The sequence below is a fragment of the Mytilus edulis genome, chromosome 6, assembly GCF_963676685.1.
Source record: "Mytilus edulis chromosome 6, xbMytEdul2.2, whole genome shotgun sequence".
NCBI classification, from domain to species: Eukaryota; Metazoa; Mollusca; class Bivalvia; order Mytilida; family Mytilidae; genus Mytilus; species Mytilus edulis.
Window position 1 is genome coordinate 14643739 of NC_092349.1, and position 72089 is coordinate 14715827.

The 72089-nt window shown below is 31.9% G+C and overlaps 1 protein-coding gene across 1 annotated transcript; it reads right to left on the minus strand.

The window, feature by feature from the left end:
• Positions 1–24945: 24945 nt before the first annotated feature.
• LOC139527191 (uncharacterized) lies at positions 24946–52614 on the minus strand. Its single transcript, XM_071322501.1, has 4 exons — positions 52460–52614; positions 45460–45606; positions 43596–43745; positions 24946–25362 (listed from the first exon to the last, which is right to left on the minus strand). The coding sequence occupies exons 1-4, from the start codon at positions 52566–52568 to the stop codon at positions 24968–24970; spliced, it is 801 nt and encodes a 266-aa protein (XP_071178602.1). The 5' UTR covers positions 52569–52614; the 3' UTR covers positions 24946–24967.
• Positions 52615–72089: the final 19475 nt, after the last annotated feature.

Genomic DNA, 72089 nt, shown 5'->3' on the forward strand with positions numbered 1-72089 from the left:
TGCTTCAAAAACATATATATATCATTCACTTATAACTTTATATTTCATGAAGAGTTACATGAGAGAGAAAAAGTTTTATCAATACCAAATAAAAGAAATAAGGATAAAGAGTTGTCGACCTGAAGGCCTATTGGAGATTCCAGCACAAAATTTATTGATATCCTTTCATTAACTAGTGTTCAATAATTTCGAGATCACGTTATATTTACTGCAATAAAATTGTCCAGGACAGGTCATTAGCATATGACTTCGTGAAAATATGTACACTAGGTTCCACAATAAATCTACAGACGAAGGCCCGTTCACAGCCATATTGAAATCTTTCGGTAAACCCCAAGTTCACAAAAGTTCAAAAAGATGTGGCTATTATTTTTATAAGACCCGGTTAACTTTTGTTATATGAATTAATTATGAACTGAAATTGTCAACACTGTTTTTATTGCACACTTATTTTTTTTATCAGAATTAATAATGATCTGTTAACCTTGGACACGTTGTTTTCTTATCAGTCAAGTAAAGCACCGGCATTTCGACTATATCTGGTATATTGTCAACACTAACATATTTGACTACTTATTAATAATTTTTCGTTAACAATACGTATTTTTTTGCGTTTGGAATTTAACTAATTGATTTAATAAAAACTTTTTTTTTTATTTCAAATCCACTAATTTTAACAGTAATCTATATATTATGCTGGCTTGTTTGCCGAAATCTATTGTTTACATTCATTTACCGAATGATAATTTACTATGGGACACGATAAGCTGTCAATCAAAACAAAAAAATCAATAATCCGCTATCGGAGCAATGAAATTTCAACAGATCGACCAGTTTCCAGTCCCGTTAGTATTATAGTCCCAGTTATAACACACATTTATTGGGGGGCATTTTCCACGGCGCCATTTTGAATTTTGACGCCATTTCCAAAACAAGATATATGTTACCTGGTATAATTAATACACTGTAGGCCTGTATCTACATCGCATAATCAGTTTCACACATCTCTTAACTTTCTATTCATTATTGATATATAAATACCTTCAAATTTTGACATTTTTTACGGTGTCATTTAAAATTAAGGTGCCTTTTTGATTAATTGTGTATTTCCTGAAGTTGAAAAAAATATCTCTTGACATTTCTTGCATACATTTCCTTAAATTTGTGGTATTTACTGCACATTTGCATATTTGTAGACTTCATCAAATGTTTGATGTTATAATCTTTAATTTGGCGGTCATTTTGGATTTTTATGCCCCACCTATGATAGTAGAGGGCATTATGTTTTCTGGTCTGTGCGTACGTCAGTCCGTCCTTCCTTACGTCCTTCCGTCCGTCCGTCCTTCCGTCCGTTCGTTCAGGTTAAAGTTTTTGGTCAAGGTAGTTTTTGATGAAGTTGAAGTCCAATCAATTTCAAACTTAGTACACATGTTCCGTATGATATGATCTTTCTAATTTAATTGCCAAATTAGAGTTTTGACCCCAATTTCACGGTCTACTGAACATAGAAAATGATAATGCGAGTGGGGCATCCGTGTACTATGGACACATTCTTGTTTTCCGTGGCTCCATATCTCAATTTTATTCATACCCCTTAACTTTTCGTTGTACCAAGTTTCATGCTTTTGCCATAACGTTATCAATTATTCTTATATCCACTGGACTATACTTATATGTGTATTTAATATCAACCCAAATATTTGAAGTCCTGTGGCTGCATGGCAAGGTTCACATCAACTCTAGTTCAGAGTCCCGTGTTTGACGTTAGAATGTTACGTCACACAGGAACAGATATAAATTAATTTTGTCGTTCAAAGTGTTTTCAATATTATAATAGAACAATAACATAATGGCATTTCAATAGAACAATAACATAATGGCATTATAATAGATCAAAAACATGATGGCGGGATGTTAAAAGTACAAAGCCACATCATATGAACCATAGAAACACAATAAGTTACACGTACAAAGCTCACCAGCAAATACGAAGGATATTACAAACAACTCATTGATATAAAACAATTTTATCGTTCAAAGTATTTTCAAAATCATAATAGATCATTAACATAATGGCATTTTAGTAGAACAAAAACATAATGGCGGGATGTTTAAAAGTACTGAGTCACGTCATATGTATCAAAGAAACACAAAAAGTCACAAGTACAAAGCAATCTGTGTTCTGACCAAACTGCGTGATGTGTGTATATTTGACATCTGTCGACAGTACTATTATATATTATGTTGAAAAATAACCCAAAATCAATACATGTCTCATTTTAACTATGATATGAAAAAATTTAAATGAAAAAAGCCCAAAAAACTGTACTTATAATTCAATTTTATATTGTATAGTAGAATCACACGTTATAAACTTTTTCAGTATTTTTTAAAATAATTTTGTTCTTAAAATGAATTGGTTTCAATAAGTCCATACGTTAAACTTTTCAGATGTTCAATATTTTAGTGAACTAGTATGAAATTTTAGAAAAAGAGAGTACATACAAGGTCATAGGTGCATGTACAGTTTCCCTAAAGAAGACCCTTCTGTCAAGTTTTGTCATAATCAGTTCAATAATTTTAAAAAAATCAGTTTAATGTATGACAACATGTATCAGTGATTTCAGCAACATTTCTTCACAACTTCAAATCAGGACAAATCATGACAAAACATAGTGTGGACCAATAAATTCACCAACAACTGATACAATATTCATCTCACCTCCATAAAAAGGTTGAATATTATACCAAAACAAAAACTTTGATAAACATCACCAATGTACCCTTTTGCCTGACTTCCGGTTCATTCAAAATCATAATAGATCATTAACATAATGGCATTTTAGTAAAACAAAAACATAATGGCGGGATGTTTAAAAGTACTGAACCACGTCATATATAACAAGGAAACACATAAAGTCACAAGTACAAAAGAATCTGTGTTCTGACCAAACTGCGTGATGTGTGTATAATTGACATCTGTCGACAGTAATATCATATATACATGTTGAAAAATAACCAAAAATTAAAACATGTTCCGTTTTAACTATCGAATGATAGCATTTAAATGAAAAAAACCAACTGTACTAAAATTTCAATTTTATATATTGTACAATAGAATAACACGTCATTAGTTTTACAGTATTTATACAATACATTTGGCCTTAAAATAGATTGGCCGCAAGGAGGTTTCAATAAGTCCATACGTTAAATATTTCAAATGCTCAATATTTTAGTGAAATGGTATTAAATTTTAGAAAATGAGAGTACATACAAGGTCATAAGTGAATGTGCAGCTTCTCTTAATAAGACCATTCTGTTGAACAAACTGAATGTGGTCATTTTTCTGTAAAATACTGGTAATTTAAGTATTACTGCCAAGTTTTGTAATAAATAGTTCAATAGTTTGAAGAAATTCAGTTTAATGTATGACAACATCTAACAGTGATTTGAGTAACATTTCTTTAAAACTTCAAACCACGCCTTATCATGACAGAACATTGTGTGGACCAATAAATGATCAAATATTCATCTCGTCTGCATATAAAAAATGTCAATATTATACAAAAGATGACTTTAAAATGATAAAAATCACTAATGTATCTGTTTGTCTGCATTATAAGGCCCCATTTAGTCCAATACCTCTCATGACCCCAAACTTATATAACTTTTTAGGCTGTTAAATCAAAATCTTTAGATCAATTTACATTTTTGTAAGAAATGTGATAATAAAGGAATTATTGAAATGTTAAAGCTGAATGCCCGTATGAAAGTTAAATGAATCCATGGAAGTTGCAATAATGAGGAATGTATTTTTTACAAAATTTGTTCGCAAAAGTTCAAAACAATGTGGCTATATTTGTATGAGACCCGGGTAACTTTCGTTAGATGAATTAGTTATGAACTGAAATAGTCAACATTGTTTTTATTGCACACTTATTTTTTTTTATCAGAATTAATAATGATCTGTTAACCTTGGACACGTTGTTTTCTTATCAGTCAAGTAAAGCACCGGCATTTCGACTATATCTGGTATATTGTCAACACTAACATATTGACTACTTATTAATAGTTCTTCATAAAAAATACGTATTTTTTGGCATTTTGAATTTAACTAATTGAATTATAATAATTTTTTTTCTTTCAAATACACCAATTTTAACAGTACTATATATATATATATTACTCTGACTTGTTAGCAGAAATCTATTGTTTACATTCATGTACCGAATGCTAATTTACTATGGGACACGGTAAGCTGTCAAATCAAAACAAAAATCAATAATCCGTTATCGGGGCAATGAAATCTAAACAGATCGAATCGATTAGTTTCCAGTCGTGTTAGTATGATAGTCTCAGTTATTACACAATTTTTGGGGGGCATTTTACACGGCGCCATTTTGAATTTTGTCGCCATTTTGAAAATAATATCTATTTTACCGGGAATAATTAATACACTGTAGGCCTGTGTGTATACAGCTGACAATCAGTTTCACATATCTCCTAACTTTCTATTCATTATAGATAGTAAATATATATAAATACCTTCAAACTTTGACATTTTTTACGGCGTCATTTAAAATTTAGATGCTATTTTGATTAATTTTGTATTTCATGAAGTTGGGGAAAATATATATATTGACATGTCTAACATGTATTTCCTTAAATTGTGGTATCTACTGCACTCTTGCATATTTGAAAACTTCATCAAATGTTTGATGTTATAATCACTGTATCTTTAATTTGGCGGTCATTTTGGATTTTTTCCGTTGCTCTGTACCTCAATTTTATTCATATCCCTTAACCTTTTGTTGTGCCAAGTTTCATGCTTTTACCATAAAGAGTTCAATTATTCTTATATCCGCTGGACTATATTTATATGTGTATTTTATATCAACCCAAATATTCGAAGTCCTGTGACTGCATGGCAACTTCACACCAACTCTAGTTGAGAGTCGCGTGTTTGACGTAAGAATGTTACGTCACACAGGAAAAGATCAAAGATAATTTTGTTGTTCAAAGTGTTTTCAATATTATAATAGAACAATAACATAATGGCATAATAATAGAACAATAACATAATGGCGGGATGTTTAAAAGTAATGAGCCACGTCATATGTATCAAAGAAACACAAAAAGTCACAAGTACAAAGCAATCTGTGTTCTGACCAAACTGCGTGATGTGTGTACATTTGACATCTGTCGACAGTACTATCATATATTCATGTTGAAAAATAACCCAAAATCAATACATGTCTCATTTTAACTATGATATGAAAAAATTTAAATGAAAAAAGCCCAAAAAACTTTACTTAGAATTCAATTTTATATTGTATAGTATAATCACACGTTATAAACTTTTTCAGTATTTTTTAAAATAATTTTGTTTTTAAAATGAATTGGTTTCAATAAGTCCATACGTTAAACCTTTCAGATGTTCAATATTTTAGTGAACTAGTATGCAATTTTAGAAAAAGAGAGTACATACAAGGTCATAGGTGCATGTACAGTTTCCCTAAAGAAGACCCTTCTTTCAAGTTTTGTCATAATCAGTTCAATAATTTAAAAAAATTCAGTTTAATGTATGAAAACATGTATCAGTGATTTCAGCAACATTTCTTCACAACTTCAAATCACGCCAAATCATGACAAAACATAGTGTGGACCAATAAATTCACCAACAACTGATACAATATTCATCTCATCTACATAAAAAGGTTGAATATTATACTAAAAAAAACCTTTGATAAACATCACCAATGTACCCTTTTGTATGACTTCCGGTTCATTTATACCTCTCCTTCTACCAAATCTCATACCTTTTGTCGGCTTTGTAATAATTTTTTTGGGGTTAATATCATATATTTATGTAAGAAATATGATAATGCATTAGTAATTGATGTGTTCAAGCTGACTAAACTATCCGTATAAAAGTTGACTGAATGTAAAAGTCCTTACTTTATAAAAAATAATTTTGCGCCACGTTCAAGAGAGGGACATATAATTATTCCGTTTTAGAAATAACGTTTTATTACTGCTTTTTTTTTTATTTTGGTTTGCTCTGCCTATATGTCCTCATGGTAGAGTCCTATTTCAATGCAATTTTCTTTTAAATCTGTTTTAAAGACTAAATTCACTTAGCATATTTCCTGTTTGCCATATGGCAGTGAAATAGCATGAAATTATAAAAAAAACCCCAAAAAAACAAAAAGTCAAAGGTGCTCGTGCAGCTTCCCTAAATAGGAGTTATTCTACATTGTTTTTCCCATATTTATCCTTGTTAAATTGTTTTAAAAACGTGCAGAATTCATCTTTGTTTCAAATAATAAAATACTTGGCATAAGTATTAAACTGTACAGTACTACAGTGAAAATTTAACATAACTGTTCATTTCATATAAGATGATAATCATTACCAGAAGTAAACCAATCAAATGTTCACCTTCCTCCTCCCCCTTTTTTCTAGCTAAATTAGCAATGTTACCTCAAGGTCAATTTTTTTTAATAGAAACATTAAGTAGAAAAAGAAACGTGCGTTAAAACAACCAAGATATGTGATTATGACTCATTTTTTTCCTGCTATAAAATATAGGGTTTACTTCCTACAACTGCGAAGTTCAAAGGAAATATTTTTTTCGACCCTGTTAAGGTGGAAACCGGATGTGACGTATAATGTGTTGGTGGTATTACACTTTGAAACAACCTTTTTAATGAATTGGCAGTTCATGTTAACGATAGCCAAAAGGAAAACTGTCTTGAACCACCTTGCTAGCGTTGATGTTGTAACTTTAAAAAAAAGTTGCATAAGATATAAACACACTGTATGTTTTCCTGATATGAATTTTAGGCAAACCATGAATTCACAACACACATATCTGGTCTATCTTACCTTATCTTCTTCTTTGAATTAATTTGCTGTGCCTAATTTGTTTTGCTTTTTGTTTTTTGTTTTCTTTGAAAAGGTCAGAATGTCCATAATGATAAAATTGAGTATGGAAATTGGGAATATGTCAAATCACAACAACAGACAACAGCCGAAGGCTACCAATTTTGCTTGTTTAGTAAAAATGAACGTCATACTAAACTCCAAAACACATAACTGAGCTTAAAAAAAATACAAGACTAACAAAGGCCAGAGTAACCTTCAAGGAACTATGAAGTTTAACAAATCTGGATCAATCTAGCCGTTTATGATACATTATTATAATTCGTGCAACATAAAATATAATTTGACTGAGTTTTCGAACTTACTTTCGAAATGGACGATAAGGAATATGAAACAAATCTCCAATACTTAAAATTGCAAACAAGTCTTGAAGATTGAAGTGAAAAGGGAAGAAAAAGAGATCACAAAAGCACAAAAGGATCTATTTGTAATAAAAACTAACGATGGAATGGATTATCTGTATACAAAGAATGAGGGACAGGCAGTTGTAACAGATGCAAAGTAAAATTATTTGAATCGTATTCGTTTATAAAGCATTATTGTGTTAACATGTGTTCAAAATGAGTATTAATACATTTCAATGTACGGATCTTAAACACTATAGTAATCAATCCCGGTTCACAATAACTAGAGCAATAATTCCTGGTACTAAACTACTAGTGTTATCATGCCTTGTTCAAAATCACCAGTGTAACCAGTCCTGGTTAAAACGCACTAGTGTAATCATGCCTGGTTCAAAAACCACTGAGTGAATATATAGTTTGTGATATCGAAACCCCAGGTGTAAAAAAAATTCAGAAATACATAGAATTTTTTCATTAAAATCAAATACGTTGCGAATCTTACAAGTTAAGATATATAAATACCATAATATGGTGACAAGGGAACGTTATCATCTAAACTTGGATAATTAACAATAGGAAATAAAAATCATCTCTTTTTCATAAATTTTTGTATTAAGCTTCCCGTAAAAGATATATATATCGAGATCTAGGACAGGGCAGGGCTATGTATCAAAGCAGGTCCAATTGACATAGTTCTTTTGTTTGTTGTTACCTACAAACTACCTAAAAAAGTTTGAACATATATATTCGCATTCTTGCTTTTAAATGCCCATTTAATTAGGTGTGTGAATTTTCTTCATAAGAATATGAGGCAAAGTGATATATTTAGTAGAAAAAAAATCTAATCTTTGAACAGATTATCGTTTGTTGTGTTACATATTTGTTTTACGTTCATTTTTGTACATTAATTAGGCCTTTAGTTGTCTTGTTTGAATTTTTGTCGATTGTGATTTCGGGGCCTTTTATATTAGACGTGGTATGGGCTTTACTTATGTCGAAGGCCTTACGGTTACCTATAGCTATTAATTTATGTGACATTTGGACACATGTAAAGATTTGTCTCATTGAAAATCATACCACATCTTTTTTGTGTATATTTTGTGCAACCGTAGAACATATTATGATAAATTTAAAGATTACAGTGCCAAATAAATTGTTCCCCTCCAATTCCAAAGTTGTTTCTTGTTAATTTGATGCAAATCCTATTACATGACATTATTATAAAATTCTAAAAGTCCAGTCCAGTCAATCTAGCATAAATTTGACCCTAACATTGAAGTAATTGCAACAGAATATTTTAAAATTTTAATCTTTTATCAAGCTACAACCTAGAGAAGTAAACCAATTTATATATTTTTCAGCATATTAAGGTAAAGAATCTCAAATTGAATAAAACTAATTAAGCATATAGTATATTCTTCTTTTGTGGTGTAAAGTTTCTTTAAACAAGGTACATGCTGATCAAATATAATTTACAGATATGAACATTACCAAATACTCTCAATATGTTTTCAAAAAATGGTCAAAAAGCCATAAATTTGCAATTTCTTAAATGAAAAATGTGCAAAAAAAAATAATAAAAAAAACCCCAATAAAACTTAGGTTTTGTGCATTCCATATATCATATAAGATAGTCAAATACGAATTTTTAATACCATCAAAGTATCATAATTTAGATGAATTTTAAGAAAATCAACAAAAAACTGACAAAAAGATTATTTTTTCGGAGTTATGTCCCTTTCTAATGTTAATTTCCATAACAAATTGAAAATGCTGATTTTGAGTTTTCTTCAAGTTACATTTTATGGAATTTTTTTCTGTGTATATTCGGGGCTAAATTCTATAGAATAGACCTAAAACATTTTCTGTCGCAATTAGTTTGAGGTTCAAACTTAGTTTGACTGAACTACTAGACCTGTTTTGTTAAGTGAAAGAAAAAATTAATATGGGGTATATATATATAACCGAGAATTTTAAAAAATCTTAAAAAAAACAACAACCATGACATACATGAATCACACTCTGTTATCACCTAGATCTTGTTGATATAGTTATTTCATTGGCAATCACATCATATCTGTAAAAGAGGGATGACAGATACCAGAGGGACAGTCAAACTCATAAATCGAAAAATAAACTGACAACGCCATGGCTTAAACTAAAAAAGACAAACAAAAGTACACATGTCACAACATATTAATCTAAAGAATGAGCAACTCGAACCCCACCAAAAACTTGGGGTAATCTCAGATCCTGCTCAACATATGGAATCCGCCGAATTGCTCATGGTATTACAAATCTGCTAAATAGTATAATTCGGTAGGTCACATTCATGAAAGGGAAGGGGAGAGTAGTTACGAATGGTATGGTGCTCATTGTAGAAGGCTGTAATCCACATAGTTTGGACTCTGGATGATAGTCTCATTGCTTTGGCAATTTACAACAAAGTATTGTATATGTGTTCAAACCCATATAATATATAATCTACATTAAATTTCTTTTTTATAAACGAGTTACACAAAAAGTCATGCACATGTAAACGAATATTCAAATGTAAAGGTGTTTTTTTACTGGTCTTTTAAAAGACAACTGTATTGTATTTGAAAGATAGAGTATGTAAAACATGGAATTACTGTCGCAAATTAAGTTTACAAAGTGATATTTGCGACAGAAAAGCAAGTTTATGACCATGCACAATGCTGATGATGTCAAACCAATAGTGAAAAAACGATTGTCTGATGACGTTGTTAAAGGGATAATTCGCGATTTTTCACTTATCATCTTATTATGTTCATAATACCATAAAAAACATATTCACCAAGTTTTATTTCGATATGAAAAGTAATAAAGGAGAAAATTGGGAATTATTAATTTTATTTTATCAAACTTCCTGACTTATGTGACGTAGTTTAAGTCTTTGAGCATGCCGGGAGTGAAATTAATCTCATTGAAGTCTTGTTCGTTAACCATCTAATAACGCTATTTAAAGCGCATCGACGACTTTTGGTGTAGCTATTAACCAACGAAAAGTAAGTGATAGCCATGCAACCTTTTAAATTAGATTGTAGGATTCATGTGTGGGTTTTTTATACGAATTCTAGTAATTAAAGTAAATAATACAATAGAACATTTTTATGATTTTTTTTCTTCAAATACTTTAAACAAACATATGAAACTGACACGATGGATAGTGTATTAAAAAATACATGTTTGTATTCTGAACTTTTTGCTTCATTCCAGAAAACATTTTCACTTGCTTGTACTGTGGAAATTAAATGTGTTAATTTGTGACACTTATTGAATGCGTAGTTAAACTCAATGTAATTAAAAGATTAGCATTATGTAATTCTAATCTTTTGATCTTCATTCAGTGACACCTAGGCGTCACGGTTCAGCATTTCAGGTATGAACAACATTTCGTATGAATGATATACGGGAGTCAGTTATAGTTATAGACACAGAAATGTAAGAAAAAGAATTAAAATGAATTTACGGGAGAAATAAGGTCGCACAATAACTGGATAGCTGTTGTATATTTTTATATAATTTGCATAAGCTCACTTTTAAATGAAATATGACTTCTGATTAGTTTTGTAACGATAAAATACTGAATTATTTTAATTGATTAAATTTATAAATAAAAATAGAGTTCTAAACACGAGTGTATGAACTAAACATTGTACCTTTTTAAATTAAAATCGCCAACCTTTAATATTTCAAACAGATTGCAATTATATAATTAAGTCCATCCAAAGCGATCTTTATTTACCTATTTAGAAATTAATGTTCTCATCAAAATATTTTAAATCTCACAACGCATGCATGCATACTTCAGCTATTTGAAAAAAAAGATGTTTTAAAAAATTGACAGGAAATTTAAGGATCCTCTTGGAATGGAATCGAAAAATTACGAATAGAAATTCTTTTCAAGCGTGAAAAACGTCAACCAAATTTATTCATTATCGGGAGCGTCCTTATATTAAAATAGTCTTCTTCTCACAACGAATAATACTTTAGCTATTTGACCAACGATGTTTAAAAAAAAAAAGACAACGAATTTAATGTCATCTTAATTTCCCTATTTTTGAATGTAATTATAAGTCTGTTCAACTGGCAAGAATACCCCTAAAGCGGACAAGCAGTTTATTCTTTAAATTGCTGTCATTGAATATCAAGAAAGAAAATAAATCCCGAAATCAATTTGAAACTTAATACTCAAAAATTTTCCTAGAAAATATTCACATCCCTTGGGGTTTATTAGTGTACGTCCAGTTGCATATGTTTTACATGGATGTCGGAACAATTGTGATGATGTCGAATTTCTTCCTTTATTGAAGAACGATCTAATTGATATATAAATTTGTGATTTTACTATGTTCATAACTTCGATGAACCGAAGCAAGTTATTATATCGACCTGTATTTAAATCAAATTGGTCCTCTTCTTCTTTTGGTATACAATAGTCTATCGAATTCGATGATTACATACTGTTGGCATTCGTGGACTAGTCTATTTACAAAACTGTTACCCCAATTTACACAAAATGTATGTTTCTTTCTTATGTTCAATGTATACATGTATATATATTAAATTGCCGATATAGCTCCGTAACTTTCTATCCAGGCGTAGAAATGAATCGTCGACAAGTGCGTACATTTTTTTTAAATCAATATTTCTGGTATGTTCTAATCTGTCCTTTACTATTGACAACGAGTATCAGTATATATTACATTTTCCCAAATTAAACCTTGGAAAAAAAATGTAAATAGATTTTTATTTTATCAAATCTTTTTTTTTTTTGGTATTATTTATATTTTTATAAATAATATTCTTTACACCATTAATGTTATTTATAAACAAGCGTATGAGTTTAGTAATGACTAGTATATTATATCACTTTTGGACACGCAAGACAGAGATGTATATTATACACCTGATAGTTCAAAACGGAGAGTTATAAGTTATCGGCCGTGTACACTGATCAATACCTACAGAAGTGAAACGATGCATGAACTTGCAAGCCCGACAGGAAATCGCTTGAATACCTGGACGTGTCACCTCACACCCCTCACAATACCTTTGGGAGTAATACCTTTAGTCATGCTGATGATCAGATGAGGGAAGATCCGAATTTATTTGAATAAAATTTATTACTTTAAAGAATTATAAACGAATTAGATTTACGAAAACAGTTTTCACGGAACACTTATTTATGATTTAAACTTTGATTTTTTAACTAATTCCAATATTAACAGTTTAAAAATAACAGACTACGGTTATTTAAAAAAAATAAGAACATTTTCCGTATCAAGTTAGTTTGTCAGATAAAACAACCGTACGATTGACAAGATATCGACATGCAATTACGACTACATCGGTTACTGTAGTTTTGGTCCTTTGTGGTTTATAGACATATTGTGATTTTTAATCGGGAAAGACGACAAAATGGCGGAACGCAGAGAATTGATACTCTAAATTTAAAATCGTTGGTGATCTCTTATCTAGCGGAATAAAACTTTAATATCTATAAATTTGAGCATTTCTATATAGAATGGACATAATATCAATTTTTGATTTTTTTGCGAAGTTTCCCTTTAACCACGATTGACCTCGAATCTACTGGACCAATTCGTTCATAAAAAACAACTTTAGAATAATGAATAAATTGTCAAATTGTGACAAATATAATATCGATGTTTTTTTCGGTTGGAGAGATGTAACTTTAAACACTGCATCTGATTGCATAAAATACATAGAATTGAATGAAAGGGAAACTAAAACTAGCAAAGGTGTAAATGTCGCCTAAAATATTTGAAAGCAAAGGGGATAATGATCCAATTAAATATTATGGGATATACAAATCAAAGAGGATACACAATGTCTGTGATGCAGACAACCAATTTTACTTAGGGCCGCACACAATTTCATTGTCGGTTTCTTCGCCAGAAAAACGGAGAGAAAAAATGGTTCTTTCGTAAAAACCATGAAGATTGAATAAGACTATTTCCCGGATTTGTTATAAAATGAGCAACACTAGGGGTTCCACATGTGGGGCAGGATCTGCTAACCCTGCCGGAACACCTCAGATCACCTCAAGTTTTTTTTGTGGGGATCGTGTTGCGTAGTCTTTCTATATTGTGTCTTTTGTACAATTATTTGTCTGTTTGTCTTTTAATTTTTTAGCTATGGCGTTGTCAGTTTTTTTTATCTATGAGTTTGTCTAGAAAAATTTAATTCAATGTTTAATTTAAGATTCCCAAAACTGCAAATTGAAACAAATCATAAGTGTTCACAAGCACTATGATTGGTACAACAGACTTACTGATATATGTCATTATTGTTTTATTGTCGTCATCGCGTCTCGGAATTTTAAGAGTTACATTAATTTGGTAGTGTATAGTTTTTATCGATGTTTTAAGCTTCTTTTCTTTCCTGCATTGTAATAGTTTTATTTATGTATTGTTTCTGAATTATGATGATTAATAATTGCTAGACAATTGCCAACAAGTACACATATATTGATTTGGGTTTAAAGAATTGAAACGAAGAAACTGACAAATAAAAAAACATCATTTTTTTTTACTGAGTCCATTCCTTACATTTTGTGTACAAGACTACCAGAGAAATAGCTTTGTCCATCCCCTACAATACCAGATGGTTGATCTCATACGTTTTTGACGTAAACATGATCGTCAGATTGAAGTGTTAATGTTGCGCTAATTGTTAGAGAATTGAAGTTAGCTGCAACAGAAACTGCCATTTGTTCATTGTTTCGAAATAATCCTAAGTGCAAATATCCACTTTGACTTTGACTTGCTGAAGCTGTGAAGTGGTAGAGACCATTGGTTGGTGCAGTAAAAAACCCCTGTTCCGTTATTGTATCCACTTCTAATATTTTCTATTGTTCTTTGAAACTGGAACTGCAATAGAGCCATAGGTTGGAGAGATAAGAAGTGCTAGAAACGTGACAATGGACGGACCTGAAAATTCAAATAATACGCTGAGTTAATAATTGAAATTTGAAAAAAGGGAATAAATGAGCGTGTAGATGACATAACCGGAAAATAATACACTCTTTTGTTAAATATTGTGGTACTGATAACTTGAAGAACAGGGGCATATTGTCTTTAGAACTGAATTTTTTGCATTCGTCATTTTTCATTTTTGCCTATTATTTACTGTTCTTTTATGTCAGCAACTCAATTATTCTATATCATTTTTTTATCCCTTATTCAGTATTCTATAAATTTCATCCTGATCCTTATATTATTAGTAACATAGTGTGTTAGTGACCTAATATGGTATATATGGGGTCAGTGAATTCCATATGGGATGAGAGCGCACATTATGTAATGAATTTATCTTACCGAATATCGTAAAAGAGGGACGAAATATACCAGAGGGACAGTCAAACTCATTAATCGAAAATAAACTATCAACGCCGCCATGGCTAAAAATGAAAAAGACAAACATCCAAACAATAGTACACATGACACAGCATAGAAAACCGTTTTACATATGATATCGGATATGTTCCTTACGTCGTAACTACAATCCCCTTCCCTTTCACGAATGTGACCTACCGAGTTAGACTATTTACCGGATTTGTTATAACATGAGCAACACGACGTATGCCACCTGTGGAGCAGGATCTCCTTATCCTTCCGGAGCACCTGAGATCACCCCTAGATTTTAGTGGGGTTCGTGTTGCTTATTCGTTAGTTTTCTATGTTGTGTCAAATGTAGTATTGTTTGTCTTTTTGTCTTTTTCATTTTTAGCCATGGCGTTGTCAGTTTATTTTTCGATTTATGAGTTTGACTGTCCCTCTGATATCTTTTGTCCCTCTTTTACAATGTCTATTTTAGATATAAACAACTAAGACAAAGAAAAAAAACCCGTCAGAAATATATAACTCGTGCAATAGTTATGTTCGCAGGGTCCACTTCACGTTTTTTTGTTGTTTTAAATCACTGTCATCAACCTTGCTTTTAAAATTACGACCAGGTGTTAATGAATAAATAGGTTGTAGTGCCCTGAGAGAACCATGAACCTTTGGAACGAAAAATGGTAACTATTGAAAATAGCATTGTGTTATCATCTTAATCACTATAATAACAACAAATGTAACGAAGAAGCACAAAAAAGGCATACATCAAATTTAACATCCTCATTTTGCTTATATTATACGATTTTATTTATCTATGTAAAATCTACCCATAAAGGATGGAAGGTTTTTAGTACTGGTGTAAAATTGGGCGTTTGAAATTCGCACAGGTAGACATAAAATAATTTTGTCGTTCAAAGTATGACGCATACATATTTAAATATACAAATATCACAAAAATCAGACTTAACAGAAAAAAGTAGTATTAATAAATAAAATTCATTGTTAATTGCAGGAACAACGTACATAACTGTAGACCTTCTTTTACTAGTAACTTGCTCTGGGCTATTATCCTTAAAACGTAAATTAAAAGAAAGAAAATATATACAACTGAAATGTAAGTAATATTATCTGATTTATCCACGTACTCAAAACAAATCGTACCTGTTTAATTTTTAATATGGTTTCATGCAAACATCGTGTATTCTAAATATAATTAAAAGTGGTTGCAATCGAAACGTTGAATAAATGAAGAAGGCCTGACTGTGATTTTGAGATGACGAGCAGCACAAGGAGCGGTCCCGCGTTGGTTTTGGTTTTCAAAAGCCTGTGTCGTAATTTTTGTTACAAAATCGATAAAACATATCATGCCTATTCTTTTGAATTAAGGGAGTTCGCTTCTCAATTTCAAAGTAATTAACTTTTCAAAGCACTAGTTTATATTGATAAGGGATTAATAAAGGAATCCAAAGAGCAAAAAAAATATATAGGTCACCGTGCTTGTTTTCGAGATATTAGCCAATGAAATTTTGGCGGGAAAATATCCTCTCTTGACTTTTCATAGCTTTATCATTGACCAGTTGAAGTTCTCAAAAACTGTTAAAAAGTAATTAAAATTTTATAAGACTTTTACAGATGGCTTATCATTATACATATAAAAGATTTACAAAAAGAAAAATGGGGGTCACCGGGCAAATTTTTTCAAGCATTCAAATGGATAAAACCAGAGGATTCCGAAAATCTGATAAAAAATCCAAAACATGACAAGCCAGCTTCCTTAAGGCGTATATGGATGTCATATAGGCGTATATTGTGATTTTTATACGCTTATATTGTTAAACGTTTATACTTAATTCCAATTTATTTATCATATACGCGTTAATATACAAGTTATTTGCATAAATATACGCGCTTATATATGCGTTATTTGGGTAAATATACGCGTTAATCTACCTTCTACAATTGGTTATTTGTTATTTGTCGTTGATGAACACAGTGTATTATTCATAATTTCAGGTTTATCCATAGTGACGTTTTCTTGCACGTCTGATGTCACCAGACTATGGCTCTATTGCGCCTTATAAAATTGTTAAGTTTCAAGGAATAAAAGAAAATATTGGAAGAGGATACAATAGTGGGACTGGGATTTTTACTGTTCTAACAAATAGTCTATATAATTTCACAGCTTCAGCTAGACAAAGCCGAAAGAGATATTTGCACTAAGGATTGTTTCGAAATGTAGAAGAAATGGCAGTTTCGGATGCATTGCATTACAATTCTCTAACGATTGCTGCGACATTTACACTTCAATCTGTTGACCCTGTTTACGTCAAGAACATGTGGTATCGGTCATCTGGCATTGTTGGCAGTGGACAAACCTATTTCTCTGGCAACTTGTACACACAATTTAAATTAAAATGATCAGTGAATGCAATGAAATTTGTTCGTTTAGTCATGTGATTAGTTCATTTACAATATAATTTAACCAAATCAGCTGATACGTAATTGCTCAATAATGAAAAATTAAAACCAGCAAATGACCTTTTTGAAACTAAAATTTAGCATATTAAAAGTTACTCAAAAAATGCAATTTTGACCTTTATCCATTGGTTTAAAAATATATAAAATTATAAACGCGTATATAATCAAGCAAATGACATGAACGGTCACTCATACGTATGCCGCTTGTTAAAACTAGTACTTACTTGCGTTTGTCATAAACAGTTGTTAAATAATCTTGACAACTTACCACGAGGTTTTTTACTTTGTAGTGTAATTTTGCCTTTATTGTTTCTATTTTTGTACCCCTGCTGTAACATTGTTTCTGAATGTCTAGGAATCTGTTTTCTAGTCGGTCTTATTGCTTAGCAATCAGCCAAACAAAACCATTTTCAGATGAATGTCGCTGTCCGTTAACATTGTATACAACCGAAGAAAAACTGAAAACGTAATATAAAACTAAGAGTGAAATAACTTTTCCTTATTTTGTCAGTTCTAAGTGTGTTGTGAACGAACTGCGCAATATATATTGAATTAACATCTGTCGACAGGACAGTACTATCATATACACAAATTGAAATATAATCCAAAATCGTTTCCTATTTTGTTCTAACTATGGCGTAATAAAATTTTGAAATAGATCTTTTTTCCAAGAAAATTCTTTGTATTTTATTTACATAACGCAATAAAAACAAGACTTTGTAAATTGATATTATTTTTATTTTGATTCAATTTTCACAACTTTTTCATATCCCAAAACCCACACCAGTATCTACTCTAACTCATAAAAACCGTGTCTGTCAGAGGCCGAAGAGGCATTAAGTGAAAATAAAAAATAAAAAGGACACCTTACTCCTTCTTTAGATGACATTGCATCATTAAATACTCTTGCAAACACAATATGCAATAAGAGTGCGATTTAAATACCCTATGTAAAGGAATGTTGAAGAGATGGTATGTTGTGCTGTACGGGGTTTTCTCATAGTTGAAAACCAAACGGTGACCTAAAGTTGACATCTACGTCAATTGGTGTCTGGTGGTAAGTTGTCTTATTAGAAATCATACCATATCTTCTTATTTTTAAAGAAAAAACAAAAGTACCATCGATGTAGAAGAAATTGTGGGAAAACGTCAATGACATTTTTTAATGCGTTATAAGCTATAGAGTGAAAGAAGAAGGTACCGAATTGAATGAACTAATAACGACTGAAGTACGTAAATATAAAGTAGAAACCTATGAAAAGTCATATGCTGAAACAGTTAAAAAAAAAGAACAATAAAAAACTCTTCATGTAGAATAACTTAAACACAATCCAAGATTAAAGGGAAACTTCGCAAAAAAAATCAAAAAATGATATTATGTTCATTCTGTATAAAAGTGCTCAACTTAATAGATATTAAAGTTTTATTCCGCTAGATAAGCGATCACTATCGATTTTAAATTTAGAGTATCAATTCTCTGCGTTCGGCCGTTTTGTCTTCTTTCCTGATTTATAACAACGATATGTCTATAAACCACAAAGGAACAAAACGACAGTAACCGATGTAGTCGTAACTGCGTGTCGATATCTTGTCAATCGTACGGTAGTTTTATCCGACTAACTAACTTGATACGGAAAATATTCTTATTTTTTTTAAATTACCATGGTCTGTTGTTTTTAAACTGTTAATATTGGAATAATGTAAAAAGTCAAAGTTGAAATCATAAATAAGTGTTCCGTGAAAATTGTTTTCGAAAATCCAATTGTTCATAATTCTTTGAAGTAATAAACTTTTTTCAAATAAATTCTGATCTTCCCTCATCTGATCACCAGCATGACTAAAGGTATTACTTCCAAAGGTATTTTGAGGGATGTGAGGTGACACGTCCAGGTATTCAAGCGATTTCCTGTCGGCGGGCTTGCACGTGTATGCATCGTTTCACTTCTGCAGGTATTGATCAGTGTACACGGCCGATAACTTATAACTTTCCATTTTGAACTATCAGATGTATAATATACAACTCTGTCTTATTTGTCATTACTAAACTCATACGCTTGTTTATAAATAACATTTCTGGTGTAAAGAATATTATTCATAAAAATATAAATAATACCCAAAAAAATAAGATTTGATGAAATTAAAATCTATTTAAATATTTTTTCCAAGGGTGAATTTGGGAAAATGTAAAATATACTCATTGCCAATAGTGAAGGACAGATTGGAACATACCAGAAATATTGATTTAAAAAAAATGTACGCACTTGTCGACGATTCGTTAATACGACTGGGTAGAAAATTACGGAGTTATAGCGCAATTTAAAATATATACATGTATACATTGAACATAAGAAAAAAACATATATTTTGAATAAATTGGGGTAAAAGTTTTGTAAATAGACTAGTCCAGGTATGCCAACAGTATGTAATCATCGAATGTCGATAGACTATTGTATACCAGAAGAAGAAGAAAAAGAAGAAGAAGAGAACCAATTTGATTTAAATACAGGTCGATGTATAACTTGCTTTGGTTCATCGAAGTTGTGGACATAGTAAAATCATAGATTTATATTTCAATAAGATTGTTTTCGAACAAAGGAAGGAATTCGTCATCACAATTGTTATATATGCCACTGGACGAACACTAATTATCCCCAAGAGATGTGAATATTTTGCTGGGAAACTATTGAGTATCAAAGTTTCAAAATAATTTCGGGATTTATTTTCTTTCTTGGTATTCAATAACAGAAAAAAGAATAAATTACTTGTCCGCTAAATAGGGGTATTCTTGTCAGATAAAAGACTTTTAGTTATATTTAAAAAAAAGGGAAATATGACATTAAATTGGTTCTGTCTTTTTTTTAAACATCGTTAAAAGTTGTGTGTCTAAGGTGAACGCCACAAGAACCCTGTAATACTAGTACGAGAGTATAGCATGTAAACATTCCTTCTCAATAATATGGTTGTATTGGAAATCTTTTCATACAGATTGACAACTCATGGTCCGATATGCATGTAATATTTGCCACATGACGCCCATAGTTCTTTCTACCATCATCATCTTATTTTTTGATATTGCTGTAAACATCGATGGTTCACACCCAAACAAAATGGGAGTAATGTACCTTCAGAGCTTCTCCGTGTTATACACTTGTGAAACTTAATATATAGACGAAATTTCTGTATTGAAATGAATCTACATCTCACAAACAGGATTTTCAAATAACGATTTTGTTTAATCACCTTACAAACCAATATGAACGTATGGCAAGATATAACCATGAAGGAATTTAGTTTTTGTCAGACGCAAGAACTCATCACTATCACAAACGTATACGTATATATGCATACAGTTTCAAATATCAAGAACAAGCGGTCGATGTCGATAGTCCGTTTTCTAACTGTTCAGCGTTAGACATGTCACTTGTTCATTCTTGGAAGCCTTCATATTCCCCGTCCAACGATGGAAACTCTTTCTGGTTGTGTTGACTATAAATGCTTGTATGGTAATTCTGTCGTTTATCTGTACAAGTGGTTGCATTTCCTCTCCTTTCCCAACAAACAAACTAACGAAACGCTACTAGTCTGCTTTCTCTGGAGCTCATTCTCAATGGCGCTTATACGTCAGGAAACTTACATGTATACTAATAATGATTGTTTCAAGAACAACGATGTAGGGACGAACTATTCTAAATTCGTCAATATCAGTTATGCATGACTAAAATATAAGTTTTATTACAACTACTGTATTAATTATTTGGATTAATGACGGCTATCATGTTCAACATTGCACAAATATTATCATAGAATTTAAAAAAAAAATGTACAAAAATCCTCAAAAAAAATATTGCCTTAACTTAGATAATTGGTATTTTTTTCACAAAAAGTTCGTGTAAATGATTGTCAAATGAATTTAATTATGTAAGAATGAAATGTTAAAAAGAAACTAAAAAAAATCATGCATGTTGTATGTTGTATTTTTTTTCAATTAAAAACTTTAAAATTGCGATAGTTTTATGAGCATTTAAACACAGCCAGATTTCAATACAAGTTTAGAAATTCCGGTAAAGTCAATGATATCAAACAGATGTGCAATGGTATATATCAAATTGGGTAATATTGGATTTAGTTTTTATTAAAGATTAAACTACTATTTTTTACTTCATATTTGAATCTTTACGCCAATTGCCACTAAGAAAGTAATCAAAAATTGTTTCCTTTTATTTTTACACACTTTCGGAATTACGAATCTGAATTTTATTTTCAATTAATTTACACAATTTAATTATTGTATCTTTATTCTCATCGTGTATTAAATCTTAGTGTATTAAATACAGCATACTCTTTCTAATCCTTTCTGTTTATCCTTTCCAAATAACAACATTCATACCTGTGTACGCTTGAACTCACACCTGCGGCTAAATAGCTACAAGGTAAACGAATTGACCTCAAGCCGAGAAATATACAGCGACCTTTACAAAATAATATACACACTCTGCTCACACATTAGTTGCATTGAAATGATTATCAAAACAATAACGGTAAATAGAACTGAGATATTTTCAGTTCAATATCAGTAAAAATGTTAAATAAATATTTTATGAAAAAAATCTCAACAATAATTAATGAAATTTATTCGAAAACATTTACTAGAGATAATTTTATAGGAGTTTAATTCAATCAATACAAAACGGTATATGCATATTCATTTTCGTTCATTCTTATATTGTGGTTAATAACTACGACCATTCGTCAGCTGTGCGCTTTTAATTACGTATATTGTCGATAAGCTATAAGAGTTAAACAGATTTAATTTTTTCCAAGAATTCAACACATCGGGCTAAAACGTCACAACCCACTCGAGATTTCAACCAAAAAAGTTACAAATACTTGATTTTCTCCGTTATTAGAAGGAATATAAATTTAAAACTTTGCAAATGTATTTCATGTTGAGATGAACATAATTAGATGATAAGTAAAAAATCGCGGAATTTACCTTTAAATCTCAAAAAAAAAAAATCAAACGTTTTAATATCCGAAAACAAAAATTGTTTGAAGCTTTATAATGCATGTGATAAAGTTTAGAGACAGTAAATAACCGGGTATTGTTATTGTAGGAATTGAAAATCTAAAAAAAGGAAATTGTTTTAGAATAATTCTTCACATTATTACAGTGTACATTGAAAATTATATTCCTTATGAACATTTAAACCGTACACTTTTTAGAGTCTTGGGCAGAAATAAATTTATTTTGTTGTTAAATCTGGTCGTATTGTGAAAGAGAGAAAGATAAAACTATACTAACTAACTACGAAAAAATACATACTAAGATTACAAAGTTCAAAGGTCCCTCGTCTTGTAAATATTTTATATAATCATGGGCAATAGCTAAACAACTTTATTTTCCTTTAAATTGATTGTATGCTTATCTTAGAGAAATGAAAGCTTGAGAGCAAATACAATGTATTTTCCAATAGAATTAATATTTCTAAGGAGCATAACTGTTTAAAAATATTTGATCTGCATTGATTTACGAACTTTTGTCAGGTATGGCTACATTTTCGATAATTTTATCTGGTTTTGGTTTTTGGGTTTTTAAATATGACTGTCTGGAGCATCACCGAGTATACACTTTAATTGTCAAAATGCGCATTTGGTGCAGTAAAATTTGTATGTTCATGTAATCGTTTTTATGACCACATTAAACACCTTCTATATTTAGTAGTTGTACAAGTTAAAAAACTAAATATCACCTCCATTTTTAGAAAGTTTTAAAACAAATTATAAAAATAGACACATATTAACATGATTAATAGATCTTGAGTTGCTGATTATTTTATCAATATATTTATTGTAGTTTTCAAGATATTACGTAAAAATGATATATATATATATTGAATCATGCCACCCATCACATACAAAAAGCAACATTCCATATTGTATGGCAAGACGAGTATGTTCAATTGTATTGGATAAAACTCTTCGCAAAAAAAGATTAGAAGAACTGAAGACGTATCTCTTACAACAGAAATATCCATTAAAACTTATAGATGACATTATTGAGAGGACAAAAAAAATGTCTACAAATCAACTGAGAACACCGAAGGAACAGACAACCGATGATGATGTCCTCCCGTTTGTGACTACTCATGATCCGTCATTACCAAATGCCTTCAAGTTCATAAAATCGAATTTTCCGATTTTACATCAAAGTGAAATAATGAAAAATTTGATAAAAGAAGAATCGATCATTTATAGTAGAAGACAACCGAAAAATATGAAACGCCAACTTACAAAAGCGCGATTTGATATAGTTGAAAACATATCATCCGTACAAATTTGTGGCGATTCACGTTGTGGAGTATGTTCCAGAGACAATTATAATTACTTAGAAATCGGTAGTACGAAATATTTCAAAAACGGTAAGAAATTTACAGTAAACGCAAACATGACTTGCAAATCAGAAAATGTACTCTATTGTATAACATGTGTCAACTGTAAAGAAAATTACATAGTTCAAACAGGAAATAGTGTGTGTGAACGGGTCAGGATCCATAAACAGCAAATACGGCAACCCGAGTACAGACAAATTCCGTTGAGCGAACATTTAGACATTTGTGCGGGAGGAAAATTCAAAATTTTCCCGTTCTTCAAATGTACGGAAACAACAGAAGAATACCGTAAAGAACTAGAGAGAAAATTCATAAAAGTGTTTTACGCCAAGCTTAATGCTTAGTAGTTACATGAACAATAACGTCGCGTCATACTACTAATATGTTACGAACAATGACGTTACGTCATAATACTAATGTGTTCCCCATAACGACGTTCATAGTCTTGAAAAGTCCCAAGATGGATGAAAGCGCTAGACAATGCTGCTTTTAAAACTCTTTTTGTGTATTTAATTTTTAATATATATATATATATATATTGGTGTCACGATATCACAGAAGCATGGGTTCGAATCCCGGCGAGGGAAGAACCAAAAATTTGCGAAAGCAAATTTACAGATCTAACATTGTTGGGTTGATGTTTAGACGAGTTGTATATATATATATATATATATTTAAGGACATCATCAGTATTTATAGCTCTTCTTTTGTTGACAATATGTGTCGTTTTGCTATTATCTTTCAAACTTAAGTGATAGAAAAAAACCTGTTAACAACATGTTCGTCGTCTTGCAAGATCTATCTTTGAACCCAAACCAAATTTGTCCTCGTATAAAAAAACTATAGTATGAGTAAAACAGCAAGTACTCAATTTTTCATGAGGAGGAATTGCAATCAAACGTGGGGTCTGATACAAAAGGTCTAATTATGACTTTGGGACGAAGAACATCAATAACTAAGTTTGATACTTGTTTTATTTGGGCATTATTCCTGGGAGTAACAGGTCGATAACTGCTAGAAATGTTTACGTATATTCTGGAAAAAGTAAAATCACAAAAATACTGAACTCAGAGAAAAATCCAAACGGAAAGTCCATAATCACATGGCAAAATCAAATGACAAAACACATAAAAAACGAATAGACAAGAACTGTCATATTCCAAACTTGGTACAGGCATTTTCAAATGTAGAAAATGGTGGATTGAACCTGGTTTTATAGCGCTAAACCTCTCACTTGTACGACGGTTTCATCAAATGTGATAATATTGACAATGATGCGGGAACAAATCAAAAAGACACAATAGGTAAAAATGTCCAAAATAAGGGTATAAAGTCTAATTCGGTAGGTCACATTGATTTGGTTTTATCAAATTTAGATAAACTAAAAACAAACACATGTCATTTCATTAACTGAGTTTATTCTTTACATTATGTGTACAAGGTAGCCAGAGAAACAGGATTCTCCATTGCCAATAATATCAGATGTGTGACCCCATACGTTCTTGACATAAACCTGATCGCTAGATTGAAGTGTAATTGTTACACCAATTGTTAGAGAATTGTAATTCATCCCAGTGGATACCGCCATATTTTCGTCGTTTCGAAACAATCCTAAGTGCAAAAACCCACTTTTGCTTTGTCTTGCTGAAGCTGTGAAATGATAGAGACCTTTTGTTGGAGCAGTAAAAATCCCTTTTTCGCTGTTGTATCCACTCCCAATATTTTCTGTTATTTTTTCAAACTTGACAGTAGCTTGAGCCGTAATAGAGCCATAAACTGGCTCAATCAGACATGCTAGAAACGTCACTATGGACGGACCTAAAAAGTTAAATAATACGTCGTGTTCACCATTGAAATATGAAAATTAAAAAAAATAAATGAATGTGTAATTAAAATAACCGAAAAAATATTACCACTGAACTCTCGAGGATGAGGCGTTATTTGTCTATAGCGCCTAAGTTATTGAGATAAAATCAGATACATCAGTTGTATAGAACAGTTAAGTAATACTATGTAGATCGTTAGAAATGAACCTATCTAAAACGCAATAAGTTGGTTATACTCATTTTCAAATAAGCGCTTACAAACAATAGCTCTTATATGATTTTATATCCACAATAGGTCCGTTAAATTTTTTTCGCTGATTTACACTTTGAACAACCATGTCTCCAGATCGAATTTAGTGTCGATTTCAAAGTAATATCCTTGCGCGATACACATGGAAATAAAAAAACTTAAACAGAACAACAACAATTGTTCGGGTTAAGAGACATTTTATCAAAAATAAAAAAAGGCAACAGTAGTCATGGTAGTATTATGTTCAAAGGTCATAAATCGATTGAGGGGAACAAATCTGGGTTACAAACTAAAACCGAGTGAAACACACCAAATATAAGACGTAAGAAGAAAGCAACGAAACAACAGAAACGCCAAAGTTCAACAAAAAACAAAGAACAATGCAATATACATAGAAAGGAACTATTTGATATCAACTGCCATAATCCAGACTTGGTACAGGCCATTTTTTATTAAAAAATGATGGTGGGTCAATCCTGGTCTTGTGGCTAGCAAAACCTCGCGCCTTATGGCAATGTTAAATATAACGCTAAAATGACAACATTACATGACAAGAATACAGTACAAATAAATGCAAGAACACTCAGGACAGAGAAATACATAGTACATAAATAACATAATATTACATTTCGACATGTTAATCACAGAATAACAACGAATACCTTAAATCAATTTGGGACAGTACACATAAAAACCGCATAATAGAACAACGAACTATGCGTTACACTTATGTATCAACGGCACAACAAGTGACGTCACAGGTAAATTTCTAAAAATGGGATATAAATCGAGATAAGTTTTGTAATTATGTTATTTGATGTATTTTATAACAATTACAAGAATATAGAATTGTGTAATTAATTGTATCTTCTAAATCAAACTGTGTAAAACAAATAAATCCTGTGTATATAGCCATTGATAGTTGCGTTAAACTAAAATCATATAAATTAATTGAGTGATTGATCATCTTTACTTTTACATAAGAATAGAAAGTAAAAAAAAAGAATCACAACTACAAACGATATAATAAGACATAAAACAATATCCGATCAAAATTACAAATAAAACATCATGAACATATAACTAAATACATGAATGTTGGATAAACAAATACCGAGACCAGTCTTATAGAAATAGGAAATTCACAGTAAAACAATCATATTCAGGAATAGACATTCGGTACTTAAAAGTACAGACGACGTAAAGGTAAACCACAATCTAAGACGTGGTAAAAATGTCCTTAGTCAGTTTAGACTCAGACACATCGTATGAATAAACGAATTCATGATGGTGTCTATAAAATGTACGGAGTGTCATTTTTTATTTAATCTTTCCTCCTCATAACTTCGTTCGCGCAGTTTCTGCGTAAGGAGCACACTCCTGTATTTGAAGTCCGTATAGTGTGAACATGCACGAGTATAACGTATCAACTGAAATATGTAAACACCATACGATGGGGAACAGGGAATGTTTTAGCTAGAAACGAGAAATTGATAATTTGGAAGTTTAAATTGTCCTATTTGTCATAGACTTTAGTGTCAACTCGTCCATTTGTGTCAATATTGAGGAAGAGATCAAGGTATAAAGCAATCCTTCTAGTATCAGTAGTATCCATAATTGCAAGTTCACTGGGATATATGAGATGTAAGTATTGGCTGAAATATGGGTTATTCAGTGATAGGACACCATCAATATATCTGAAAGTAAAATTGAAGAATTTCGCAAGGTGCTTTTCCTTTTTGTCTTTTAGAAGGTTTGGAATGAATTCTGCTTCATACAAGTACAAAAACAAATCGGCCAGTAGAGTAAAGAATAAGTACCCATTGGAATACCGAGTTTCTGTTGAAATATCAATCCTCCAAACTCAACAAATATATCATTGAGTCCAAAAAAGTCCAGCATTTAGATAATATCATCCTCAGTACATTTTCTGGTAGAATCAGTGTGGTTTTTCACAAAATAAGATTTATTATAACCCAAACAAGAAATTTGTATCTACGATTGCCATTTTGATAGAAAAAGCTCTTCTTAATGAGATGGTGAAGTCGATTTTTCAATTGAGCATGGGGAATAGTAGTGTAAAGCGTAGAAAAATCAAAAGTCTTAATATTGCTGCAAAGATTTAGCAGTAGATCTTTATAATTTTTGAGTATCCACATCTGATTATCACAGCTGGTAGAATATATATGTAGGACCCTCAAGTGCGATGGTCACGCTAAAGTGCGATGGTCTACGCTAAAGTACGATGGTGTCTCACGCTAAAGTTCGACATTCTCCGCTGAAGTACGATGGTGTCTCACGCTAAAGTGCGATGGTTGTTTGTCTGTTAAATTACGATAGTATATCAAGCTAAACTGCGAAGGACCAATAGGGTAAGGTTCTAGGAATTTTAAAAAGTTTAAAGAATATTCGATATAAATAGAGTCCTTTTTATATAAAAAGAAGATGTGGTATGATTGCCAATGAGACAACTATCCACAAAAGACCAAAAAGACACAGACATTAACAACTATAGGTCACCGTACGGCCTTCAACAATAAGCAAAGCCCATACCGCATAGTCAGCTATAAAAGGCTCCGATAAGACAATGTAAAACAATTCAAACGAGAAAACTAACGGCCTTATTTACGTAAAAAAATGAACGAAAAACAAATATGTAACACATAAACAAACGACAACCACTGAATATACAGGCTCCTGACTTGGGACAGGCACATACATAAATAATGTGGCGGGGTTAAACATGTTAGCGGGATCCCAACCCTCCCCCTAACCTGGGACAGTGGTATAACAGTACAACATAAGAACGAACTATAAAAATCAGTTGAAAAAGGCTAAACTCATTAGATGGACAAACATTTAGGTACTTATACATCCCGACACAAAAAGACACAATGAACAGATCTGAGAGTACTCGCAGTTAACTGACAGCTAGTTCAAAGCCACTAACAACTAATAAAAGAAATCATGCATCTAAGACTAAACTATCAATCCGTACACATCCAACATCCAATGGAGTTAGTGTAAAGACATCATAAACAGCCAGAGAAAAACATGACCTTGTGCAATGCCAAGTTTCAGGTATCGACAGATTGTAGATCCATGAATATGTATATATATAACATACTAGTAAAATTTTTAGCTTTTAATCTACTGATAACAAAATCAATATTTATTCCAATAAAAACAATATTCAATGATCTTATTACGGTGTTGAATAGGTAACCTTTTAGAATAAGTTTTTTTAAAGGAGCGACAAGTTTACATGGATCATTTCTAAATTTCCGGGCACGGTTAACAATATTTCCGTAAAAATGAGGATGTGCTATCCCGTTTGAAATAAGTTTTCTACAGGTACATCCAAACTTCAAAACCAAATCTTTATATCTATGGAAAAATTTAGTAAAGGTTTTCAGTAATTTATGGTAACGATATTCCTGGTTTAATTATTTACAAGTAATACATAGGTTGCGTTCGTTAAAATCAAAAACGTCACAACAGACACGGGCATAGCGAAGAAGTTGTGAAATATAAACACCGTAAGACGGTGCCAAAGGAACATCACCATCTAAAAAGGGAAAATTAACAATAGGGAACGAAAAATCGTCTCTTTTGTCGTAAATTTTAGTGTGGAGTTTCCCACTTAAAACCGAAATATCTAAATCCAGAAAAGGACAGTTATTTATGTATACCATATGTGACCGGCCTTATAATCTACTGATAGGATTTAGGGATTGTTTCTAAATTTAGAAGTCCATAGACTGACCACGTTATGATTTCTAAAAAAAGGTTATTTGAGTGTCATAAAATCTATGTTTCTTGTAAATGTATTTTTAACAATTCGGACGCAATAAATATTGTGATAATTGGCGTAGCTTGCCGTTCACACACGCTATCACTAATAAAAACATGTACCTTTATTTTACCTACATAATTTTTCAATAAAAGCGAAAATATTTTAACAGGCACCGCAAAGTAAACTGCAACATAAACAATAATTTAATGTTCGAGCAGGATACAGGATATTTATGCGAATACTATTGTATCTAAATAGTAAAATGGTCGACTGCTGCGCAGGATACAAGTTCTTCTCCCAGCTACCGAAAAAAACACATTTGCTTCAGACGACAAAGAACGGTTAGGTTAAATTAATTAAGTCATTGACATTTGGTAAGTTGTTAATCAAATATTGTAATTTATCTTCCGGCTTGTTCATATTTAGTTTGTATAAACGACTGTTAACGTCATAATCCCACTAACATTTCTTACGTCTAAACTTTCGCGGACCATCGCATTTAACGTATGGAAGCATCACATTTTAGCGTATACCATCGCACTTAAACGTCCCCATCACACTTTAGAGTCATACTTATCTAATCACCAATTTTTTGAAGGCCATCTTTTAATGTAGAAAGAATCCAAGTCAGTACTTTAGAAAGATGTTTAGTCGAACATATTGATGACCCAGCTATGTATCGTTCTATATACGGAGTTTTGTGAAGCTTTAGTATCCAGTATAATGACGGTTTTTCTTTGTTTTCATTGAAGTTGATATCAAAAGAATGAAGGACATTTTGTGATTTTTTAAAATTTCATCCTTTGTAAATGATGTTAAAGAATATGTAGGATTACCAGTTGTGCTGTTTATTCCAAGCCCTGTTGTGAGACCTAGCAAATAATGGTTTTTACATACGAAGACAATATTATTCATGTTATTGGAGGCTTTCTCAAATGGAACAACGACATATTTTTCATGCAAAGAGGATAAAGTATCCACGACCTCCGGATTCTTGATTGGGTTAGAAACCCTTGTGCTCATAGTACATCGTAGTTTCTGAATGCGCTTCTGAATGCATGATCTAATAGCTTTGATCCAATAAGACAAGTGTAAAGTTCTAGTTCGTCTGGTTTGCACTTTTTTATTTTCAAGCATAGCCCTCAACTGCATCCATCAGAAATCTGAAGTCCTTTTGCCAGTTGATGGGCTGGGGAATTCTATATTTTGGTCCCTTGGCTTATATCTCTCTTAGTTCTTCATTGGTAACGATTCCAAGGTCGCCAGTAATAACATGACCAGCTGGACTATGATTGTATTGTGCCAATGTACATGAGCAATCCGGAGGTTTGGATTTCACATCTTTTGGGTTAAAGACCACTAAAACCCTCTAGTGTTTGAAAATATTGGATGCAATGGACTTGGTATATAAGGAATATAAGGTGTAACTTTTTTTTTGAAGTTATCAGGTATAATTTTTTGTACAGATTTCTGGTGAAACATATTATTAATATTGATAGTATCTAAACCTTTATTGTTTATTGGCGAATTCTACTTTCACAGAATTAGGTTTTACCTCATTTTTGGATGTAGTTGATACTGGGTTGAATAGTCTATGGTTGGCAATGTCCATGATTATTGCACTTATCCATACAAAACACAGTTTGAATCAATAACGACAGTATTTTGGGTATCTTGAAATGGTAAATAAAGTATAGATAATGGAAAGAAGAAGTATAAATTAATTCTGATATGGTGAATTTCTAAAGGTTTTTGAACAGACGTTAACAGACTATCAAAGTTCATGGTGTGCACAGCAGGTGGTGTATATTTTCTGTGACCATGACTTCTATTTCGTCGAGCAGAAGTATTAAATAATTGTAATGGATTGACAGTAACCTGGGACTAGACAAAATACCTGCACCATCAATTTTTCCATTGCCATAGGGAGTGGCTGTTCCCAACTCTCTTATCCAAAAGTCTTCTCTTTGTAAACGATATAGTGTACTCAATATGGGGTCATTTGTTGAATGATATATTTTCTCTATAATCCGGACATTCATTGAAACAATAGAATGGACAGGCTGATTGCAATGTTTATATAGAAATTTGTTGTTATAAGTATCATTAACATTAGACCGATGGTCATTTATTCTAAATTTGACGACTTTCCCCGACGTAGATCAATTCTCAAAGAGTACATTCATTATCGTCCACAATTTTGGAAGCAGTGCTATTCAAATCCTCATGACTGTGTATTGTAACTTGTGGTGGTGAAGTTACTTTGAAAGTTGGTATCAGATATTAGTATAGCACAGGTTTTACAATTTTTATGGTTACATTTGAACATAAGGCAATTTTGAAAGTTGTCATTGACATCTAAAATATCTGAAAGGTGAACAAACGAGGGCCGAATTTAAACAAACTTGTCTGAATTGTTATAGTACAACGAGGAATCAGAAGACTGCACATGTGTCATTTTCATTACATCATTTAAGTAGATCCTGGGGACACCTGATATAATCGGTGTAAAGATATTTATCAATATTATTGGTGTGATTGTTTTTAAATTGTTGATAATTGATTGCTAAACGTCCGGTTGCAAACGTTATTGATGAGTAAACTGGACCCGAATAGCAAGACACATGCAAAAGTCAACCTAGAGTCTCAACAATCGACGTGTGTATGGAGATTTTTTACAAATACAGTTTTCAGAGATTAGCAAAGATATTCCATTATCATTAAATTGACACGACAAAAACACTATGAATTAAAAAAAATCAATTTCAAATCAAATCAAATCAAACAGATTTATTATTGTTCATTAGAGAAATCATTAGTGGAAATATATAATGTTCTGAAAGAATAAAGCACTAAAAATGTGTTTTGGAAAAGAAAATTTTGAATATCAGACGTGTATTTGTACTCCATCACGAGTTGGTTGACCGTTATGGAATAACCGTTTCACAAATGATATCGGATATGTTCCTTATGTCGTAACTACAATCCCCTTCCCTTTCATGAATGTGACCTACCGAATAAGACATTACCGGATTTGTTATCTCATAAGCAACACGACGGGTGCCATATGTGGAGAAGGATCTGCTTACCCTTCAAGAGCACCTGATATCACCCCTAGTTTTTGGTGGGGTTCGTGTTGTTTATTCTTTAGTTTTCTATGTTGTGTCATGTGTACGATTGTTTATCTGTTTGTCCTTTTCATTTTTAGCCATGGCGTTGTCAGTTTATTTTGGATTTATGAGTTTGACTGTCCCTCTGGTATCTTTCGTCACTCTTTTATAACCACTGGGTCCATGTCTCTGCTGGTGGACAATTTGTCCCCGAGGACATCATCCGTCCAGTAGCAAAACTTAAATTGCATGAACTTACGAAGATCAAACAGGAAACTGGCTTGGACGTCGCCCAGTATAAAAAGGTCCGAAACAGACGTCATCATGGACACGGTGTCGTCTGATATGGCAGGTGTCCCCTCATCACCAGACATGACAAATATCTCAAACATGACTCATGCATATCATCGTACTAGTGAACATAGCAATATTACACATATACAGCCATGTTCAGTTCTTCTTAAAGATAGATGACTCAGAACAACACTGTCGCATTTCAAATGTGAGACCAAAGGCTGCAAAACTTGTGAAATTTTAATTACAGATGCTGAATTCACTAGCAATTTAACTAAGAAGTCATATTTTACCAGAAGTTACGATGCTCTGAATTGTAAATCGATTAATGTTGTCTACGGATTAGAGTGCAACCTTTGCGGATTGGTATACGTCGATGAAACGAATGGAAGGCTTAACAAACGTATGTGCGGTCATAGATCAGACATTAACCTCAATGCTAACGACATTCTTTACCAGCATTTAAATCAACCCGATCATTCCATCGTTTCTATGACAGTACGCATTATCGAAAAAATATACCATAGTTCTAACAATCCTAATCTTGCAACGCCTCCTGTAGACAAAAAGACTACTGGATTAGACAATTGGGAACTGCGACACCATATGGTTGCAATGACAAAATTGATGGTATAGGTATTCTATCTAGTCCTGCGTGTACCTCGGTGAATGTGATGAATATTTTCAACTCTACGTAGACGAAGTCATCGTCATCGTCATTATACATCACCTACTCTGCATGATGTCTCTATTGATGACTTGCTGCCATTTATAGAAAAGCCGTTAGGTATTCATTACATTCGCACGAAACTTTATTCATTACCCCTTTCAAAACTTCATTCTCTGTTCAATTTATGTTTTGAAACCAATGTTACAAACCCTCATTCAAACCAATACAAACTTACAGCTATAATTTCGTATATTGCAAGACACAGACTTTTTGAGCTAGTCCGCATTGGAAAAGATGAAAAAGAGAAAAGATCTTTCCTTTGCCAACTAAGGTCTCGATGGTGTCAACTTAGGCAATATCCTTCATCATAAATTAGTTCAATCGAAAATACCTCCTTATTTCAAAGATCAGTCTGTACCAATCATTTCTTATACCTATACCAACCCTATTGCAACTAACATTTTCAATTACAAACACGTTTTGCAAATCTCAGTATTGACGACTTCAAGCCTAAACCTCCTGATTGCACTTGTGCTAGTTCCCAATTCACATATAATCCGGCTGGCCACGTTATTACCGGTGACCTCAACATTGTTAATAACACTTCCCTACGAAATGTGTCATCGAAAGGTACAAAATATCGTGAGCCGAAATCCATCAATTGGAAATACAACTTTGAAATTTTGATCGATTCAGTCAAGAATTATGCCAGGCAATGGGCTTAGCGTGAGAAGGAAAACGTAGATACTCTTTCCGAATGGATTAAGGCAGTGAGATCGTTGATACAAATCAGAATTAAGAATTAAGAAACTGAATGGGTCTGTCAATGCCCATGCTACGTCAATCTTTAAAGACCCTAATGTTGCAAAACACTAATCCTACCTTCATGATAAATATGTTGTTGTCCCCGCAGATGAAGCCCCAAACAACATCGTTTTTGTGTGTAAAACACATTACATTAACTGCTTGATAAACGAATTAGGTATTTATAATTTACTTGGAAATGCAACATATACCCTCACGACACTTACCAAAGAAGAAATAATGGATAAGCATAGGTCTGTTCAATGTTACTTTGGAATTTCAACCAAAGATGATGAACTGGATCTTCCATCACTGTATTGGATACCTTAACTGCATAAATGTCCTTACAAACAACGGTATATTGCTGGGTCTTCCAAGTGCTCCACGAAACCTCTTTCTAAATTATTAACATCTATTTTATCAGCAATCAAAGACGGACTTCAAAGTTATTGTGAAACTGCCTATTCTAGAGGTGGCGTGAATCAGATGTGGATACTTAAAAATTCCAAAGATCTTATAGGTTGCATTTCTGTAAATACCCCATAAATGATATTCAGGAAGGATCTATGAGTTTAAATGACTGCGAAGAGTAAATATAAGCACTTCTTAACAATTTAACTTACAAATATGCAAATATTATGAATTAATTTAGTATCCAGTATTTAAGTAAACTATGCATACTGTAAACTGTAAATTTATGCTGAGTCATCATATTTAAGGCCCAGGATTCTACCAATCTTCATTAAATATTTATAAAACTTCATAGTTGAGTTAATTTCTTTAAAATCTGTGAAATAAAGCAAATTTGGTTAAATTCTGAATGTTCCCCTTTTTCACCCTATATAGAGTACAGACAATCTAACTATCTTTCATCTTGTTATAGTATTAAAACATTTGACTTTTCTACACTTTATACAAGTATTCCACATTCAAAACTAAAAGACAAATTGAAAGAGTTGGTATTGCTTTGTTTCATAAAAAAGAATGGCCAACGAAGACACAAGTATCTTGTCTTAGGAAGGGATAAATCCTACTTTGTAAAGATTCAAACAAAAAATTCTCTGAAACTGACATTATCAAGATGCTTAATTTCTGATTGACAACATATTTGTTACGTTCGGAGGACGTGTTTTTCAACAGATTATCGGCATTCCAATGGGAACGAATTGTGCCCCTCTTCTTGCCGACTTGTTTCTTTATTATTATGAGGCTGACTTCATACAGGAACTTCTTAGGAAGAAAGATAAGAAGTTAGCAATATCCTTTAACTCTACTTTCCGCTATATAGATGATGTTCTTTCACTAAAAAAATCAAAATTTGGTGACTATGTCGAACGCATCTATCCCATTGAACTAGAGATAAAGGATACAACAGATAAAGTTAAGTCGGCCCCATATCTTAACTTACATCTAGAAATTGACAATGAGGGTCGATTGAAAACAACATTTTACGACAAAAGAGATGATTTCAGCTTTCCAATTGTGAACTTTCCATTTCTAAGTAGCAACATTCCAGAAGCACCTGCCTCCGGGTGCGGGAATTTCTCGCTGCATTGAAGACCTGTAGGTGACCTTCTGCTGTTGTCTGTTCTATGGTCGGGTTGTTGTCTCTTCGACACATTCCCCATTTCCATTCTCAATTTTATATATCTCCCAATTGATACTATATTCCCGTGCTTGCATTTTCTATCATGATTTTCTTGATAGAGGGTTGTTGCCCACAAGGAAACTATTAAAACAAGAGTTCCAAATGATGAAGTTGAAATCATCTTTCCGTAAATTTTACGGACGCCATCACGAGTTGGTTGACCGTAATGGATTAACCGTTTCACAAATGATATCGGATATGTTCCTTACGTCGTAACTACAATCCCCTTCCCTTTCATAAATGTGACCTACCGAATTAGACTATTTACCGGATTTGTTATATCATAAGCAACACGACGGATGCCACATGTGGATCAGGCTCTTCTTACCCTTCTGGAGCACCTGAGATCACCCCTAGGTTTTGGTGGGGTTCGTGTTGTTTATTCTTTAGTTTTCTATGTTGTGTCATGTGTACTATTGTTTGTCTGTTTGACCTTTTCATTTTTAGCGATTGTATTGTCAGTTTATTTTCGATTTATGAGTTTGACTGTCGCTCTGGTATCTTTCGTCCCTCTTTTATGTGTGAGAATACAAACGTTATTCCTATCAAATTCCTATCAGTTTCCAAATCGCGCGTCTTAAACACGACATTAGCCGTTTCCCCCCCAGCTGCTGCTTAACGACTGGATTAAGATAATAGTATATTGACTTTAGGCTGTTCCCGTAGATCCTGACGTGCTCATTTGATCTTTTGGCTAGTTGACTGCGCTCATTATATTTTCTAGCAGCAGCCGTGCATTTTTAGTTCAATCTCTTTGTACTCAGAATGGTTTGGAAAAGTCATTTTCTAGTTATACGTTAGTTCCATGTTTTAAAAAATGAACGTTAAAAATTCTTAAATAAAAATTCTTTGTATAAACAGAAGGGTCCATCCATAACTATAATTCTATAATTCAAGTATTCGCTTCGGTAATGCTCATTGTTCCTTCGTCCGAGATATTAAAAAAATAGTTCATCAACATAGACGTTTAAGCCAATTTGGACAGAACGAGGAATTCTGCGAGATGAAGTATATTCAACCTATTGCCAAGCCTCATTTCAGGCAATACGATAATTTTGGAATTTCTGTTTATCGTTCAAATACATTTTAATTTCATTGATAATAATTAAAAAAAAAAATATAATCCAGACTAATACATTTCATTGCACTGTTTCTTTAATTTTGTAAAAACAGTAACATGATTAAATGTGCATAGAGAAGGGAGTAACATTATAACCCGTTTTACAGAAGAGAACAGGTTGATTTAATCAATTTCCAATCAAAGTAAGGTAGAAACAATTTTTTAATAATGTTGCAACTAAAAAAAATATTACTCGACCGAGCTCTTAGGTCAAATAATGCCTGAAAGGTGGCTCCTAATTTGATTTATGTTGTCGCAATATTTGATGTGCAATATTAACAGCAAAGGAACAAAGGTCGTGAATTTACAGCTACTAAATTATAATCCTGGTACCTTTGATTAACTAATTATATCCGAATCAATGTTAATGTGGCCAGGACTAGTAATGTTCACGGGAAGCCAATACACCATCAATCACAGGGTAGTATTGAATGGTCAAACGGGAATATTTATGACATGCTTACTGCATGGATGAGGAGCAAAGAATTGAAAGGTGTTAATTGGAATCAAATTTGTTCATATACAAAAAAAAAAAACCTGCTCTACACAAAGATATTGGACATTCACCAGGTTCAAAGACTAGAAAAAAGTAAAACTGAAACTGAAATAGTTTGTGTCATAGTTCCGCACCAATTGGTTAGAAACAAATCGTAATACAATTAAAACCAAATTGTTCAAAGAACAATTGAAGGTCTTTTCACATGAAAGAAATTTTGAAAAGAAGCTAGTTATTTTATACTGATGCGGTACACAAGTGGTTTCGATATACTTTAGAGTGAAATAAGGGAGATAATTTGCTACTTCCGGTGAAGAAAATGTTTCAACCGGTCTCATATGATAGCTTCTTTTATACTGATTCCAAAAATATATAGTTTCTATATACTTTTGCCTTAAAACCAGTCGATAATTGGCCACTTCCGGTTATTCGAAAGTCATTTCTAGTCTTGAGTGATAAAATAATGTATTCAAATTACAAAATATATGAATTCCAATGACTTTTTCATGAAAAAAGTGCAAAAAACGCCTACTTCCGGTTTTCTCAAGGTCACTTCCGGTTGTCATTTTTCAAGGTCATATGTCACCTAAACTTTTGTAAAGGGTCATATGGCTTTATAATGAACCAAGTTGAAGTAATAATCAATTAATCTTATAATTAAACATTTCAGGGACAGTAACTCCATAAGATGCCATTGGATTGTTTCAGACCAAATGTAACACATCTTCATAACAATAAAGCAAACATGTTGCACTTGTTCTTTTATATATATCTTTAAAAGTGTCTGAGAAAATGCAAAAATAAGCAAAAGTCAAAATTTAGAACTTGACCTTGACCTCATTTTCTAAGTTAGAACCTATGGACCTCAAATAAAAATATTCCAGGGTTATACGGTTAAAGGTTTATGAGTTAAAAAAACATACCGACAAATTTATTTCGTAAAGGTAGATAACTCCTATGAAATATCATCGAATCGCTTCGATCCAAATTAGCAAAAAATTCTTGAGGATGTAACGAACAATTAAAAAAAGAATTTTGACGCTATCTTTTTTTTGTTACGAAGGAGATGTAATCACATGATAAACAGTGAATAGGGAGATAACTCTTACAAAGAAAATTGTTCGGCTTAGAATGGGTGAAAATAAAACATTCAAACTTCAGTTCTTAATAATTTATAAGGTACAAAATGGATTTTAACTTTGAATAAACCTTTTATTTACTTTCATTTTCGTTTTAGGCATTAACATGAATGCCTGGACATAATTTTTAGGATTTAAGTTTAAATCCTAGGATTTAAGGGGAATGCCTAAAATTATTTAGGCATATACCTACTGCATAGACATAAGCTTATTGCCTAGGATTTAAGCGAAATGCCTAATTTCACTTATTGCCGCTAAAATATATTTATGAGTCATTTCACACTGATTATAACACAAATAAGGTTTTAGGAACTTTAACAGAAATGAAGTGCAAAAATTGTTACTTTTTGTTCCTTTCAGATACATGGAAAATATCCAGTCACGCGATATAACAGCCATAATCACGTGTCTAAAATGTAAACATAAAAGAACTTTTGGTGTAATAATTTTCACATATTCTTTGAAACGCAGAAAATTATCCTTATTCACGCCACCTTGAAGTTATAAATCAACAAATATCGGTACTGATTGGTTACAATATAATGTGGCTAAAATGCGATTGGCTAGAATGAGATAAAGAATTGGGCACTTGATTATTCTGAGCTTTTACAAATCATGACCAATATACATGATATATCTTTTGCTTTATTTCTCTTTATAGAATATACTGTTATTTCAAGTTACACTTATGACAACAAAAACAAAAATTGGGCATGTAAATACTTTTATATTTAAAAATATGGGTATGAAAATATTAACAAATACAAATGTGAGTATGTTGATATAAATCAATTTAAATGTGGATTTGAAAATTTATTCGACAAATGTTGATTTATAAATATTATAAATATTATAAATAATTACTAAATGATGAAATAGTTCATACTGTAGACATATTTCATTTTTTATACATAATAATCAATGTTACCATGGTAAATAAAAGCAATTTGGTACTACTGTTGAGATAGTGTCGAGACATCTTTAATGACCGTCAAGAATGTGTCGAAATATAGTTCAGACATCTTTAAGAATGTAATAATATGTCAAGACTTATCGAGAAAGTTTTAGACATTCAAGAATTGGTCAAGACCAATCAAGACACTTATCAGATTGTTGAGAAAGTGTCGAGAAATTTTTAGACAATGTTGATACTGTCAAGACATATGTCAAGAAAAATCAAGTACCTATTTAAGACAAATTCAGACTTTGTTAAGAATTTAAAAAAACCATTCAAACAACGAGAGAATGTCAAGTAAAAATTTATGCAAAATTCAGACAGCAATTGGTCTTTTCAGACTTTTGGACCTTTGTAGTGTATGTTCTGTCAAAAAAATGAGATACAGCAGCTACAAAAGTTTTGTAAAAATAAAAAAAAAAAAGTGCTAAAGTTTAACGCTTAGAACTTTGAACTTTGGTGATTTGCACAATTAAGCTACCAGCAAAAAAAATTTTGGTAGTTCCGCTCTACTGGCACCAAGTTTGACTTTAACTGATTCCCGTAATACGTTGTGCGATCTTGTAAAGAAGTTCAATTTTATTTATACTGCTAAATTGACAAAATATTTTAAAACAAAAAAAAGATGTATTGTATTTTGCCATAGCCGATGACTGGTTTCATTTAAAACTGTCTTAAGGGGAAACAATGATAGAGATTGGGCATGAAATTAAACTAAAACAAATTCGATTCCGAAAATAAGTGGATGACACAATGTAATAAGAGACAATAGCAATAATTTATCATTATATTTATTCTCCATAAAAAGGAGAAACAGTTTTTTTATATTTATATATTTTGTTCCTTATTTATTGCTTTCATATTCATACATGTCTTTACGTTTGTCTGATTATTCCTTCTTAATTTATTTTCAGACGTCTTTGACTTTTAGCATGTCTCAAATCTGTTATTTACATTTTTGTTGATTACTTAATTTTTTTCTTCTTTCTTTAATTTTGTTTTTTGATGGTTAGGGGGGTATGAGCCGGTGAATAGGGAAATTGCCCAACTACTCTTTCCAAATGGCGGAGGTAGGCGGCAAAAGATACTTCTTTGTTTGGTTATGTTTGTTTGTTTGTATGTATGTATGTATGATTTGAGTTGGGTTGTATAAAAATGCCGGAGGTTAGTAGCTGGGAAAGGGGACCATGCTCTCATTAATTACTTAAAGTGCTTCTGTCCGTCCGTCAACACTATAGTCTAATTAATATTAAGAGGTATAATTGTAAATGAGACAACTATACACCCGAGACCAGATGACGTAGAAGGTTACTATAGGGCCTTCCACAAGTAGCAAAACTAATACTAATAAAACTAATAGTTTAAGTGGTAGTCCGTATCATCTTTCATTTTAATTTTTTTATTTCCATTAATTCTGGCAAAGAAGGGAGGAGGGAACACAAACTTTCTTTTTTAAACCAGAGTAGAAGGAAATTTTGAACAATATTAAATTCCACGGGCGGTGTTTCTGAAAGCTTATTTTAAAGACAAGATTTTCGATTGAGCGAGGCAATATAATGATATCTAACAAATACTGATGTATAATTGTGACCTCTTGTATTATAGATAATAAAGTAGGCGTATTAAGTTGCTATTAATGGAAATTGTATTGTGTGTTTCATAACGTTTTTGAAAGGTTGGTGACGTATAGTTTTTGGGGCTTTATTTGAAAGATTACACAAAGTTCTTTATTCTTGAAAGTTATAGGAAGAAATCACTGGTAGAATTTTTTTTATACTGGAAAGATTTTTCGTTTTCATGTGTTAATATTGGCGGGAACGAAATAAATTATACTTTTTCAAAATCAAAACAGCAAAAAATCATTAACTCTACAATCTTAAATAAATAGATATAACTCTACTGTTTATTGAGAAAAAAGAATTATGCTCCTAGGTTAGGTATTCTTGGATTATTTGAAAGGAGTAGGTTCAGTAAGACCCCTTTTTGGCCCCAAAATTAAGCAGTTTTGCAAAATTGTGAAAATGTAATCTTTTAGCTATTTTTTGGAAAGTTGAATGCTTCTGCTACATAAATATGTGCTGTTTTTGACAATACAATGCATATATATCGTGTACTAGCATCATAAAGTCATGCTAAATTACTGAAATCTTCACAATTATAGCATTTTAGTTAAATTTTAGACGGTTTCCGTCTTAAATGAAAGTGGCCGCATTCGTGTTCATTCATAATATTGAAATGTAAGTTGTATTTGATGATAATACATAACATATATAAAGGTTGAGAATGAACACGGATGTGGCCACTTTCATTTTTGACGAAAACCATCTGAAAAGTGACGTTTTTTGGCATATTTGATAGATTTTTCATATTTAAGCTTCAATCGGAGCGTTTTTAATGACTGAATCAGTTAAAATCTTTAACATAAACTAATCGAATCAATTGAAATAGACACTTAAGTGTTTAAAAAGTGTCCTAAATATCTCGTTAGATGAAACTGAAAATTGGGGCCAAAATCGGCCCTTACCGGACCTACTACTTTTAGATAACAACCAAATAATGATCTTATTGCAGTAACACACAAAACTGAGGTTGCTATAGTGACGAAACGAAGTTGGTGACCTCCAGTTTTTTCCTCACATTTTATTTCCAATATCATGACATACATTCACTCAAACTTTTAAGAAAAAATTCACTGGTAAAAATTAGTAGGCTGTTTGGTCTTTAAATTACTTACCTGAAATATTCACTTCAAGATTGGTTTTCACACGGTTAACACTAAGTTCTTTTATATACAATGTATTTGATTTCGAGTTGAAGCGTCGATCAACGATTTTGATAGATTTAAGAGAAACATTTTAACCCGCCCACCTGTACCCTCAATATAATAGTGTGATATATTACGATCTACTAGCTTAGGGCTAATTTTAGGCAATTACATTTTATTAATTTCTACCTGGATAATTCTTGAAAGTGTTTATTAAATTGAACTATTGTGTTGTGTGACGTAATTTATGTTACTGTGAAGGACTCCATACCTTTTTAGAAGGTTAAACCTGTAACCTTAGTTTTCAATGGTACAATTTCGTAAAAAAACCGATAAAAATCTGAATTAAGCTGTACTAATGATTGACCAATCATATGGTTGGAAAGTAAAACCATGAGAATTAAGGCATGTTACGGAAGATTTCAACGCATCCTTAACTTTGAAACAAGATTTGTGGTGTTTTCTTCCACGTCCGCGATTTAATTTTCGTTTACAGAACGGATACATTTCAATTCCAGATTGAATTCTCTCTGAAAGTCAATAAAAGGAGATAACTGTGATTTCTTGTTTCCCTCTTATACAAATCATTGTCCGTATTTTTGCAGCTCTCATAGGAACTCCGCTGTTTGTTTTCGAGAGTTTGTTTGAGATCTATTTTGATTGCTTCGCAGCTACTGTCATACTCATTTAATTCTTTTGAGGTTTTATTTAATGCTTCTGCTGCTAATTGGAGGTGAGGTATTGCTGCTGCTCAAATACCGGATTAAGATAAAAGTGCTTTTGCTTTTGGTTGCTCCTGTTGTGCTCATATACCAGTTAAGTGCACCAGGCGTTTCATTCTTTAGAGCAGAATCCGTCCATTTTCATTTACTTCTCTATCTATTGAGAATAGTTTCGGAACACGTAACATCTAACAGCCGAAAATGAATGTTGGTTTCCAGTATTACGACAGTTTCATGTTTCAGAAAAATTGAACGTTCCTAAAATTCATATTCTTTCTGAAAACCATAATGTTTTATTCTTAAATGTTTTGGAAATTCTCTTTGTTTCTTTGTCAGAATTATTAAAATAAACCAATTCATCAAAATAGACGTCAGACAATTATTTGGGTTTAACGATGGATTCTGCCAGAAGATGTATATCTTTTTTTTTAGATTTGTAATGATAATTAATATTTACGTATTTCTGTGATGTCCTTAATCTGTTTTTGTAGATAGGAAATCGTTAAATTGTTTCTGTTTTCAGTATCTTGCAGTTTCATCTCATTTTTCTTTTCAATGTCTGCCATTTTTTCATCAAGTGAATCCATTTGCTGCTGCTGTAGCTGAGCTTAAATAAAAATAAGATATTTCAAACCAGGGGAATATTAGATACAGCACAAAGCGTATTCACTAGTACCATATCTGTATCAGCAACTATTAAGTAGATTGTAAGCTATGTATTAAACTTTTGAGTGTGGCGATCACCAAGAAAAAAACATCAAAGAAAATCATTGTGTCATTTTTAAATATTATGTTAAGATGAAAATTAATTAAGACACACATGAAAGTACAAAATTAAGGAGATGTGGTATGCTTGCCAATGATAAAACTGTGCACAATAATAACTGGCAGTACTACAAACAGCGACAGGGTCACTGAACAGTTTTAAAATATGAACAACAACAAAATCATAAATAATAATCCTAAAGGAACTTACTTAAAATAAATCTTATTTACACGGTAACACCTTTCCTTTCCTAGATTTAAATATTTCGGTTTAACTCGGAAAACGCATCACTAAAATTTACGACAAAAGGGACGATTTTTCGTTTCCTATTGTTAATTTTTACTTTTTTTTGATTGGTGATGTTCCTTTCACATCATATTACGGTGTTTATATTTCACAACTCGTTCGATATGCCCGTGTCTGTTGTGACGTTTTTCCATAATAATAACAGAATGGAGGTAAATTTACAGTATGTCACTTACGGTTTATATATGATAGGTCATTTCACACCGTATAGGAAAATATATGGCTTTAACGAACTTTGAAAGAAATTAGGTGCAAGAATGTTACTTCTAGTTCCTGTCTTAAATGGAAAATATCCAGATAAAATTAACCGCGATATAACCGATGTAGCAGTCATTATATATGTCTTTGTATACTATAAAAGAACCTTTGGTGCCATAGTTTTTCTGTATACTTTGAAATACTGAAAATTATCAATATTCACGCCACTTTGAAGTTATAAACTAACACATATCACTGTTTGCTGTATTAATTGGCCAAATTTCGATTGGGTAGAATGAGATATAGAACAGTTCTTGGACAGGAGGAGATATCAACAAATATTGCTTTATTTTGACGTAATTAATGATACAACGACGCATCCCATACTTTTCTAGAAGGTTAAACCTGTGAAACTAATTGTTCAATGGTACAATTTCTTTTTAAAAAAAGACGAAAAATGGATTGAAACTGAATAATTGACAAAATATATCGTTGGAAACTTAACCTATAAGAAAGCATGTTGCAAGCATTTGAACGGATTATAAACCTTTTAACAAGTATCTGGATTTTTTCTCTAAGTCCGCTTTATTATGTTCGGTTACAGGACGGATACGTTTAAATTCCATATGGAATGCTTTCTTAATATTCCCAAAAGGGGATAACTGTGTTTTCCCTTTTTCTCTTTAATGGAAATTATTTTCTCTTCTTATTCAGGTTTCATAAGAACTGAGCTGTTTGGTCTCATAAGTAAGTTTGAAATGTATTGGGTCTGCTTCATCAGCTCCTGTCATTATTATTTTTCCATGTATTTTGAATGATTTTTAGAAAACAACTCACAGCCGAAATACATTTTTGTTTCCAGATAATCGATAGCTTTATGTTTCTGTAACTTAATAATTCAAATATTTGTTTTTGTAATGCTCATTGTTCCATCCTTAGAGATATCTAATACAATAATTCATCAAAACAGACGTCAGTAAAAATTGGGCAGAACGAGGAATTCTGAAAGAAGAAGTAGATTTGCAGATGTGTTTTAATGAGTAATATTTACTTAGTTTTGTGATGTCATCAATCTTTTTTTGTAGATGATCAGTCGTTAATTTGTGTCTGTTGTCAGCTTCTTGCAGTTTCGTCTCAGTTTTCTTTTCAATTTCTGCAAACTTGGTATCAACAAAATGCAATACCTGCTGTAGCTGAGCTGAAATGATAAAAATTTCATTTCAAACAAAATAAAAATATCAAATGTACAAATCGTTTACTTCATTGACCAGCATCATATCAGTATCACCAACTTTGAATTAAATTTCAATCTTTTTATGAAAATGTTTGATTGGCGATCACCTAAAAAAAATATCGGAGATTGAAGAAAAACATTGTGTTTTTTTTAATATAATATTATTAGAGATTTTTTTAAGATAATATTATTAGAGATTTTTTTATAATATTAATAGTTATCAAAGGTATCAGGATTAAAAATAAAAAGGATTAAAATAGCGCATTCCATTTACCAATTATTAGTTTTCATATTTTGAAATAAAGTTATAATTAGAAAAAAAGACTATTGAAATATATTTAACGCACGTCTGCTCATGTTAAAAAGCTTGTTTTTCTTTATTTGCGTTCCCCAATAGAATCACTCCTTACTCTAAATCTCGCGCGATATTTGCAGTTAATATGTCAAATCAAAATTTATTCCAAGTGACAAAACTCAATGTTTACATAAGCGTCACATTCGAGAGAATAACTGTTTACTTATATATAAACATCTCAATTTGGAGCTTAAATATACACGATGCAAGATTATATATATGAAAAGAACTGTAGGATATACATAATTGCGACAGCAACCCAACGCAACAAAAAAATTTAAAAAAAATCTAGAATCTGCTCTAATATTGATAATGAACTTGTATAAGCTATTAAAGTCATCTATGAACAGATAAGGGGATGATATGGGGCAACGTAGTTTACCCTGTATCATAGAAAAAAACCAAGAAGTCTGAGCATCTGACAAATATTCATCAACCTCAAATGACGACATCCTTAACTTATATCAATATGTAATTTCTACGGTTAGTTTCAGGTTGGAGTTTTATTTTTAAGTCGTTATAAAGACTAAGCTAACTTGTTATAACGACTTTGCTTAGTTGTACTAACGACTTAGCATATTTATCTTGTTATAAAAAATAAGTTAACTTGTTTTAACGACTTAGCTAACTAGTTTAAACAACTCAACTTACTCGTTTTAATAACTTAGCTAACTCGTTAAAACAACTTAGATATCTTGTTATAACAATTTAACTAATCTAACTCGTTAAAACAACTAAGCTAACTCCTTATAACGACTTGCTTAGTCGTATAATCAACTTAGCTATTTCGTTTAAACAACTAAATTAAGTTGTTTAAACGACTAAGCTAACTCGATTAAACAACTTAACTTACTCGTTTACACAACTTGTTATAACGAGTTAGATTAGCTAAGTCGTTATAACGACTTATAAATAAAACTCCAACTTGACACTAATCGGCTTTCGTACATTTTCCCATTCTGTAGATGGTTTTGATTGTTTATATACTTTAAATGCCTGGGTTGGTAGTGCATGTATGATTATAATTTATAGTGAATTGACATTATTTTGAAGAATCTAATCGACGTCCGTTTCTCAAAATCTGACGTCAATATAAAATAAGACTCCAAATCGACGGTCAAGTCTATCTTACTTTAATTGTGCACAGAACGTTTTCGTCTTATTTTTACCTTTAACACGATAAGACAGTTGCCTGTTCTAAACAATATGTACATTTGCGCTAAAATTTTAAAACACCTGTATTAAATTGACCGGCGCTTTTTACCTATAGTCGTTACCTTATAATTTTAATAAGTTGTTATCATTATACAGGTCGAGAACTCTAGATTTTCTGACGTCAGAATATATTTGCATAGTAATTTCCAAAACACAAGGCCAATATGGCCTTGAAAAACTGACCAATCGACTCAATGAACTACAATGCATTGTGGGCTACTACGAGTAAACTACTACTTAAAACACGTGGAATTAGTGGGAAAACAGTCAATTAATATATTGTCTGGGACTCTCATTACCAAAGTTTTTATTCTGCAAATATATTTAATGTAAAATATATAACGTAATCTTCAATTTGCATGCTCAGATTAAAGAAATATTGTTTATTGGCTTCACGATTCGACTTTCTCTTTCGCCTTGCAAAAGTAGTTGAACCGGTTTTGTGCATTGTTATGAATTGAACCAGCATTAATTTCACGACATGACACAGTGAAATATCAAATGAAGTGACCACTGTCCAGTAAGAAAATCATTTGAGCTCTTTTAAACCTGTATAATGTTATTGCAAGATCATTTCTGCCTAGAAAAACACGAACCTTTCATTGAAACACTTCTTTCTGTACTGAATGTGTATTTTTTTTTATAAGGACCTGAACTAATAGTAAGAACATCATAATATTCAGTATGCTAAAAATAAGTGTTATAAAAGCGGCAAGGGCATGTACAGCCATTATAAAAAGGGGGGTCCTAACCCTGGACAAAAGGAGAGGGGGTTCCAACTACATGTCCCAATCCAAATGCACTGATCGTAAAAAAAAGAGGGTCCATCCCCCGGAACCCCCGCCCCCTGGATCCGCCACTGAGCGGGTACGGTATATAGCTCAATACATTTTTTATAGTTTCATCCATCGATACTATCCGTTTGTTGCTAATTTTATCACAAAATATATACCTCAGAGGTTTTTTATCGTTCGGCTGCTGTCCTGTTGACCTATGTCAAATATCTCCAATATTAAAATTCTCTGGATCATAGTGGGTGCCATATTGCCTATTATTTTTTTCTAAAACGTGCTTTGTATAGAGAAATAAGAAGATGAAGTATGAGTGCCAAATGAGACATCTTTCCAACAAAGACATAATTTAGTAAAGTAAGCAGTCATAGGTCCAATGCTAATAAGTAAGCTATTAATGACCCAAAAATTACAAACAATCCCCAAAAAAAACCCCCAAAAAACCCCGACCCAATTAGATATATAAAAGGACAAGAAATCTATCCCATAAAAAAAAAAACATATATTGTATAGGAGCTTGTATTTCAGTGGTTGTCGTTTGTTTATGTGTTACATATTTGTTTTTCGTTCATTTTTTTATATAATTAAGGCCGTTAGTTTTCTCGTTTGAATTGTTTTACATTGTTATATCGTGGCCTGTTATAGCTGTCTATGTTGTATGGGCTTTGCTCATTGTTGAAGGCCGTACGGTGATCTATAAATGTTAATTTCTGTGTCATTTTGGTCTCTTGGGGACAGCTGTCTCATTGGCAATCATATCACATCTTCTTTTTTATTATAGATCCAACGCTGCAATTTTCACAAAACATATCAAATTTTCCACCTTGTCGCACATACATATGGATAAAATCACTACAGCTTATTTCCTAATGCATGTGGGGCAAAACTTTGGTTAGCTTGCTTGCTTTGTTTGTATATTGTACAAAATATAAAATATACAAGTTGAACTATGCCTATATATATATATATTTATATATTGTTTAAAGGTGTCAATCTTATTTTCAAAGCTTGAATAAACAATTATACAAACAAAGCAAGCAAGCCAACCAAAGTTTTACTTTGCAGGTTTAAGAAATCAGCTGTAAGGATTTTATTCAGTTTGGCAAATGTCCGAGCCCGTTAAAAAACGAACAAACTGAAACTACAGTTGCTGACTTCACAACCTTCAAAACAAAGGGAACAGTTTGGAAGTCCCATATACTGAAATGTGACCAACAAAAATACTTATAGATTTTGTTAACACTGACATATATGTAAATATTTCTTCGCCTTTTTTACGAACACAAAATTCAAGGATCCCACATTTGCCTTTAATTATCTATACGAACATTGCTGTACTCTTGAATATCAGCACCGGCTGTTATCGCCGGCTTACTTTACACCAGTAAGTTTGTTTCATGGGTAATTGTGATTTTTCGCTGTTGTTTCGTTGCCTCTGGTGGACAAATACATGAAATCTCTGTGCCATCATCAAACATGTTAATGGCTATATATCGGGTAATTTAAACCCTTTTTTCTTCGCATAGAAACAACTCTTCGCTAATCTGAGCATGGAAGTAATACTTTATATCACGAACTATAAATGGGGATAAACAAAATGAAAAACTAAGCGAAATTGTGAATCCCGCTTTGCACGAAAAAATGTGTTGTATTTCAGTAAATAACACGTGTTCTTGGTTGATTGTAAACACGTAGTAGTCCATCATGCATTGTGACTCATTTACTGGATTGGCCAAAAACCTAGGTAAAAATAAATTGCGTCACATGTAAATAAACAATTACATGTGCGAGAACATAAGTATGCAAATTTTTGCATTTCCATATAAGGTAGTGGTCCCGACCTGTTATACGTATATAAACAATTATGTTTACATGTACGACAAATTAAGAATGTCTATGTTATGTTGACCTAAATTTTATAGACGGAACTTGCCCTAAATTCTTTAAACAGCTTGATACCATTCTTGGATTTAAAAAATGGGAACTATATTCCTCTTGTTATAACTCCGCGGAAATCTACTATTTTAGTTAAATTAAGTTAAGTTCAGTTTCAGTTAAGATTTTAATTTCTGAAGTATAAAATCTGAATGTACTTGAATTTCATATTTCATATATAGAGCAAGATATGTCTGAATGTACTTGAATTTCATATTTCATATATAGAGCAAGATATGCCTTTAATATTTTGTAGATGCTCAGGTTTGTCTGAACTGAGAGTAAATTTTGTGGTGTAAATCAAATGTGAATTATTTTTTCAAATGCAGGCGAATTTCAAGTCGAACAGATTACAAGAGCTGACCTGTGATGACTATATGAGTCTTTTATGTCTTTAGAACGGTTACTTTAGCTGTATATAACTATTAATCTTACCTCCCATAGATTTATAGATATTTGATTGGCTAAAAGACTACATGTGGTGACTATGTGTATTTGATATAAGGTGTCTTTAAAAATATAGGTTTAGTTACCATACATGGTAAGTTACTCGTTGGGGTTAGTAAGGAATTAGAATGAAATTCAAAACAGTGTGGCTGTGGCCATTGATTGACACATTAAATTCATCCATTGACTGGGACAATTTACGTAAACGTTTGTCTGTAACGACCACTGTTCACGACGTACCTACGATAGACAGTTAAACTGTGGGGTCACCAAAGGTTTCTTAACGCCTTAAATTATAAAATAATTCGAAAAATTAATCAGGAATAACCTTTATGTTTTGATTTATATAATTGATATAAATCAAAACATCGTGTTATTTCTGATTATTTTTTCGAATTACTTTATTAAGGTGTTGAGAACCTTTGGTGACCCCATAATTTAAGTGTCTTTAAAAAGTACATAGTGAGCAGTGGTCGTTACATACAAACGTTTACCTAAATTGTCCCAGTCAATGGATGAATTTAATGTGTCAATCAATGGCCACAGCCACACTGTTTTGAATTTCATTCTACTTCCCTTTCAAAACCAAAAAAGATGACTAAACCATTTGTAAAAACAACACGGTGTTGAGGAAAAATCTGAAAGGATTGAACAGACGAGGAAATTGATAAAGAAAGGTTGAAATAATTTCATAAAACATAATTAAAGGTAACAAGTTTGAATGACGGAGTTACTTCCCTTTCAAAGCAAAAATGAAAACAAATCTGAAAGGATTCAACAGACGAAGAAATTCATACATGTAATTAAAGAGTGAAATAAATTCATAAAACAAATTTAAAGCTTAACAGTTATTATTGTTGGCATATGTTTTCTTTATAGACAAAGGGAAGTAGGATTTTAATATTAAGTATTGAAGTATAATTGATCACTTTGATAAGCCGCTAGTCAAAACACCACATGTGAAGATAGTCGGTTAGATAAATTCATTTCACGGTTTACAAATGATCTATTGTGATATATATGGGATCAGTAATTTCCATATGTGGATCCGCGCTTTAGTCATTGATGATGTTTGACAAATTCTGAGTAGCAGCTGTAAGTCATGAATATCATATAATCCATACGCGAATAGAGTACGTAAATTGCTACCAAGGTGAGGAAAATAAATAATTTCGAAATCAATTCGCTTTTCATTGGCTCGGGTAATGAAATGATCAAATTTGGGCTATACATGTCTAAAAACGATGCCGAGGAAGCTGTATACATGTACATGTGTTGTCTGTAATCTCAAGTTCAGGACTTTTAATGGGACCCAATTAGAAAAGTTTGTACTGTTAATGGAAAGAAGAACATCTTCAATTTTGCCTGTATGTAAAATTGAATGATAGCTCTTATTCGATTTTATCCCGATGAAAACAAAACGTACATATTAAAAGATTTCCAGGAGAAGACCACGAGACCACTAGACCGTTCATTTTTTCTCGCTTCACTCATTTGTAGATACATTTAGCCTTATAAGTACAAAGCTTTTTAATTTTCTACAATGTATGCTCTTGGTGTTCTTATTATCTAGGAAGCCTTATAAGCATTGCCTCTCAAATGAAAACAGGTCTCAATATGGGTTTATAAGTATAGAAATGTCACACAAACTCAAAATGAACGCATTAAATCTATGTAAGTAATGACACGCTTCAACCAATTACAAGTGTATCAATTGGTAAAAGAAAAGTTGTTTTCGGATCATAAAACCTATAGTCACGCCTTATCTTTCACGACCAAACTAATACGTTTACTGCTCCTTAATAATATTTTCTTTAAAATAGTGCACATTATTGTCAAGGAAGTTTAATCCTTTTGACAGACATATTTCTTTTTTTGTTATTTGTTCCACCGTTTGAAAATACAGACTATTTTTCACAGATTTTGAAGTACAATGTAGGATTACACTTTATATATAAAGCATTCACAATCCTAGTCCAGATCTTTCACGATCCGATCGAAATGCTTGACAATCGTTAGATATTCACGATCATTTGTCTAAAAAAAACCAGCATGTTTTGTAACATCTCTTTACCTGTTTGGTCAAGTTTATAGAACATTTCCCCCATTCTTCTTTCATTGTTGTATACGTAAATGGCCATCAGTGCTACAACAATAGCAAAAGCAAATAGTTCGTAGCCCATGTCTTTGTGTTGATTCCTACAATAATTTGTGTGCTTTTGTTGTTGACTACAGGTAAGCATGGCACAAAGGGAGATCATTCGTATGGTATACATAAGTGCAGGTGAGACGATGACCATTTAAACTTAACGCGTACCGATGAGAACATGTATTTATTTACACTTTACATATCTATTTATATACATTTTGAAATTACCGTGTTATCGTAAATGTTCTATATTTAAAAAAAAAATGTATCATATTTATTGAAATCTGTACATTTGTAAGTTGAAAAACATCAAGTACCGGTACTTTATTTAGACCTCGTTAACATTAGTTAATAACATATTTATACAACAGTATGATTGCAAGGAAAAGGCTGGTTGGATATGAAATATATAGACAGTATATGTGGAGTCTATATGTTTTTGTGTTAGTTTGTTTTATGACAGCAAAGGAATCCAGGGGTTCCAGCAGTTCTCTGTCCTACTGAGTATTTTTTTTTGGATAAAATATCTTTTTTTCTATTAATAAGTTTTTCTATTATTTTTATTTAAGGGCTATTATATTGTTTTGTTCCATTTATAATTTGCTCCTATAAATGTAGAATTTTGTTCATAGAAGTATTAAGTTTCTTTTATCATTTTTTTCTGTTTTTGTTAGAATACCAAATAAAACCAAATCAATAATTAAAGTTAGTTCTATTTCTGTCCTCTCAAATATCCAGGAGTCAAGGTCTTCCCATAATTTTGATATATATGGACAAGTCGTGAATATATGTTCTATTGTTTCGACCCCTCCACACCCAAAACTACAAATATTTGTATCTTTAATTTTTATTTTAAAGAGAAGTTCATTTGTACTTAAAATTTGTTGTATTATTCTGTATTGAAACCATTGCAATTTTGAATTCTTTATTATATAAAAGGGCAATACATGGATATTTTTCTAATTGGAGTTTGTATTGAGAATTAACGATCATTTTTGTTTACATTTAGTAATAGTAAAAGTTCAGTGATAAGTTAATATTGATATTAAAAGACCTCCGAACAAAAAGGGGTGTTCAGATCCCCGAGCCCGAAGGGCGAGGGGATTTGAACAGCCCTTTTTTGTGAGGAGGTCTTTTAATGTCAATATTAACTTAATCATTGAACTTTTACTGACTTACAAACCGTCAAAAATATAAGAAAAGTACATAAAAAGAATTTGCAGAAACCTAATTCCCCTTAATTGGACGAGTCTTAATATGTTCAACTTAAATGATAGTTAAACAGTACTCAGACTGATATATACAATTAACAGTTACCAAATTGCAATGAAAACGGACCGATTAAATGGCATTACATCATATAATTATTTATTTATCATATTTTTTTTAGCATTAAAATAACACCAAATGATAGTTTTACAAAATTCGGGGGTAAATTCATATTTTTAGCCAACTTTTCAAAATAACGATTTCTTATTTAATAAATGAGGCAATCAAAACCCCATACAGACCTCATTTATAACTGACCAATGAATATTATGCCCAACAACTTCTTGCTATATATACTTGATGTTTTTGATCTGTCAGTAATCATGAAATAGATTCGTAAAGATCAGACCTTAGAAAACAGTAAGTAAACTCTTCCAACAATTAGGTTTTTAAACAGCTTGTTTTAGAACTTCTAATTGAACAGACCTAAATGAATAAGGTCCTTCACAGTATTCATCCGGTAAATGTTCATTTTGTTTCTGATTCGGTAATTTTCGTACATTACGTTACATGCGAATGCAAAATAATTGGTTTTGTCTATTCAGTCCAATTAATAAATAGATCTTGCCTTACTTGGGTTTTTTGTTTTAAATAAAAACTATGCATGCAAACTTCAATTAATATTGAACTATTAAACTAGGTTTCACTGGCCCGGTCAAAACGTGTTAGGTGAGATATATTCGCAAGTTCAATGTATTATATGAAAACAAACTCTTTAATTTAGTCGTCCGTTATTCCCTTTTTATGTCTAAATGAAGCAAAAACACCTGAAAAAAACCCTTTTATCTTTCTTAGTTTTATCCTTGCCTGACAAAAAAAAATCATATGTTATAAATCGTATTAAAACAGTAGATAAGAACCATAGTAAAAAAATTTTTTAAAACTTTTTAGTAAGCAGTCAGTTATGTAATATATTGAAGAGAAAAAAAATACCAAAACACCCATAAAATTTTTAATCGAAATTGTACATTATAGCATTTTACAAGATCTTGTCTTTGTGTGCTATGTACTAGTACAGGGGAATTAATTAAGTTGATTGATTGATGTTTGCTTTACGTCCAGTAGCAAATGTTTCATGCATGTTCATGTCTATAACACATACATTTTAAAATAAAATAGGTAGGTCGTTCAATGTGAGGTCGACAGTGAGGTTGGACTGAAACTTTAAAACACAACTGGAAAATGAGGGTATATTGAATAAGGACAGAAAAGACTTGCAACAGCTGGCCACATTCGGATCACTCAAATAATAGATGCAAGACTTTTTTTTAAAATTTGCCGAGAGCGTTGATCCATAAAATCTACCCTGAAGTCGATCATCGATGTTTACGTGTAGTTTACAATATCATTTCACGCATCCAATTTAGGTTAGATACTTTTAGCTCGCTTTAGTAACTGTGAGAATTCTGTGAAACTGTATTGTGTATTGTACTTTAGTTTTTAGTATGATATTCTGTACTACCGATCACTACAGCTCTCCTGGTTGATCTCGTGTGGGGATGCTCGCCTCGAGACCGGGAGGTAATTTGTTGAATCCCGAACGATTCAAACAAATACGTTAATAAAATTGGTATTCTATTTCAACGCTAAACACGTGGCATCATAGAGTAAGAGCACAGACTGGCCGGCTCAGAGTCGGAAATGTATCCGGGTCTGGTGACTTTTCTTCCTGAGAACTAAATTGAATATCTTGTGAACTTACACGATAAAAAAAAAAACCGACTCAGTGGGTCAGTCTAGTAAAAAACGGGGTTAATACTCTTATTATATTTAGATGTTATCGTCCTGAATATTAATTTTATTTGCCGCTGGTCGTCATTCATTATCATCATTAATTTTACCGTTATATTATACAGTGAAGTGTTTTTCTTTTACTGGTTTATATGACAACTTCTTAAATTTTTACCGATCAAAATAAAATAGGGCAGGTGAATTTTTTCAACCAAACACTTATGATTTTCGCATATCTTTGACGGTAAATAATAGTAAAATGCCTTTTCTGATACATAATATCATTTTGACGGTAAATATTATTTAATTAACTCCGTATAACTATTATTTAGTCATGGGTCGGTTTTGAGCTAATTATTCTGTATTTATACACATCTTTCTATATAAAAAAGACTGAATATAAAAAAGAAGAATGATGTGGTATAATTGCAAATGAGCAAATGAGACAATTCTCCACAAGAGACCGAACTTCCACAGAAATTAACAACTATAGGTGACCGTATGGCCTTCAACAATGAGCAAAGCCCATACCGCATAGTCAGCTATAAAAGGCTCCGAAATGACAATGTAAAACAATTCAAACGAGAAAACTAACGCCTTATTTATATATATATATAAATGAACGATGACTCTAAATATTTTGATTTATCTGTGTCTTTGGGTTGCTGTCGCATTAATTTATACCTTTATCTCCTTTTATTCAAAACCGAATGATTCACTTAGGTATAGAAATATTGACATCTCCGGACCTCTCCCGTCCCTCACCATACACTTGCTAAATGGGTGCGTTCGTTTGGCTTATCGGATATATAAATACGAAGCTTTGTCCGATCGAAGTATCATAGGAATGTATATCCGATACCTGGTGTAGTGAGAATTTTACGCTATCTATAACTTAAAAAAAAAACATTAGAGGGAAAGACGATTTACGCACGAGGTGAATGATTTAAATGTGTAAACAACAAGAAAGGTCAGCTAAATCTTTTCAAATAAGTCGCATGGCTGATTTTAACAACATTTTTGTGACTTTTGCTAGAACAATAGTAGATGAAAAATATAACAAAACCGATCAGCAATACACTATCAAAAAATTAAACGCCCAAAATAAGTTGAATCCTTTTATAAATTGTTTTTTTATCATTTTTTTTGCTGTTATTACAACTATTATACCATTCTGAGATATGAATAAACTTGAAACAGCAAATGTTGTCACCTAGACGAGACAGCCGTCATTATACGCTTCAATATATGAATTATTGCCACTCAATGAAGATTGTTTTTTTAGTTCTAATCCCCTCCCCTATTAGTTTTGCTGTAAATGATACAATGTCACCCCTGATGTTTACTACGACAATGTTTTTAATGTTAAAAAAAGATTAATTGCAAAGAGAAAAATGATTGAAGAAATGCTAAGGTGTACGCTTAAACATTTAAATGTAGTTAAAATGAAATATATAAAAAATGGAAAACTGACTGAGACAAATATCAACTGAAGACAAATGATTACACATCACTAAATGAAGCTGATTAATTAATTGCTCCTTCGTGTCCAGTGGCAAATATTTCATGCATATTCACGACTAGATGCAAAGTGGATCAATCTGAAGCAAATGCTTACAATTTTAGAGTGGCACTTTTTACAATAAGGCAGAGCGTTCGCTAGAGGTAAAACGTATGCCGTAATAGAATAGATTAGAACCATGATGATCGAAATTCGTAAGTTAAGCTATTAGCCCTCTTTCCCTCTTTTCTCCACGATACACAAATGCCATAAACAAAATGTCATGAATATTAAATCAATAACGGCCACTATAAGTAAATGAGATATGGACTTTTTTTTTATAAATAAATTCCTATTGCAGCCAACATCTCCTGGTTCGGGACAGGTTATTATTTCCACAAAATACCGTTTGATTATTGATTGGAGATATTTAAGCAAACAAAAGCACTTTGAATAAAAAAATTTCTTAAATTGTAAATTATGGTATTTTGATTGGTGTTTTTTCCCCGATCCTATTTCGGACCCCCTGATTTTAAGAGGGCGTATCTAATTAGTCATGCTTGATTAACTTTAAGTAAATTGAACCTCAACTTTTTTTTTTCTTCAATTCAATTCTTTATTACTTTAAGCACATTATGCTTATCAGTGCAATATATACAAATACATTTCTATAACACAACATGACATAATACATCAGAGAAGCAAATAAATATTAAGTATTGACCAATAACAGTTCGGTCCTATGATTAAGTGCATTAAACAAGAACTTACACAAATTACGCAAATCTTTTACATTTTCAATGCTGAGGAGTTGCACTTATTTGAAGACGACGGACGTCTATAATAATGAGGTTTAATAAACTGTCTCCTTAAGTCTCTATAACATTCACATTGTAAAACAAAATGGAATTCATCTTCAGTGATATTCAAAGTACAAAAAGTACACTTTCTATCTAACCTATTTATAACTTTAAGACCTACACCGGGTAAATAAGTTCGAGGTAAATAAGTAGACAAAAGAAATCCTTTGTGAAATGAGATCGTCCGAGGTATCTTAAATAGTTATTTTGCGTTGAATAACAATGAAAAATGGACGAGCAGGTTTGTAATGTTTGGGATGTGACTTTTTACCATTCAAAATATTATACATGTATTTTGAACCTCTCTGGGATTAATAATAAAAAAAAGTTCTATATGTTAACATCTACCACGACACAAGTCAACGGGTATTTGTTCAGCCTAACAAAAGTACTGATGGACACTTTCTTTTAAACAATGAGGAACTGAGGAATAGACAGGGCGGGATCCATTAACACGCTAACAATTTTTGATTTTGCCCAAATCTGATAACAGCAGCATTAAAATACTGATAACCGTAAACAGCAATCTAAGTAATCTTATATGAGAATAAAAAAACCGGAGAATTAAAAAATCGAAAACCGTTGACAGGGGTATTTTTTTCATAATAGCAGTTGACAACAATGTCATTTTTATGAAAACAGACCATTGCTAATTAGATATTTGCGAAAACTGTCATACACCTACGATTAGGATTACAATTACACTTACAGGTAGCATTTATTTCTTGGGCTTTTTCAAAGAATAAAAATAAACCGTCGATCTAAAACAATGTTACGATAGTAATGTTTTTCTGTGTTTAAATAACGATTTTTTTCTAATATATTTTACAGCAATGTGTTAACATTAATTATTGTATACGGTGTTATACAGGTTGAAAATGGTGTAATTGGAGATATTTTATCGCAGATACACGGTTTAAAAGAATTTGGTATAAAGATTTATGAAAAACTGTATGTCTCTTGTATTGTACCTATACTCTACTACTGTTCTTCAGTGGGGGTATAAAGACTCTGTTTCGTTTCTGTATGTTTAACATTTTTACGTTGTGTTTCCGTTGTGTCGTTTGTTTTTCTCCTATATTTGAGTGTGAATTCACATTACTATAAGACGTGTCACTGTACTTTTCTATCCCAAATTCATGTATTTGGTTTTGATGTTATATTTGTTATTCTCATCGGATTTTGTCTAATGCTTAGTCCGTTGCTGTGTGTGTTACATTTTAATGTTGTATCGTTGTTCTCCTCTCATATTTAATGCGTTTTCCTCAGTTTAGTTTGTTACCCCGATTTAGTTTTTTGTCCATAGATTTACGAGCTTTGAACAACGGTATACTTTTGTTGCCTTTATTGAAAACAAGGTCATAAGATACTTTTTGGGAGTCCATAAGTTTGCTCCAAAGCTGGCTATCAACGAAGATATGAATGGTTACCCTCAAAAGAACGTCGCTGGTGTAATATGGTTAAATATTGGAACCGATTGATGAATATGGACAATAGCAGACTTTGTAAAAAGGTGTTCTTATGGGACTACGCACTATCTACTAGCAACTGGTCATCTAGTGTAAGAATAATAATATCTTTCGTTGGTATGGATGAAATCGTTAACTTTCAACAAATGCTAAAATGTGATGTTAATAGCGTCAGAAACAATTTTATGGATATATGTGCAACAAAATGATATACAAACTTATCTAACTTTCCGAAACTACGTACATATAGAAACTTTAAATCTACATATTCAACAGAAACATATGTTAAAAAAAAATTTAAACGTAGAGAAAAATCAGTACTGGCCCAGTTTAGATGTGGCATTCTTCCGCAAGGATTTGAAACAGGACGTTTTGTTGGTGAGCCAGAATACCAAAGAATATGTAGAATGTGCCATTCCGGACATGTTGTGAATGAACTACACTTTCTGATTGAATGCCAATTTTACAACGGACTAATAATCAATTATTCTCTGGATTTAGTGAAACCGTATTGAACTTTAATAACGGTGAAAATTTTAATTTATTATTGCTAGAATACCCTCGAAAGACAGCTCGATACTCGGAACAGTCATTAACAAAACCAAGACAACACTTATATTTAAGTAATTAACATGTATAAAATATTCCTGATGTCAATCTGAATTAATACTATAGTATCTATTTGAAGTGACTTATTGGTTCATTGTGCCGGGTGTAATTTAATTGCAATATTTCAATATTGTACATATTTTGTTATACACAATGTCAGTATAATAAACACATTTGTATTATATTGTATTGTATTGTACGAAATATGATAGAATGAACTAACATTATTTAAAATTTTTTAACACGAGACACACAAAATAGTGCAATTGTCGTTGCAGTAGCTAGATTTTGACAATTGCTAAAAAAAATCAGCAAAACTTTTTGTTAGGAAAGGTGCATTCAACCATGGAGCATGATAGCATGTTTATGCTTAGACATACTTTTTCTCTTTTGTTTTGTTTAAAAGAGAATGAGGAAAAACAGCGGATGGGTGTTTTTGAGCTATCTATTCTTCATGAAATTTAATTTGCCTGAATAGGACAAGCACTTTTGTCTACGTTTTTGGTTCAATACAAAACAAAATCACAACTCTTCGAGAAAGAGAAAAAAAAACAAAAAAAAAAACAGTTATCAACGAACTTCTATATGTCAGAAATATAGTTAAGAATGTTCGCCAGACTCAGTTGAAATTGAGGAATAGGAGTACTCAAATAGTTAAAACTTTGCTATCTTTGGTTTCATCAGCAACAAACAAAAAATGACAAACTAGTTGTTCTTCTTTTAAGCAATTATTATAATAGAGATGTTGGGAATCATATAGTATGGACGTTTTTTTTCGCGGTGTCGATAATTAACCTTCATAAACATGGGTGGGACTGGTATGCTCGAAACATGAGCTTTGACCCCCTGTTCCGAGACTGGTACTATTTTTCATGGAATTGTTATCTAGAGTGCACTGACGATGCAGGGGTCGAACCAGACATTTTCAAAAGATAAAAGGAAAGGTGGGGTCCGACCATATGTCCCTATTTAAAAGCATTAATTGGCAAGAAAAGGGGTGTTTCAAGCCCCGGAACATACCGTGATCTCTCACTGCGACGTTTATCATTTCAACACAAAGTTTTTACGCAAATCTATTTAATTGATTGGTAGGGATAAGAAATGCAAAAGTGTAGCAACCGAGAAGAAATTGTTAAACAGATCACAATCTATATAAGTCGGTTAGGCAACATTTGTGGATACACAATTGTAATCGTGCAAAACAAAAACGAAACCAACATTACTATTTCAAATGAAACAGTTTGTAGAGTATCCTCTGAACAATATTTTTGCCGATTTTCGAATACTGATCATTGCATTAAAAGTTCACTGTTTCGCAGAGGAAGTATATTGCTCCTGTTGATAATATATATAGCATAAATGTATCTACACCTTCGGTCATTATAAATTCTTGTCTTCAAATATTCGGCTTTTTCCTGATGGTAAATCCAGAAAAGCGATTCGGACACATGAACTTTCAACGTTTTGCTAACATATGTTTTATATAGAAGACACCATTTTCTATTTTGTATCTGTATTGTTGGTTTGCTTTTTTGATTTTGAGACGACTCCTTGTTTTTGTCACCTGTAATCGTAAGTCCAAAGTGTAATCATAGGTATAGACATAGTTTCCGCAAATGCCTATTAATATTAGTCCCTTATTAACAAATACCAGTTAACAGCACACATATTTCTAAAATTACAGTTAACAACAGTGTAAAAATGTCCAATTTTTCCTAAACATTAAATGCATTTTTATATTATTTATCGAGGGCTTGCTTTGCTTTAAAACTTATCCAGATACATAGGTTTGTTTGTTCTCAAACGAATGATTGTGAGCAATAATAAGCTACCGTATGACCTTCAACAATAAAAGAACCCAAACCATATACTTGGTATAAAAAGCTCCGACGTAAATTGTGAAACAATACACAATGGAAAGTTAATGTATGGTGACCGGTTAAGGCCATTTCGCGTTTTCGCCCGCCCTTCATATTATATCAGGCGAAAACGCAAAAACGCGAACTCACGAAGTCGAAAAAGCGAAAAGGCGAAACATTTTTTCTTTCCGGATCGCGTTTTTGACTTTGTGTTTTTTGACTTCGCGTTTTGCCCTACAGAATATGAAGTGCGAAAATAAGAAATGGCCATAACCGGCCACCATATTAATGACCTGAATCATGTTATTTATAAAAAAATGATTTACGAAAAAATAATTATGATATTTATACACCAACTACAAATACTTGACTATATGCACTTGACTTTTGATAAACATAAACTCATCCTTATCAGAAGTCTTGATAATGTTTTGGTGAATAAGGCCGATTCCTTTTAGAATGAAACATTTCAGTAAGGCGTTGACTGCGACTGCGAATCAGCCATATTTGATTTCCGTAATTTTATTTTCAGTATTACTTTTTAACATCGGAATTCAGTACATAGAATAAATAAAAAGATAAATAATAAAAAATAAATAAATAAAAACAACACACACAATTCGGGAAGTGTCACACAAACAACCATTTCATGTATAGATTTACTTACCGTTTTGGTTGTTTAAAAAAGTTGTCCAAGTCACAACTCAGTGAAATCAGTATGAAAAGAAACCAGAGTACATGTATGTGTTAAATAAATGAATATGCTAAATTGTCATATTCAATATAAGCAGATTACGCCCATTACGCTCTTACCTGGAACTGCCCTGTTTTTTGCCAAAAAATATCATAAAATCGTCCAAATTGTTTTAGCGTCACTTCACTCGGTACACAAATCTACCAATGTATAGCCTTTTCATGTAATTAACGCCCCTTTGAAAAAAGTTGAATACATCATCAGCCCCCCTTCCCAGGACTGTAATTATGGTCGATCGACAGCCCATGTTAAATGTTAGGGATATTGTCCTTCCTTGATAAAAACATGAATGATATGAAAAGGAAAAAGTGATAAACTGTTGAATATTAAAAAAAAAAAAAGTACCGAACCTTGTCATGTTGTTCCGGTCGAGCATGCGCGTCATTTTTTGACGTTAAATGTGTGAAATGATTAAATCGACGTTGAGGAAAACGCACACACATCGTAAAATGAAACAACGAGTACAAATTTGTGGACTTGTTATGTTCACCAACATGAGCATTTTAATAAATTTTACAAAATCACTACCAGAGTGTATGGAGTGAAAAGGTAGTTACTTTGTTGGTGTGTATTCTAATACGTGTAGTGACTTTCCCTAATATTCACACGCACACATACAGACACACACACAAACACTAGTTCACGGAAAAAAGTTTAAATGATTTGTGGTATTCGTTTCGTTTTCTGTAATTTCCCTCCCCTTTCCCCCCCTTATAAAAGGAAATATGAATCTAGTTTCCCTGAATTTGTATAAATATTTTATTAAATATTATCCATCAGAACTTAGCATTTCGTTCAAGCCTCATAAATGTATCGTTCCGCAGCGAGTAATAGAAAATCTACATTAGTTAAAAACGATCCTAGATGAGAAGCAATGTTTTATAAAGTATTGAACTCCAACGTTGCAAATTCCTAGTCTTCCGTTAGGATGAAATATCTTAAATCACGTGGTCTGTTGAGTCGTACCCATCTTGCGAAGCCCATGACACATACGGCTACATAAATACTCCTACAAACAATCCGATTCCTATCCCCATGATACCAACATGGCTGTGTTTCTGTTCCTCTTGACTTCTATGTATTGTTTTTCCTGCGAAAAAAAAGATAATATCTAGATCATTGCTATATTATATGAATATGTGAGGAACTACGCATTGAGAAATGCAACATTATAAAGCATTGACATAAAACATCTACCGGTAAACAATTGACAGAAATTATCCAAATGAAATCTATAACGAGCATTTTAAAGTGATACAATCACAGATCTGTCATTAACAATTTGATGAAAAAATCAAAGTCAATTCTACTATACATTGACATTAAAAGGCGTTTAAAGTGAAGATTTGTTATCCTGCACCATTGCAATCTATTATATGGTTCCTACCGCCTTTAATTTAATTACCATTCAATAATGGCGTTGTCAGTTTATTTTCGATCTATGAGCTTGACTGTCCCGCTGGTTCCCTTTGCACCTTTTTCCACGACAGCGTGGTTTGAGATAAAAACTAGAGTAGTGTACCGATTTTTACACCTAGTAAGTCAATTATGAAAAAACATATCAGATTAATAAAAACTGAGGGAATCGCATTTTCTCTAATAGGAGCAAGACCAGCTGCGACAAAAGGGTTTCCGTCTCACATTTCAAGATACAAATAATTGATGATTATCATCAATGCCACAATTGCAAACGCATAACCCCCCCCCCCCCCCCCCCATGGACATGTTATGAATAAAATTATAAGTGAAGATAGTAGTTCAGCAAACAATTCCGTGAAGTGTTGTTCAATTCAATTCTGGACGGTATATTGAAAAGAACATCGGATTATCATCGGAGGCAAATAAAAACGGTTTAAATAAAGTAATTCATTTTGAAATAGCAGTTGAAGTTGTAAGTATTTTTATGAGTTTTCTCATCATCATAGTCCTGTATGATCCTAGAACAAAGTCACCAAAAGTCATTACAAAGAAATGAAGTACATTTGTGTATAAGTAAATGAACAATAATATGAATCTGACTTGACAAAACAAGTTGAAATAATACAATGTATACAAATGTCCTGCAAAAGCATAAACTATCAAGTTAATTTTTCATTTGTAAATAATTAACCAGCGCGTTTTGAATTACTGATGGTAAATCACATTTAACAACATTGTCCTTGTTAAAAAAATTGCCTCATTCGATTTATTTTTCTTTTTTTCTACTGTCTTTTCTATCCATTTTTGTGTTCATTATAACCGTCGTACACAAGCATCGCACAATTAGGAATTTCCAGGCGGGTGGGGAGCAAGAACGTTATCCGTGGTAGATTTTAATAATTAGTAACGCTTACGTCGACGACAGGGGCCGTCTTGACCTTGTTGTAGGGTATGAATGGTTCGTTTATTGTTGGAGACCCTTCATCAATTGTCAAGATGAAAAACAGGACAAAACGCCATGTTCATTGATATATTTTTATTTGTTTCTATGTATTGTGTGCGATTTTTCCCATGTACATGTACTCCATGTATCTTTTTATTTGCTTTACCTTGAGAGAGCCTAGTTTGCGACAACTAAGGAAGTTGGAATTTCCGATATTGTATCAAACAAATTACCTGTTGTACATTGAAATTCGGTTTCTTTCTTGTTTGCAGATGCACATACACATTTGACCTTGAGGTATTTTTCAAAGTCACATGAATTGATGATGAATGGTGAAGATCCTAGGTGTCTACGACTTATGGTTTCTGAGTTTTGGTGGCCAAGCAACACCGGTTAATTTTAATAGGGGCATAACCCTACCAATGAGTCGTTGAATCTTTTAGATCCAAATGTAGTGAAGAACCAGGGTCTGGTCCTGAACAAATTTCACCCTTCGTTTTTTTCTACCTGTTACGGTTACGGTGTTGGAACTATAACAAGGTTTTTTTGGTTTCGGAGGGATTACTCCGAACCGACAAAATATTTCGACTCACAGGGTGAGTTCCGGATAGGTATTTATGACACCGATACAAAGTGTGAACATGAAAGCGACACGTCTTACGGTTAAGGCGGATAACTTCGTCAAAGTTTGGTGGAAAAAGAATAATAATAAACAGAAGTAATACAGTAAGGTCTTTCCCTTTTGAAAAAGGAAAGACCTTAAAAATGATGTCACCGAACTTGTTTCTTGCTACAATGTTCAAGTAATAACGAAAAAAATCCCTATATATCCAGAATACATTTTGAACTAAAAGAGGTATCTCCCCTTCGGGGCTTATTTGAAAACATGATTCTGAAAACACAAATATTTGGTATTAGTTGAAACATTTTCGATAATGTAATGACTCATTAAGTTTTCTTTACAAAAATAAACAGTGTTACCAATGGATTGCAAATGTGTCTCTAATTTTGCAGATTTAGGCAAAGAACTAGACTGATTATGAACCGGGCTTGTAGAATTCAAGATGAGGGCATACCATTAATCTACTTTAAACTTTATTTTACATGATTTCGAAATCCACAATAGATACAGGTCAGCGACACAGGCTCTTGTGAGCCTATAGTTACAAATGTATTGTTTTACTAGATTATCAGTTTTTAATAATCCACAAACTTCTTAAACTTGTATTCGGAGTAACTAATATTTTAACTTATTCTTATTCAATAAATCATCTTTCTTTACCTTAATATTTTAAGGTGCATTTTGTCAATTTTATATAAAAAAAAATCTCTCTATCATGGATGTACTGGTTCCTTGTATACAGGTGAAATATTTTTTCACTTTCACAATGTTGTTTAAACACATACAGTTTCAATTAAATCATATGAGCCCTTAGATTCAATTTTTTTCTATAAAAGACATGGTACAGAATTAATCATTATGTTTAACTGTTTCACAATACTATATACTGCAAGGTCTACATGTGAAGAACATACAGTATAAACATGATTGTGTTTATCTTCAATTCAAAGTTTCACACACAAAATATTTGATTTACTGTTTTATTGTCATATCGTCTTTTTTCTTTTTTCTATTTTACTTTCCTGAGTTAATGTCAACAAACTTCTGCAAAACTTATTTATACTTTAGAGACAGGTTTTGTTTAAATCATTAGAAGAAACCATATCATTGCTTTAGAATGTTACAATATCATAACTGAAACGAAATATGCATTGATTTTAGATTATTTTCAACACGAGGAGATACATGTACTGTCGACAGATGTTTATTATACACAGATCACGCAGTTTGGCACGTTGGCAGATATAGATTCTACATTTCATTTGAATATCACCACTGCCATAGCATAAAACATATACATTCCTTTTTTTAAAATAGCGTATACTAAAATCTAACAGTAAACGAAAAAGTTAATGAATGACATTAGTATGATTATGATAAACTATTACAAGAAATGATATTTAAAACACTAAAGGAGGTTCACCGCTCTTCCTTTTTTTAATTTTTTTTTCAGAAGTCCGGAATCTAGTTAATATCCATGTAGTGCCTTTTTTTCCTTTCATAATTTTCAACATGAAGTTTTAAAAACCATATTAAAAACATTTATTTTTACAACAGAGTAGCGAACGTCCAAATATCATTATCTAAAACGATGAAGATATTTTTGATTCATTTACATCTTTAGCTATACATAAAAATTAAGAAATACTTTTTTTACATAAGTATGTGGGAAGGTTTAGGCATCTTATGGATAAGGCTCTTCATTTTAAAACACAAATGTAATGAGATTTTTGTCAGTGGAATTGAGTATTGTGTTGTATTGCACAATATACAGAATATTTGGAAGGTTTCCATATAAATTACATGGAGTATACGATATTTGTATCTTCGATTTTATTTTTATACGCAAAACAAGATCGTTGTCTACTATGTGTATCTTCTTATCCAATATCGAATCTGTTTTTAGAGTTGCACAATACCACATTCTTCATGTTCTTATCTTTTATAAATACTTCGTATTTTGCTTTACTGAATAACATAGATCAGTACGATGATGACCTATGCAGCTTATACATAAGTAGATAAATAACACGCATACACAACCAATTATCGTGTTCATTTTATTTTTATTTTTTACATAAAAAAAGGGTATCTTTAAAATTTCATTTGTTGATGCGATCACTTTAAATACATTAACTGGGACCGATACCGTTGTTAAGTAACATTCATAATCCAACGGATTCTTTTGTATGTAACAATTATCGGTTATTTTCGTACCATTACCATGATCAATATCCATTAATGTTTTCGATTTTTCAACAATCAAGATATATTTCCGGAAGACCTTTTATATGCAGACTGGTTACCTATTAAACATAAAGCTAGTAATCTATTTTCAGAATTGTTCGGATTTTTTTTCACACAAGTAATTTATCTGTTTCTTATTTCAGTGACACCTCTGTCTCCTTCTATGGCTAACAGTTTTATCATACTTCCAAAGAACTTTTACAAGCTTTGCCTTTTTTCATCTGTGAATTACATTAGTTTTTATTTTACTGATGGTCTTCCATTTTGTCCTGTGTCCAGTTCTGGAAATTGGACAAAATTTGTTGCTGTAATATGATTTCCTTTTTCACTTTACGACTGCATTTAACAAAATAGTCAAAATCATAGAACAAGAATTTAAAGTTCACAATTTTTAATTTCAATGCTTCTTTGTTTTTCGTGGATATCATTCTCAATCTACGCTATTGAATATGTCGAAGAATATTGATTTTAAACATATTTTTTGTTCTAAATTTCTGTTCGAAGTATTAAAAGAACCAAAGTGTTTATATGTTCACCTCGTTGTTCTTTTGATAGGGTTTAACAATTACATTCAAATTCAAATTATTTTGCTGGACAGTTTTATCACAGTTATGCAATGCTAATTTAGCAAAGACTTTTCAAATGTTTCAAAAAGTAGAATAACAGAAATACCGAACTCAGAGAAAAACTTCAAAAATTCCTTTGTTTAATAGAGAAATCAAAAGCTTTAACACATCAAATGAATAGAAAACAACTGTCATATATCTGAATTTGAACAGGGGTTTCCTTATTTAGAAAATAATATGTTTTAATATATCATTAGCAATAAGGTGTGAACAAAACTCATTTGGTATTCAAGAGCTTGTAGCTACTACTTTGATTGTTTTAACGTCACCAGTGTCAAATAGTTGTATAAGCAGGAATTTGATGAACCAGGGTTATATTTTTATGTCGAAGTACGTCTCGTCCTTTTCATTTAAAACAAATCCATCGGAAGATACCAAAACCTTGTTGATAAATATTTCGTATCAACTGTACAAAAATACATGATTTTAATATTCAGCCACATTCATCTATTTAGTCAGACGTCAGTCTCTACCTTGATATACCCTATCTTTTTTTAAAAATTTGTCGGGTAATTTATGACAAAAAGCGTTTGACGTCTTTAGCCGAACAGTTTTCTCATTTTACATTATTCAATTTACTGTGTGCTGGTTCATATTCTGGACGCCAGTCTTTGCTCCTTTCTAATAAAATCCACATACCAAAAAACAAATATGAAGCTTAGAAATGGAAAACTATTAAATACTAAACTCGTTCAAAGGGTATCTACACGTCTCAATCTTCAAAATCGCTTATTTAAACATACTACCATCGCTAACATTTTTAATAGTAAAAATCGTCGTTACCCTTTTATCGACAAGTGTAATACCCAAAAAAATGACTTACATGTCCCCGTCTTTCCAAAAACAATACGGTAAGGTCAATGTTTAATGGTCGCACATTTTCTTTAAATTTTGAAATTGATATTACTTGAAAAACAAACAGTATTATTTATTTACTCACATAAAACAAACCGGATGCGGTTTTCAGTACGTAGGAGAAACTGTACGATATTTCTCTAAATGCACGCAAGAACAACTGTATCGTTTTAAAAGACCCAATAAATTCAAAAGTATCATTTATCAACATCTTAAGAAGCACAATCATCCTATTAAATATTTAACAGTTCAACCTTTAGAAGTAGTAAATAAGCAGCCTGGTGAATATCATTTAAAGTTTGTACGATCACGGAAAATAATTGAGTTAAATTTGATTAAAAAAGTACAGACAGTCTACCCTCTCGTCTTAATGATAATATCATGAGAATTGGTGATATATCAAGAACCGATTCTGTTAACATTTTGGATATAGTTTCTAAAACTGTTCGTTAAAATCGTTCGCATGGACGTAGAAAAAATCGCAATCAATGAAAATTTCGGACTAACCATACAAATCTTTTGGACATACTGTGGATTCATTTATTTTCGTGGGTATCAATTTTCGTGGATAGTGAAAAAAAGACGTTTCGTGGTATACGTAAATTCGTGGATCGCTGATAACAAAAAAAAAAAAAAAAAAAAAAATTCAGATACATAATTCGTTGATTTGTTTCTGATTTAGGAGATCATATAACCTCCTTAGTTTAATCAATAATAAAACAAACAAAAAAGAAGGAATTCATTGAAAAAGTTTTGAATTGTCAAAATCCTCGCTAGGTCATTTTAGGTTAAAGTGTTCATTGAAAATTTCTATTACAATAACGGACAAAGACAACTAATTATTTGTTTGTTTTACAATTTATAAATGCTTGTCGGAATTCTATAAGGCAATCAGAACTTAATGATTGAAAGCTCATTTCCCTAATTACGATATAATAAACAGTCATATAAGTAAAAGGTGTGAAAATAAATGTTCCTGTCATAAACAATATTACCTACGGGCAATATCCCCGTACTTAATCCTATTGATTTTCAATCACTAGTAAACCAAAGTATGACACGGTAATTAACAACTTGCAGTTATTTTCCATGAACAGTTTTAATCAATTTTAAAAAGTAAATTATCACTGATATTCGATATATTTATTATTGATTTAATTAAACTACTTGTATGTTCTTTCAATAAAAAACACGTGTTATGTTACAATGTTTATCGCCAGTCAACACTATACTAGAACTGCATAACATAACCGGAAATAAACATCCGACTCCATACACATTTATCGGGATTATTCTTCGTTGAATTCTTAAATTCGTGGTTCGCTGTGACCCACGAAACCGACGAAAATTGGTATACCACGAATAAAAATGAATCCACAGTAATTTCTATTTCAAATAACAACGGCATACATTATCTGTTAATTGAGCTCTGTTCTTTACCTACAAATAAATTAGATAAAATTTTAGAGGATTGCAACACATTTTCATATTACAGTCCTGAGTATGAAGTCGTTCAAATTATAATGGCATATTGTTATTCTAAACTGTTTCCCAAAATTGATCTCCCTGAAGATCATACAAAACATTTGAGTAAAATAAAGTATGTCAATAAAGGTTTTGATTTTGTAAATATTGCCGGTATTTTTAACGATCATTCTGGATATTTTGATAAAACTGAACTCCCTCTGTTATATTTACAAGAAATCTACCCGGAAATATTTGTTAAATTATAGTCAATTGTGTAAAGATGTTTTATATCATTGAAAATACACCTATGTCATGTAATTGCAGTAATTCCGAATACACTTATGGCCCCATTTCCCATATCATAACAGGAGACCTTAACATCGTTCGTGACCAAGAGTTAAAGTCACTCCTCAGTAAAGGACCTAAATATCGTTCCCTTTTAATTATTAATTGGAATGAGTGTAGTAATATCATCCACGACTCATTCCATGCCTACTGTTTAAAATGGGTAAAACGGGAAAAAGCTGACAAAAAACCTTTGGACTCTTTATTTAATTCAGTAATGAGGATAGTTGATATTCGAATACATTATTTTAAAGAACGTTTTATTCTTAACAACAATCATAAAAATCCTATTTCGCGTATCAAACTTAAACTTAAAGAACTAACCAAGGAATTTGTCTTTGTCCCGGCTGATAAAGCTTCTAATAATATCATTATTGTTTGACGTAAATTTTATATTGAGGTTCTGCAAAAGGAAATCACGAATTCACCAACATTCCAACTGACTTCATTTTCAGAAAACGACATCTGTAACGAACACAAACTTTTAGCTACTTCTTTACAAGCAGAACCAAATGCAATGAAAGTTCCAACTATGTACTGTCTTCCGAAGATACACCAAAAAACCTTACTTTATTTCATCTTCAAGTCATTTTTCCACTACTAAATTGTCTATTCTACTTACTAGTACACTTGAAACAATAAAAAAGCTGACAATAAAGTTTCAATAAGGCCTTTGAAAATAGTGGAATTAATTACTTTTGGAGTGTCAAAAACTCTTTTGAAGTACTTGATAAACTGCATTCATATATTGCCTCATATTCTTATTAAGAAAAAATCACATCCCTAATTAACTGGGCATTTAAAAAGTCAGAATGCGAGAACATATCTTTTAGGTCATTTTTATGGAGCAATAAAAAAAGAACTATGTCAATTGGACATGCTTTGATACTATATATGCGCTTGAATTTTTACTTGATAACATCGTTATTCGTTTTGGATATTCCGTATATCGTCAAGTTATTATAATTCCAATGGGGAC

What these genes read in the sequence shown, in the direction of transcription:
- LOC139527191 (XM_071322501.1), bottom strand. Translation starts at nt 52,568, where the DNA reads ATGGGCTACGAACTATTTGCTTTTGCTATTGTTGTAGCACTGATGGCC. An exon ending in CTATAAACTTGACCAAACAG is followed by an intron (nt 45,607 to 52,459) that starts GTAAAGAGATGT and finishes TTATCATTTCAG; the next exon opens with CTCAGCTACAGCAGGTATTG. An exon ending in TAAGGACATCACAGAAATAC is followed by an intron (nt 25,363 to 43,595) that starts GTAAATATTAAT and finishes TTAACTTTTTAG; the next exon opens with GTCCGTCCATAGTGACGTTT.